Source organism: Perognathus longimembris, chromosome 5 (genome assembly GCF_023159225.1).
Source record: "Perognathus longimembris pacificus isolate PPM17 chromosome 5, ASM2315922v1, whole genome shotgun sequence".
Taxonomy (NCBI): Eukaryota; Metazoa; Chordata; class Mammalia; order Rodentia; family Heteromyidae; genus Perognathus; species Perognathus longimembris.
Window position 1 is genome coordinate 69,467,308 of NC_063165.1, and position 72,089 is coordinate 69,539,396.

Here is a 72,089-nt window from a genome sequence, read left to right on the forward strand (position 1 = left end):
GCTCACTTCACTTAGTATAGTTTTTTCCAAGTCCTTCCATTTCCTTACAAATGGGGCAATGTCATTCTTTCTGACAGAGGCATAAAATTCCATTGTGTATATGTACCACATTTTCCTGATCCATTCGTCTACGGAGGGGCATCTGGGTTGGTTCCAGATTCTCGCTATGACAAATTGCGCTGCAATGAACATTGTTGTGCTGGTGGTTTTACTGTGATTTTGTTTGTGGTTTTTTGGATAAATACCCAAAAGTGGGGTTGCTGGGTCATAGAGGAGTTCTACATTTAGCCTTCTGAGGAATCTCCATACTGCTTTCCAGAGTGGATGAACCAGTTTACATTCCCACCAACAATGAAGTAGGGTTCCCTTTTGGCCACATCCCCTCCAACAACTGGTATTGTTAGGTTTGTTGATATATGACATTCTTACTGGGGTGAGATGGAATCTCAATGTTGTTTTGATTTGCATTTCATTTATGGCCAGTGATGTAGAGCACTTTTTCATATGTCTCTTGGCCATTCTCATTTCCTCATCAGAGAAGTCTCTTTGTAGGTCTTTAGCCCACTTGATGAGTGGGCTATTAGTTCTTTGCGGTTTTGTTTTGGAGGAAGGTAATTTTTTTAGTTCTGCATATATTTTAGATATGAGGCCTTTGTCCGTTGAATGGCCGGTAAAGATCTTCTCCCAGCCTGTGGGCTTTCTGATTATCTTGCAAGCTATGTCCTTTGCCGTGCAGAAGCTCTGCAGTTTGATGCAGTCCCATTTGTCCAACCTTTCTTTGATTTGTAGCCTTTCTGGGTCTTTGTTAAGGAAGTTCCGTCCTGCGCCAAGGAGCCCAAGTGTTTCTCCTACTCCTTCCTTTAGTGTTTTCAGGGTGTCTGTTTTGATTTCGAGGTCTTTAATCCATTTGGAATTGATTTTGGTGCAGGGTGATATATAAGGATCTAGTTTTAGTTTGTTGCATGTGTTGAGCCAGTTTTGCCAGCACAATTTGTTAAAGAGGCTATCTTTCTTCCAAACTATTGTTTTAGCCCCTTTATCAAAGATTAAGTAGGCGTAGTTCTGTGGGTTCATTCCCGGGTCTTCAATTCTGTTCCATTGGTCTTCAGGCCTGTTCCGGTGCCAATACCAAGCTGTTTTTATTACTATAGCTTTATAATACAGCTTGAAGTTGGGTATTGTAATTCCTCCAGCACTGTTCTTTCTGCTTAGGATTGTTTTTGCTATTCTAGGTCTTTTATTATTCCATATGAATTTCTGGATTGCTTCCTCTATTTCATCAAAAAATGGTGTTGGGATATTAATGGGTATTGCATTGAATTTGTAGATAGCCTTTGACAATATTGCCATTTTGATTATATTAATCCTCCCAATCCAGGAGCATGGGAGGGTTTTCCATTTCCTTAGTTCTGACTTAATTTCGTTTTTCAAGGTTTTAAAGTTCTCCTCAAAGAGGTCTTTCACTTCTTTGGTTAAGGTTATTCCTAGGTATTTTATGTTTTTGGAGGCTATTGCAAAGGGGGTTGCTTTCCTGATATCAGCCTCGGTCTTCGGGTCGTTAGCATACAGAAAGGCCGTTGATTTTTGAGGGTTTATTTTATATCCTGCAACTTTGCCAAAGTTTTGGATCAGCTCTAGTAGTTTGGGGGTAGAGTCTATGGGATTCTTTAGGTATAGGATCATGTCATCTGCGAAGAGAGAGAGTTTAACTTCATCTTTACCTAGTTGGATCCCCTTTATATTTTCTTCTTGCCTGATTGATCTGGCTAGGAATTCTAGTACTATGTTGAAGAGCAGGGGAGAGAGTGGACATCCCTGCCTTGTTCCTGATTTTAAAGGGAATGGCTTTAGTTTTTCACCTTTTAGAGTTATGCTTGCTGTTGGTTTGTCATAAACTGCCTTGATTATATTCAGGAATGTTCCCTGGAATCCCAGTTTTTCCAGGGCTTTTAGCATAAATGGGTGCTGGATTTTATCAAACGCTTTTTCCGCATCCAGAGATAAAACCATGTGGTTCTTTACCTTGCTCCGGTTGATGTGGTGGATTACATTAATTGACTTGCGTATATTAAACCAACTTTGCATCCCTGGGATGAATCCAGTTTGATCGTGGTGTATGATTTTTTTGATGACCTGTTGAAGTCGATTGGCCAGAATTTTGTTGAGAATTTTTGCGTCTATGTTCATCAGGGAGATCGGTCTATAGTCCTCTTTCTGTGATGAGTCCCTGCCTGGTTTTGGGATGAGGGTTATACTGGCTTCATAGAATGAGTCTGGAAGTGAACGTTCTGTTTCAATTTCATCGAAGAGTTTGATAAATATTGGTGTGAGTTCTGTTTTGAAGGTCTTGTAGAATTCTGCAGTGAATCCGTCTGGACCTGGGCTTTTTTTGGATTGGAGATCCTTTATTGCCATTTCTATTTCAATACTGGATATGGGTCTGTTTAGGAAGTTTAAATCTTCATGGTTCAGTTTGGGGATATGAATTTTTTCTAGGAAATCATCCATTTCTTCCAAGTTCTCAAATTTGTTGGCATAAAGGTTTGCAAAATAGTCCCTTATTATTTTCTGAATTTCGGTTATTTCTGTGGTGATGTTACCTGTTTTATCTCTTATCTTGTTTATTTGATCGTGCTGCCTTTGTTTTTTGGTCAGGTTTGCCAGGGGTCTGTCTATCTTGTTGATTTTTTCAAAGAACCAACTCTTTGTTTTGTTGATTCTTTCAATGGTTTTTTTCGTCTCTAATTGATTTATTTCTGATTTGATTTTAATTATTTGCTTCCGTCTATTGACTTGGGGTTTGGCTTGTTTTTCTCTCTCAAGGAAATTAAGGTGCTTCCTTAAATTATTGAGTTGCTGTTTCTCCAGTTTGTTGATGTATGCACTCAGATATAAATTTTCCTCTGAGTACTGCCTTTGCTGTGTCCCAAAGGAGCTGGTACTTTATGTCCTCAACTTGGTTGAATTCCATAAACATTTGAATTTCAGTTTTAATTTCTTCAATGACCCTCTGATGGTTCAGCAGTGTGTTGTTTAGTCTCCATGAATTGTAGCAATTTCTGTGGTGGCTGGTTGAATTGATCTCTAATTTTATTCCGTTGTGGTCTGAGAGAATGCAGGGAATGGTTTTGATACTTCTGAATTTGTACAGATTTTCTTTGTGCCCTAAGATGTCATCTATTTTGGATTCTTGAAGTTCATTTATCTTTCTATTTGTGGATGCCATGAAATTCTCCATTAATTTTTGCTTGCCTCCTCACACTCTAGAATAATTGACTGAAGAGATTCGAACTTTTCATTTATCATGTTTATCAGTAGACTTTGTAGAGCATTTTGAGGGTTCTCTTCTATGTCTTTGATTGACTGCTCTGCTTCCTGCTTGTTTTGAGTGGGAGATAAGACTTCATTGTTTGCCATCTTTCTTGTGTTTCTTCTGCCCATTTGAATTGGGGATGTCAGTCTACCAGCACCTGTGAGCTCCGTTTAAGACCCAATGCAGCCCTTACCAAGCACTGTTGTGTAAATCTTACAAGTTCACAATTATGTACAGATACCCTGTATACCTGTCTGTAAAATTAGATTTGGTGTTCCTAAAGAATACAGTCTCAATGTAACAACTGATCCTGGGCCCTGTATTCAGTAGTTACTTATTTACTGTTACAACCCTATACGCAATTCTTGTTTTTATATTAAGATCTTTTAGGACTGGCTTTCTCTATGAACCCCTTTGATTTACTCATATTAAGCTGAGATACCCTCTATCCAATGACCAGGAGTCATTGGAGACTGGAGGTCCAGGCAGTAAGTCAGGAGGGTAAGTTGGAGGTAGTAAAGAGAATAGAGTAAAATGTATTGGGGAGGGGAGGTGGTGATTTTGGTTTAGTTTCAGTGACGTGGAAGTGTCGAGAAGAGTAGAATCAGTAGAGAGAATAAGGTTGCAATGATAGATAATGGAGAGTTAGCAGAAAAGAGTGGAGGTGTTCTTCATAGGAAAGTAAGTTTTAAAGAAAGAGAACACAGAGAGAGAAATAAAGTAAAAGTAGTGGGAGACAGATGCACACAACAGAGAAAAATTATTTAAAAAAGAAGATAAAATAAAAAGGAAAACAAAATTAAAAAAATCAGCAAATGAACAACCCAAACAAACAGAAAAGAAAAAGAAACTTGATAAAACAAACAGGTAAAAATAGAAAACATGGGAAAAAAAAAAAGATGACGTTTCCGAATTGAAAAAATTTTTTTTTTTTAAGGTTTAAGAAATGTTGAAAAGATAAAGAAAAAAAATGGAGTCTTCCTTGTTTGGGTGGTCTTTCCCCAGTCTCTAGTTTCCTTGTGATGGTCTGCAGTCTCTATTCCTGATTTTCTGGGTTTGGCAGAATTCAGCTTGCTCCTCTGTTTGCTGCAGGGCCGCGGCCTTTCACGCCTGCCTTTGAATAGGCTGTGAACTCAGCAGGGAGGGGCGCCTCTGGCCTGTTTTACCCAGCTGAGAGGTGCTTGCCTGTGCAAGGCTTCTGCCTCCTGTGCCGGACGGCCTCCTTCGCGGAGGTGGCTTTGGAAAGCAGCTCCTTTTCGGGCTGGGAATTGGGCTTCCTCTGTGACAGGACCGTTTAACTGTCTCAGGTTCCTCCGTCTGGTGTTCCCTGCCGCTGGGAGCTGCTGGCTGTTTACGCATTAAATTTAGAATTTCCAGCGGGCAGGGCGGGGCACCTCTGGCTAAGCTGTGGCCCTGGATATGCCTCCCGCCTGGGCAGGGGGCGTTCTCCTGGGCGGAGTTGGCTCTCGCTGATTGGTCCCTCTTGCCCTTTTCAAAGATGGCTAATTTGACCTCGCTTTTCCCAGGCCCGCTTTAGTTCCAATCTGGTCTGACCCTATGCCAGTGGCAAAGATGGCGCTTTGCTCTGGCAGTGGGGGCAGGGCTGCCTTGCCGGAGTTGCTCTGTGGGCACGAGTGAGAATATCTTTGGTGGGTACTCACGCTTTCTCTGCGATTTCAGGTCATTCGTGCTCAGCCGCCATCTGGAGTATTTCTTGCTGGTATATGCTGTGTGCTTTAGCCACACGGAGTGCGGTTGCTGTGCTGGGCGCTGTGCCGGCGCCAGCACTGATGCGGTGGCGGGGACGCTGCCCGGAGCTCAAATCTGTGTTTTCAGACCAGCAAAGTCGATTTTTCCTTCTTGGCCAGAATCCCTGTACTGTTAGAACTTACTTTGGCTTTCTTTCTAGGAGTAAAAGTTTCTATGGGGTGAGAAAACTGTGATGTCGGAGTGAGCTCAGCTAGGGCTCTGCTTCTCCTCTGCCATCTTCCCAGAAGTCTCCATGAGATTCTTGTTTCCATTAAACTACAGAAAAAGAGCTTTAAGTGTTTCTAGGGCTTACGTTCGTACAATGCTAGTCTTGAGCACAAAAGCTCAGGGACAGTGCCTAAGTCCAGAGTTCAATCCCCAGGATTAGCAAAAAATTAAAATTAAGTAAACCCTAAGATTTAGGAAGTAATTGTGAGAGGAAATACTTTACACTGAAAACATATTATTCCACTGGCTTCAGTTTTCTGAGGAGATAGGCCATAGTATAATGACTTGAGTGATGGGAATGTTTTTGGAGTTCAGAGATCTTTTGAGGGTCAATTGATGTCACACTCTGGGTATGCAGGGTAGGGAAGCAGGGTAAAACTTCAACATGTATGTTTGTTCCTACCTCATAGATCCAATTCCATGAAGTGTGAGTGTAGAATAGACCATTCTTGACTGGCTATGTATTAAAATCACCTGATAAAGTTTGAAACAAATTACAGGACAAAGCTAATGACAGGCCAATTTAAGTAGAGTCTGAAAGGTAATATATGTATGTAGTTATTTTAGAAATACTCCTCCATTGATATTAATGTGTAGCATGTATTAAGAATTACCGACAAAAGAGATTAAAAAAAAGAATCATGAATGTTGGCATCCAGCAATCTTGAATTGTGATTGATTATTCATATTTAAGGTATTGCATGTAAAACATCCATTTTCCAGTTTTCTTAGCTGAGAATGAAGGAAGGAGGCAAAAATATCTTATGTATTTTTCAAGCTCTATAATCCTTTAGATATTTCTGGAAACATATATAAACACAATCTTATGCAAAGAGACTCATTCTTGAATGAATCCTTCAAAAATGAAAATAATATATGTACTAGACACATAATGTTTTATAGGTAACTCAATATATATCACAATGAAGAATTGAACCACTTGATGGTTCCATATAAATACTTCAGTAATTTTTAAAAAGTCACTCGAAAATGAGACTGTCCCTGGCTGTCATTATCATCCTCTGGAGAGATTTTTTTTTAATCAATTCTTGTTATTCTCTTGTCAGTATCTTTGAGTATCTCTATTAATTCTTCAATGCTTTTCTTGAGAAAGTGAAAGCTGTCATCATAATGGCTTTCTGAGCCACAGGACAATGGTTCGCTGGTTGAAGACAAAGAGATCCTTAAAATCACTTGCCAATTATTTTTCATAGGTGTAAATAATATGTTTCAGAAGGTGTGGTGTGAACATCACATCATTGCTTGTAGAAATAAAGACACAGTTGACAGAATTATTGCACTGTTAGAAGTTGCTCTCATTTCTCAATTTCTCTGTTATAACCAATTTCTAATTTACTGCAACAAATTTTCCCATTTTCTGGATGAAGAAACTGAGAGTCTGAGAGCTTCATCACTTGCCTTGGGTGCAAAGCAACTACAAGATTAAATTGATATGAGGGTAGTGCCCTAAATCTGCAGCTTTGTGGCAGCTTTCAAATGTTAAATGCAATCTCCATTCCATAACCATTTAAGGAAATTTATCTGTGGTTATAGAGTTGGCATATACAATGAATGACATTAAATATCCTTAGGATTCCTCTTCAGAGGAAAAAAATTAAGAGAGGTTTATTTATGCTTTTGGTGGTTTTGTTGTGACAGGATTTGATTATTGCTCAGATCAGAAGCCACAACTAGAAAACCAACAGTCCCGGGGTTGGATGGGGGTAATATTGGGTATGAAGAAGGACTTTACTTATTGGTCCTATGTAAAGGGAAAGAGAGACAAGTAGAACCAAGAGATGGCAGGAGATTATGAATTGTATAAACTCTAATCAAGTCTAAGAAATCAAGAATACTTAATGGGAATGGATTTCTTACAGAAACTAGGAAAGGGTCTTGGCTCTTTCTCTAGGGCATTCCAGGACAATCAGAGATGGGTGTGGTTGGTGATGAGGTACAGACACACAGGGAAGAAAATAGTTCAGAAATTAATGTTTCATCCATGGAGATAGGTGCAGAAGCCTTTTACAGTGATGGCAGCTGATTTACAAATGCATGCAGGGGTAGAAGGGACCATTAGCTGACTCAAGCTCTCCCTAAGCAAAGATGTATGACTTGCTATCCTCAGCAAAACAAAATGTGTCAGTGGATATCTTCTCAGACTGGAGCAACATGAACATAATTGACTTCTGCTTTATTGAAAAGTAATTGACAATAATATACTAGTACATGTTTCCAGGTATGTAAGCAATTATCAAAATAAAAAGTTCTAGAGATATGGTAGTGAATGTGGCATCTTACGTTGTTTCCTTAGTTAAGTCACACAGAGACAGCAGCAGAGACTTGATGGAGAAAGTCAACATTTGTGCATTTGTAAATGATTGAAAATTCAAAGATTTAATGAAATCATTTTCTTTTTTCCCCTTTGACAGTGTTTCATTATGTGAAGCTTATGAGAGCATGTGTTTTTAAAAAATTGAATCCACATAATTTTCTAGCTTGGAATTAATTTTTTTCCTCAGTGTGAAATTTTTAAAGTGGGTTCTGTTGCCTTTACAGTATTTGAAGTAAGTACATAGAATGTTTTATGATTTACTTAGATGAAATGTTACTTAATTCCTCATAGCACATTGAGACAATGGCTTGGACGAGTGAATTTCCCATTTACAAGATGTTATTTTTTTGTTTTACTATGAAGTGTAATTTTAAATTATTTGAACAGAGTACAATAAGTCAGTCTCCAAAATTTAATTGTTTACAATAAAGATGCAAGGTTCATGAGAAGATATATTGTTCTACTGGTTTAAAATATTAAACAATTCCCAGAGCACTTAATTCAATTTGGTCTGACTTGTTCATTACAGTTTTTCATTTAAGCACAGAAAAGAGTCTTCAGAATAATAATACCAGCCCCCAAACTTAATATTCTAAATTAAGGTTAGGCAATTAGTGTTGTTCTCCATAAGAACTAGGTAATTATAATGGTAAATGCCCTTTGGCTTGAATCTATGTGGATGCATGTCTTATTCGCATGTTTTAAGCGCATTGGAATTACTCTTGAAACCAAGATTTTAACTGCACTTCGTATTACAGTTGAAAATGTGGCATTTTCTACTTTATTAATTTGTCATACTTGTTTCATGCTTTCCTCCAAGAGTGGCACTTGAGGTAAAGGTTACTAATGCTCACCTTGGAAGAAAATCAAATGGGTATGCAATCTGCAACCAAACAAAAGCACCTGACTAAGGGAAACCAGTAAAGGTGTTTTTGGTATCAGTCAGTGGAAATCCTGCTTGAGGAATGTGTATTTTCTTTGACTGAAGTCATGTAGTCACTAGGGATTGGATTAGCTCTACCTGAGTCTTTCATTACTTGTCCTCTAAATCAGAGATCTGTTTGTAAATGAGAGTTAATGGGCGCATAATGTGGAAGTTCTACATCCACAGCGAGGTTATCCGCCCCTCCCAGAAGTGAAGAGTCCTTCATGACAAAAGTCATTTTTTCTGCATTCAGTTTTGGGGGTTCATCTTAGATAAAACATATCCATACTATCTTCTTTCACAGGTTATTAAAAATGAATTAGCTAAGTACAGTGGTAAATTTCATCCACTGAGACAGACAAAAGATGGACATCTGATTTGACACCTAGGGCTTAGACAACTTTCCTGTACAGTATTCACACATAAAGTTTACAAATTTTACAAATTTGCAGTGTTATGGGCCAGTTTGAATTCCAACTCTTGCTTCTTAAGAAATGACTGGTGCCAGTGGCTCACTTCTGTAATTCTAGCTACCCCAGAGGCTGAGATCTGAGGATCATGTTTGAAGCCAGCCCAGGCAAGAAAGTCTGTGAGTAACCAGCACAAATCTGGAAATGGAGCTGTGGCTCAAGTGGCAAATCATTAGTTTGAGCAAAACAAAATGCTCAGGGACAGTGCCCAGGACTGGAGTTCAAGCCTCAGGACTGGCACAAAAATGAAAAGAAACAATGAAATATGCCTAGCTTAATAAGAGACATGAGGTATCACAAACTTTTTGTCCAGGCTGGCCTCCAGCTGCAATCCTTCCAGTCTTTACCTTCTGACTAGGTGGGATTACAAGGGTGAGTCACTATTCTTGGCCACAAAATAGTTCTTTCGAAAACAAATGTTTATTTTTTTCTTGCTAGTGATCCCCCTCTGCTATATCACACATCATTGCACCATTTTCTTTCGAAATCTGCATCATTTTTTTCAGCCTGTTTTGGTCAGGGCTATTAAGAACAAATATGAAACATTGTAGTCATCTATTATCAGAGCTATGCAAAGTCATTTTCCTCTTGCATACAAATGAAACCATTGTATTTTCACATCTAGCGACTTTGACTTGCCTAAGCAATATTCATTATGTCAGTGATTGCAGAAATCATCATATTGGTTATCACTTAAATCCAAATCAGAAAGCAAAGATACCTAAAGGCACTAACTCATTTACTATTGAGATACTCTTATCTCTTTTTTCAAATATGAATTCTGCTGTTAAATTCACAAGGAAGATTTCTCATAAAGGGACAAAATAGGCTAGAATTTGTGCAAGAGTGGTGCCATAAAATGCAAGTTATTGATTTAGTTAAGGATTTTCTCCAAAGCTCATGTACAATATGACCCTTGCTTTTCTCCTTTATATCTGAACTCAATTCAGAGGATGTTTTTTTCCCCAGTATTCTTTCCATGATAGATCCTTGATGAGGCACATAAAGAACTGATGTAGGTAGACTGATAAGACAGATGCCATCAATAAATGCCATCACAAAAATACTTTCCTGTCACAAGTTAATTTGATGTAGTATTTTCTGTCACGAGACTGGATTAATTTTGTCCATTTTCTCCTCTTGTTGTAATTCTTGTCATGTGAATAAGAATGTATTATAAAGAACATACTAGACATTATAATTTTGCGATAACTCATTTTTGTGACAAAGAATATAATGAGACCAGACAATAGTGCAAATTCATCATATTCTTTCAGTGAACTTAATATTGACTTTTTGGCTTCCCTTCATGATTATGAAGGCATGTCACTTATGGTTTTACAGCAGCCAAATGATTAAAGAAAGCACTATTGAAAGACTTGTGCTGATTATCAAAAGTCTTTTCAATGGGGGAAATAATAGGACCATTTTGATTTTGTTTCCTTTCTGGCTTAAACGCACATCAAATGTATGTCTGTGATTTCATTTTGATGAAGCAAGACTCGTAGATTTGATAAAGTTACTCAGAAAATGTTATAAACTGGAAGACTAGATGACATTTATCATTCAGGAAAAGAGTAAATTTTCTCAATAAATCACATAAATCATAAAGGAAAGCTATGTTTTATAATAAAGAAACTTTTTAACTTACTCCCTTGATTTTGTCCCAGTAGCTGGAGCAGAGCAGTAAATTCTGAAATAGTTTGTATCTACAGTCCAAGAGGCTATGTTGGAGCACATGCCTCCTTATGAAGAGATGTTTTCTGACATGGCTCTCCATCTGTGCCATCTTAACTTCATGGATGATTCATACATTTCTTTTTTACCGTGTTGCAACACAGAGAGAATTCATTACCCCTAAACAATCATTAGTCTTTAAAAAAGTAATTTCCAGTAAACTCTTAAAACAGAAACATAGGAGATAGAATTTGTAGGGAATAGAACAACAGAAAGGTTAATGCTACAGTATGAATAAAACATTTAAAAAAAAATTTATACTCACTGCTATTCCTGTTGATGGGAATATAAACTTGTTGAACCACTTTGGAAAACAGTATAGAGATTCCTCAAAAAATTAAACATAGGACCACCCTATGATCCAGATGTTCCACTTTTAGACATTAATCCCAAAGATTGCAAACTAGGATACAGTAAAACCACCTGTGCAAACATGTTCATTGCAACACTATTCACTATAGTGAAGATAGGGAATCAGCACAGATACCTCTTTAGGGTTGAATGTGTCAAGAAAATGATATATATATATGTATATAGATATCGATACACACACATGGAATCTTACTTGTCCATTAGAAAGAATCATATTTTGCCATTTACATAGAAATGGACGGACTTGGAAAAAGAACAATTAAGCAAGCCAAGCCCAGAGATAAATAGAATGCATATTCTCTCTCATAAGTGGTAGCTAGGACGAATCTATAAGCGTGCAAGTAATTGCAAGTACACATAAATTAATCTAAGTGTGCTATTTGCAGGGGAGAATTCAAAGTGTGTAATTTCTTGGAAAAACTAACTCACAATACAAGATATGAATACCAGAAAACTTGTATTTGAAAGTTATAGTGGAGAAATGAAAGGAGAAAGAACAGACAAATGAAAGAGAATGTAAGAGAGAATGCAGTCATAATATTCAATACATATCCTATGAAATTAAGAAAACTGAAACGAGAGATTGAGTTGGGAAAGATAGGAGAGAATGATGAGTTGACATCAATCAAGATGCATTATACTTATAAACTGATTTATTGAATGATAAGTCCTTTGTACAACTACTTAAAGATAATGAAAATATAATTTAAAAACAAGAGTGGAAATAGAAAAACTTCTATACTCATTATATGTGTATAATTATATGTGTACAATTACCTATAAAATGATGCTTATTGGAATGAATTCCAAAAAAGGAAGCAAGAACTTTTTGTTTTATTGTACTATTTGCAGTTATTTATTTATTTTTTTCCCCTTTGGTTTATTCCTGTTGTCACTGTTTCTTATTACTGTCTACTTTACCTTGTATGTACATTTATCTGATTTGGGGAAGGGAAGAGGAAACACAGAAATGGTGGGACAAAGGATGAACCAATGCAACACATTCACTAACACTATGTTGGAAATTAACTATAAAATTTTGGAAAGTCAGGGAGGGGAAAGTGGGAGAAAACGAGGGAGGGGGTAACACTGTTCAAAAAGAAATGCACTCATTACCTTACTTATGTAACTATAAACCCTCTGTACATCACCTTTACAATAACATTTTTAAAAAAGAAAATAATACACAATCACATTTTTATTCTGAATTTAGATAGCTACTCAGAGTTGTTCACACAATAGCAAAGAATTACTAATAATTAGGATCATTTCAAAAGTCAATGCCTATATTCAATTCCTGCTATAAGATTCATTATCTCTAAGTGACATTATTAAAGTATGTATTGAGCGGATGACCAAATGTTTCCAGTTTGTAAAAAGAGTATTAAAAATACTTCCATGAAAGGGATTTCACTTTTCCTGTAGCACAAAAGAAGAGGTCTTCCTTAGCAAACTCCTCTGCTATTGGACCACCTAGCCATGGGAGGAAGGAATTGTGCACTAGCACTCCCAGGAAAGGCTAGTCCAAGGTCTCTGTTTATATCCATTAACTTGCTGTATGTATTAATATAGACATAAATGTAAATATCCTCAGTGTGCAGTACATCTGGAAGAAGTAGTCAGCTGGGACTGGTGCCCTTTCTATGTGGCCTTCACGTCTCAATTTCCCCCTCTTCACTCTCAGTATTCTAAGCTGAAAAACCTATGTACTGGGCATTTTCTTTTAATTCTAGCCTTTTCTATGTCTTTACTCACATATAAAACCAAGTATAAATTAAGTCAATACATGTCCCTTGATTTGATTTCATGGATTCATTTTTATCTAACAGGAAAAAATAAACTTGGTTTTTAACCGAGCATTTCTGATGAAGATGTCAAAACTCTATGTTTCATTTTCTTTTTCTTTCCCTAATTACAATCACCTGGACCAAAACCAATGTGTAATAGTATTCTTTGCTTGTTTGAACCCAGAGAGTCTGTTCTAGAGTTGAAATTGGAATATCTCCAGCCTTTGTGAAGTATAGTGAAAAGAATATATTTTCTGGATGATGTAGAATTTATCCAAGTAGAAACCTCCCTTCCAGTCTCCTGGAAGTTCCTTAGCCTTCTGAGAACAGAAGGCCCCCATCTGAGGTGGATCCTTGGAAATGATGCTCACACAGGAAGCCCAAGTTGCCCAATAGGGAGGCAGATAATTGGCCAGACAGTCTTGGAATGAATTTAGCTGCTGGTTGGCAGGTGGGGTACCTTGTAAAGCACCACATCAAGGCTCAGCACTGTAATTTGTTTTTAATTACTGTGTTTGCCTGGGAAAGGCTGTAGGGTCTACTCATTGCTCATATTGCTATGCTAATTGACTGTTTGGAGATTTACAAACTGGGTTTTACACAGTGTCCTTTCTGTCCCCTGTGGTGAACTGGATAACTTGTTATTTATTTAGTTCTAAAACTTTAAGTTTCAGTATCTCTAGTAAAGATAGAAGAGAAATCTTATCTCTTATTAAATCTCTCAATTTCAAGCTAGGAAGACTGCAGGAATGCATTGCCCTTTAAGCATGTCTATGATTTTCATTTTGTTTCCTGGCATAGAAATTGGAATATTTTTGTGTGAAATGTCCAGGGTGTCATAAAGTAAATACTGATTTATGCATGTACTCTTACAGCCCAGGAAAGGGAGAAAGGGGAAGGAGGAATGAGAACAGCAGCCAGGCTGCAAGTGAAGCCAAGCAAATGGTGTACCAGGTGCCTGCTCAGTAGGAAGTCTGCCCTGGAGCAGAGCCTGGGAGCTCAAAGTGGGTCAGATAAGGTTGACAGGAGCAGGACAAATCCACACCTGCAATCTGCAAGCAATTGTAGGTCAAACTAGGCTGAAAAGAGAAGGAAGGAAAATGATCTACAAGAATTACACAGAGGAAGAACTGGGTTGACCAGAGGATGTGTTGAAAGCAGGCCAATGAAAAGGGATGCACACAGGCAGGAAGAGACTTGTGAAGTATCTGTGGATGTTAAACTCAAGAGTAGAGATAGTCAAAATGGCAATATTGCCAAAGGCCATCTACAAATTTAATGCAATACCCATTAATATCCCAACACCATTTTTTAATGAAATAGAGGAAGCAATCCTGAAATTCATATGTAACAATAAAAGACCTAGAATAGCAAAAACACTCCTAAGCAGAAAGAACAGTGCTGGAGGAATTCCAATACCCAACTTCAAGCTGTATTATAAAGCTATAGTAATAAAAACAGCTTGGTATTGGCACTGGAACATGCCTGAAGACCAATGGAACAGAATTGAAGACCCAGAAATGAACCCACAGAACTACACTTACTTAATCTTTGATAAAGGAGCTAAAACAATAGTCTGGAGGAAAGATAGCCTCTTTAAGAAATGGTGCTGGCAAAACTGGTTCAACATGCAACCAACTAAATCTAGACCCTTATATATCACCCTGCACCAAAATCAATTCCAAATGGATCAAAGATCTCGAAATCAAAACAGACACCCTGAAAACACTAAAGGAAGGAGTAGGAGAAATACTTGGGCTCCTTGACACAGGACGGAACTTCCTCAGTAAAGACCCAGAAAGGCTACAAATCAAAGAAGGGTTGGACAAATGGGACTACATCAAACTACAGAGCATCTGCAGGGCAAAGGACATAGCTTGCAAGATAAACAGAAAGCCCACAGATAGGAAGAAAATCTTTACCGGCCATTCAACAGACAACGGCCTCATATCTAAAATATATGCAGAACTAAAAAAATTAAATTCCTCCAAAACAAAACCTCAAAGAAACAATATCCCCCTCATCAAGTGGGCTAGAGACTTATAAAGAGACTTCTCTGATGAGGAAATGATTATGGCCAAGAGACATATGAAAAAGTGCTCTACATCACTGGCCATAAACGAAATGCAAATCAAAACAATAACGAGATTCCATCTTACCCCAGTAAGAATGTCCTATATGAAGAAAACTAACAATACCAGTTGTTGGAGGGGATGTGGCCAAAAGGGAACCCTACTTCATTGTTGGTAGAAATGTAAACTGGTTCAGCCACTCTGGCAAGCAGTATGGAGATTCCTCAGAAGGCTAAACATAGAACTCCCCTATGACCCAGCAGCCCCACTTTTGGGTATCTATCCAAAAGACCACAAACAAAATCACAGTAATGCCACCAGCACAACAATGTTCATCGCAGCACAATTTGTCATAGCTAGAATCTGGAACCAACCCAGATGGCCCTCAGTAGACGAATGGATCAGGAAAATGTGGTACATATACACAATGGAATTTTATGCCTCTATCAGCAAGAATGACATTGCCCCATTTGTAAGGAAATGGAAGGACTTGGAAAAAGTTATATTAAGTGAATTGAGCCAAACCCAAAGAAACATGGACTCTATGGTCTCCTTTATAGAGAATAATTAGCACAGGTTTAGGCAAGTCACAGCAGAGGATCACAGGAGCCCAATAGCTATACCCTTATGAACACATCAGATAAGCTAAGTGAAATGAACTCCATGTTATGGAAACGATTATTATATCACAGTTGTAACTACTTTCAACTAGCCATATGTAACTGTAGCCTCTATTATTGATGATATTCCTGTATCACCTTCCTGTGGTTGTACCTACACTATCTCTGTATCTTATCTGAGTATATTGGAAACCGGGTATACTGGTATTAGAACCAGGAAATTGGAAGGGAATACCAAAATCGAGAGACACAGGGTAAAAAAAAAGACAAACAACTACAAAAGCAATACTTACGAACCGTTTGGTTCGTAAGTAACCGCTGTAGTTCAGTTTGGTAATAAAAAAAATATATATATATGTATATATATAAAAGAAAAAGAAATATGTACACATAAAAAAAAGTAGAGATAGTGTTGGTTTTCAAAGCTGTTGGGATGTGGTGAAGCATTGATGCAAATGATCAGAAATCAAAGAAAGGGCAATGTTGTGTTGCATTGTGAGTGACATTACAACCCTCAAATAAATTTTATTTATTTATTTATTTTTACTAAAAATAAGATATTCTTTATTTTCAAAGAATATTAAATCTCTATAACAGTACATTTTTTTGTTATCGTATTAATATTCAACTTATGGCCTTATGGAAAGAGCTTATCTGTGTCAAACTACTGCATGTCCCCTCTTGAGTTTTACATTCTGTGATGGTACACCTTTGTAATTTTCAGATATACCCTGGCTATATAGGCAATGTTGCCTATGAGAAAATGTCTTTCTTTTCAACTTAAGACCCTCTTCAGTGACCCTGAATGCAGAGCATCAGGTGTGTTTGCGCTGACTGTTGGCTGTCTCCACATCAGCCTTGCATAGCTGTAAGGCTACAGCACTCTGGATAATCAGGACTTGAATTACCAACTCATGGACCAGGCGTACTGATCAAATATAGTAGAATGCTGGATGTTCTCTTCCCATTTTCACCTACTACAAGCTCCCATAATCCCATGTGTGATAACAGCTATTTCCAGGAGACAAGTTCCTCCATTCTTCATTAACCTCATAAGAGACCCAGGGCTAAAAGCCTATATAACCTCCCTCTCCTTTGGCCCCACTCCCTCTTTCCCTTCCAATTTCCAGCCCCCTCCCACTTTTTTAATAGTGGTAAAGTATACACAACATAGAATGTGCTAGCCTAACATTTCTAATAGCAGTCCATTAGTATTATATACATTCACACTAATAAGGGAGGGATCATGCAGATGTGCAGAAATGTTTCCTTTTCCAAAATTGAAAATCTGAATCCACTGAACACAAATTCTCCATTTCCCTTTCTATCGTGGCTCCTCATAACTACTATCTACTTCTTTTTTTAAATATACTTATTGTCAAAGTGATGTACAGAGAGGTCAAAGTTTCATACATTAGGCCTTGGGTACATTTCTTGTACTTTTTGTTATCTCCTCCCCCATTCCCCCCTCCCTTTCCCCCTTCCTCACTCCCCCCATGAGTTGTTCAGTTGGTTTACACCAAATGGTTTTGCAAGTATTGCTTTTGGAGTTGTCTTTTTATCCTTTGTCTCTCAATTTTGATATTCCCTTTCACTTCTCTAGTTCTAATACCAGTATATACAGTTTCCAGTGTACTCAGATAAGATACAGTGATAGTGCGGGGACACCCACAGGAAGGGGATACAAGAGGATCATCAACAATAGAAGCTGTGGTTTCACATGGCAAGTTGAAAGTAATTACAACAGTGATATAACAGTCATTTCCATAACATGGAGTTCATTTCACTTAACATCATCTTATGCGTCCATAGGGGCATAGCTATTAGGTTCTTGTGATCCTCTGACTAGCCTAAACCTGTGCTAATTATTACCTATGAGGGAAACCATAAAGTTCATGTTTCTTTGGGTCTGGCTCACTTCACTTACTATAATTTTTTCCAAGTCCTTCCATTTCCTTACAAATGGAGCAATGCCATTCTTTTTGATATCGGCATAAAAATGTACCACATTTTCCTGATCCATTCGTCTACTGAGAGGCATCTGATTTGGTTCCATATTTTAGCTATGACAAATTGTGCTGCGATGAACATTGTTGTGCTATGGCTTTAGTGTGTTCTTGTTTGTGGTCTTTTCGGTAGATGCCCAAAAGTGGGGCTGCTGGATCATAGGGGAGCTCTATGTTTAGCCTACTGAGGAATCTCCATACAGTTTTCCAGAGTGGCTGAACCAGTTTACATTCTCACCAACAATGTAGTAGGGTTCCCTTTTGGCCACATCCCATCCAGCATTTGTTATTGTTAGTTTTCTTGATAAAAGACATTCTTATTGGGGTGAGATGGAATCTCAATGTTGTTTTGATTTGCATTTCTTTTTTTTTTTTTTTTTTTTTTCTCAAATTTTTATTATCAAACTGACATACAGAGAGGTTACAGTGTCATACGTTGGGCATTGGATGATTTGCATTTCTTTATGGCCAGTGATGTAGAGCACCTTTTTATATGTCTATTGGCCATTCTCATTTCCTCATCAGAGAACTCTTTTTTTAAGTCTTTAGCCCACTTGTTGAGGGGGCTGTTGGTTCTTTGAGGTTTTGTTTTGGAGGAATTTAATTCTTTTAGTTCGGCATATATTTTAGATATCATATCTTTGTCTGTAATATGGAGGGTAAAGATCTTTTCACAATCTGTGGGCTTTCTGTTTATCTTGCGAGCTATGTCCTTTGCCCTGCAGATGCTCTGCAGTTTGATGCAGTCCCATTTGTCCAACCTTTCTTTGATTTGTAGCATTTCTGGGTCTTTATTAAGGAAGTTTCGTCCTGTGCCAAGGAGCCCAAGTGTTTCTCCTACTCCTTCTTTTAGTGTCAATTAAATTTTCAATACAGAATTCCTATGTTGAATATTTAGCCTCCCTGTACTCCCTTGGGTAGGAGGTTCTTTTCTCTCCCTTCTAGTTTTTCTTTCTTTGTTTTTGTCTGTCTTCCCTCCCTCTTTCCCTCCTTCCCTCCCTCCCGCTCTCCTTCCCTTCCTTTCCTCATTATCTCTCTCTTTCTTCTTTTTCTTTTTGTGCTGGTACTGGGCTTGAACTCAGGGCCTGGGACTGTTCTTGACTTGTTTTGCTGAGTTCTATCACTTGAACCATACTTCCATTTCCAGGTTTTTGGTGGTTGATTAGACCTAAGAGTGTTGCAGAAATTTTCTGACCAGACTTGCTTTCGAACTGTGATTCTCAGATCTCAGCCTCCTAAGTAGCTAGGCCACTGAAGCCCAGATATGAGGTATGTGTTTGTAAATGTGGTGTACAAGAGTATATCTGCTAGAGCTAATTCTTTTAGTCTACATAGGTATGTAATTAGGTAATAATTAATTTTATGTGATATTTAGTTTTTAACTTGATTTTTCTTTCTTCAGTGTTTTGGCCCCGTATCTTACAGCTGTAAATTGTAGGTTTCTATCCACAAGGACTTAGTATAGGTGGTACCAAATTCCAATCAGAACCTTTCCTTGGAATTTAGATACCAACTCATCTTGATTCTGTAACTATTTTTACATTGCTCCATTTGGGAGATGTGTGTGTGATGTTATTTTTTGTATTCTTGCCTGAAGTTTCAAGTTTATTTAGTCATTGATAATGTTGTTAAAAGTTATCACTGTTCTATGTATATACGGGTAGTAGGTTATAAGGCCAAATACCCACAGACACAGATTTTGCTATGTTGATGAGGATAGTCTTGAACTTGTGGGCTCAAGGAACCCTTCTGCCTCAGCATCCCAAGCAGGTGGAACCCATATACCACTTCTCCAAATTATGGGAGACCCAAGAATTCTGACTTCAATACAAAGTACCATCTTTGAAGAGAAAGACAACTGTCCACAAACACATGCCTAGTAACATTTCTCTTTTCTATAGATTTCACTCCCAACCACAAGGAGAATCCACTGTTTCACACCCTGGAGCCACACATGTGTTAGGAATGGGGTGAAGGAATGGTACAGATGTGGAAAAGAGTAAAGAGTAAATTGTATTTGTCTAGGTTCAGTTTATAGTCCAACCCCTTATAGCATTATGGTTAGTTCAAGTTATCTTAGTTGTAATACAGGAGCAGCAAAAATGTTTACTTAATGGTGGTGTGAAGGTAGAATATGTTGACATATTTAATGCAATTAGAACAGATACTAGAACTCTAGTAAGCATTCAAAGTGCTTATTTTCTTATTATAGTTTAATTCTAATTGTTGCAATTATTTGTGGTTCATACTTGAAAGGAGGAAGAAGAAAAGAAGAAGAGAAATTTTGTGCCTAAAGATCAACATATGTACTGGTAGATAAAATAAGAGTAGACACATTCCTATTGAGCACATTTTCTTGTTCCCCAGACATTTAATACACTTTATTTGCTATACAGGTATTGGATGACAGAGTAAATATACTCTATATATTTTTTCAAATGGAGATGGCACAGTGATCAATGATAATAAGCAAATGTCCTTTATATGCAAATTAATTCTTTGTGTTTTTAAAAGTTGCTATAATAATAATTAGTCTATGCTTTCATGACAACTATAATTATAAAATATAATTGCCTAAGAATTAAAAACTTAGGCACTTAACTCAAAATGATAATAACAAGTATATTGTAGTCTACTGACAATCATAAAGCAACATCTGTTGTAACAGTGTATGTTAAAGCACCTTCATTGTTTAAGAGGCATCATATTGTTAAATGGCAATTCCTTTGTATACTACTTAAAGTTAATAATTACCAAACAGGGAACCAAAAGGAAAAAAAAAGAAACAGATAATATGAAACAGTGGCTGAGAAACCAAAAAAAAAAAAAAAAAAAAAAGAAGAAGAAAGAAAAGACTTAATGGGAAAATACAATTTGGATAGCTGAATGATGAAAGTTGATCATCAAAGTGTAATAACAGTTTTAATAAAGGTATTAACAGTAGATCTTTGCTGAGTAATATTAATCCACAGCCCTGACATCATAATCAGCGTCTTCACCTGTACATTTTCTTTCTGGTATTGCCTTCTATTGTTTGAAATCACATTTAATCCTTCCACAATAGGAGGCTGATAGGCAATTGTAAATGTCTGAATTACACTCCCTGAATTTACTCCCTAATTTCACTTGAGATCATTTTATGAATGAATATCTTGATTCCATGCAGAAAAGAGATGGAATACACAATAACGTTTCCATGGGGGTTTTTAAATATTTCATTTGCTGTGTCAGAGTGAAACACTGAAAGACAATGTTGTAAAGAAGACAATGTAGAGGAGATGAAATGAGTGTGTTCTGCTGAATAGCTTTGAGAAAAAAGTCTGCTTCAGCTCACAGTGCTACATTTTATTTACAGCTTCAACTGATTCCTTGGCTTGGATCACTGAACCTCAAACTTGTAGAGAAAGTTCTACAAGCCTCCTGAGTGAAGAGAAATGGTCGATTCTGATTGGTCCCTCAAAGGAGCTAGGTTGGAAACAAAGAAGGGAAGATGAAGAAAACTCACTGGGGATGTGAAAGATGGAACAGAACATTCACATTGGAAATGTGCTGGAGTGGACCATTCTCAAAAGCCAAGATCTTAGAGGACAACAAGCTGAGCCTACAGGAGAGAAATAGAAAGGAAGGAAACTGCCACATACTTAGCAAATAGCTGCTTTAGAGGAGAAAATTTCAAACTGGGTATGTTGTATTTTAATTTCATAAAACAAATAGAAGTGAGTCACCCAGAGGCTCTTGCCTATAAGCCTAGCTACTCGAGAGGTTAAGATATAAGGATCATTGTTAGAAACCAGCCTGGAGAAAAGTCCAAGAGATGCGTATCTCCAATTAGTCAAAAGAAATCTGGAAGTGGAGCTGTGAAGTGGTAGACTTGTAGCCTTGAGGGGAAAAAAAAACAAACCCAAAACAAAAAGAGAGACAAAAAAACTCAGTAACAACATCCAGGTTCTGAGTTCAAGCCCAGGACTGGAGCATGCGCTCACACACACACCATACAGAGCAAAATATACCTACAAATAATTTTTGAAAGCAGCCTCACATATGTTGTAATATGCTCACACTTAGAATTTGTTTGTGTATGAAACATTTTGCATAGGAGATAGGATTTATTTTACATGATACATACAGGCTATACCACCTTAACTTAATGTTATATATTGCATTATTCCTTCTACTTTTAACATTCAGAATGTTTTGACAGAATATAGAACACTGCCCTAATGTGCACAGATTTGTTCTCCAGCAGTACAGATGAAAAACAAGAAAGATGTGCATTCTTTGTGTGAAAATAAAAGTTGTCTTAAAATTTCTGAAAAAGCACTCATCCATTATCACATGGATGAACCATTCAAGTTAATAAGCTTGGAAGATCCAATCCTGTCAGGCCTGCTTGGCAAACACATCTACAGTCTGACTGCTTCCCAGCCCTTCCCCTGGTGTGTGTCCTGGGGATTCTTCCCATTGCCGTCCACTGGCCTCGGGTTTTGGTGTATCCCAACATCTCATCCAGCTTCATACCCATGCTCCATTCACAGTCTAATGGTCCTCATCTCACTCAGAGGTTTAGAGTTTCCAAACCAATACACATAGACAATTTGCCTTGGGGAAAGGCCCCCCAAAGCCCTGCTGAGCCAACCACTGTGATCTGCCTTTAATTCTCTGCATGAAATCACAGCACTCCTTTGAGATTGCTGCTTCATTCCCAATGGGCTGCCAAGCTCACAAACCTGGACCTAATTTCTGACACTGTGTGCTGTGACTCAGTTCTGTGGGAGTGTAATCATTTAAAGTGTCACAATTGGTTTCATGTGTTATGATGAATTGAAATTGTTTTTTTTGTAAAATGAACCTGCTCATACCTCAAGGTCAAAAGATCCAACCTGACTGTGTGTGTGTGTTTGTGCATGTGTGTGTGTGTGTGCACGCGCGCATGCGCGTGCTACAACTGAGATGTAAATACAGGTCCTCATATTCTCCTTGGGGTTTTCAGTCAAGGCTGCTCTACCAGTGGAGCTGCACTTTCACTTCTGGCTCTTGGCAAAATAACGATAATTTAGGGAGAAGCAACAGTATCTTTTCTCTCCCCACATAATTTCCAATAAAAGTAAGGTAAAGCAAAGCAGTAGGAAAGATGATGTCATGCATAGCATTTCTGCCCAGGCTGGCTTTGAACTGTGATCCTTACATCCCATCCTCCTAAGTAGCTACAGTTACAGATGTGAGCCATTAGCATATGGCTCTAAACTAACTTTTAAAGAAGATAAAATAAATATTAAAATTACCATTTTGAGAATAAAAAGTTGGAGACAGATCCATCTGGCTATAGAAATGTGAATGTTGCTTTTTAGATTGCAGGGGGGGGGGGATATGCTTTTCATTGACTGTGACCCACATAACTGAAAGTAGAAAAGACCTGATTGAACTGGTAACTTTTAAAATGATTTCAAGCAAAATGGAGAAGTATTGTGTATAATTGGGGAGAAGGCATCACTGTATAAGTATTAAAACTTTTGGGTCAGATGCATTGGTTCACAAATTATTTCATTGTTAAAATACACATTCAAGTGTTTGCCTGTGGAATTTCTGGTTTGGGGCTGGGATGGAGTTCAAATACATGTTTATTGAGCTGGGCATTGGTGACTCATGCCTGTAACCCTAGCTGTTGAGGAGGCTGAGATCTTGGATTGTGGTTCAAACTCAGCCCAGGCAAAAAACTCCTTGAGACTTTTACTTCCAATGGAATACTCAATAGCCAGAAATGGAGCTGTGGTTCAAAATAGTAGGGAACTAGCCTAGAGCACAAAAGCTTAGGGACAGTGCCCAGGCCCTGAGTACAAGCCCTAGGACTGGCACACACACACACACACACACACACACACACACACACACACACACACACCAAAACAAAAGAGAAACAAAAACATGAAAATCTTTTGAGAAATTTTAATAACAATCTAGAAGACAAGAAGAAATGGTATAGTCTTGATAAGGCACAAAGCATTTTTGAATATTTAGCATTTGATATTTGGAACTTGCATTTGGCTATAGATTTGACAGAATATAAACATTCATCCCATGAATTATTATAATTTTATAGAAATAACACATAAGAATCATGGGGCTGGGAATATGGCCTTAGTGTAGAGGGCTTGGCTCGAATACATGAAGCTCTGGGTTCGATTCCTCAGCATCACATACATAGAAAAAGCCAGAAGCGGTGCTGTGGCTCAAGTGGTAGAGTGCTAGCCTTGAGCAAAAAGGAAGCCAGGGACAGGCTCTGAGTACAAGCCCCAGGACTGGCAAACAACCCCAAACAAACCCCAAACCAAAAAACAAGCCAACAAAAAAACAAACAAAAAACCCTATAAGGTTCAGAAAGATTTCCACAGAGATGACATGAACCAGATCAATGAGAAAATTGAGATCCGGTATTGAGCCTGCCACTGTGCTTCAGATTGATAAGAGAATTCAGAATGTCTATAAGTTCACTTGTAGTTAAAAGTCTAGGCCTTACTCAGTCTGATTAGGTAGATATGGAGTAATTATCAGCTCACATTTTTTCTTGTTATTTCTTTTTTTTGAATAATTGCTTATTTATTGTCAAAGTGATGTACAGAGGGGTTACAGTTTCATACAAAAGGTTGTGGGTACATTTCTTGTACAATATGTTGCCTCCTCCCTCATTTTCCCCCCTTCCCTCCCCCTTTCTCTCTCCCCCCATGAGTTGTTCAGTTGGTTTACACCAAGTAGTTTTGTAAGTATTGCTTTTGGAGTCATTTGTCTTTTTATCCTTTATCTCTCGATTTTGATATTCCCTTTCCCTTCCCTTGTTCTAATACCAGTATATACAGTATCCAGGGTACTCAGATGAGAAATGATAGTGCAAGAACAACCACAGGAAGGGAATACAAGAGGATCATCAACAAAAAAAAGCTATGGTTTCACATGGCATGTTGAAAGTAATTACAACAGTGATATAGCACTTGTTTCCATAATATGGAATTCTCAGCTCACATTTTAACTACAGCCTAGATTCAATTCTCAGAAGCTGTAATTCTGATTAAATTGATAAGGGGGATGTATTTGAGAGCGAGCTAATCATATTATTGTTGTTATAGATCACTCTATGTTGACTGCTTTGCATTCAGTTCTAAGTTAGCCTAAGACTTTTGTGGAGTAAGAGGCCATGACAATAGGAAGCTCTAACAGAAGTGAGTTGGTTCCCATTCTACTGAAGGACTAAGAGCTTGTAATGAACTTCCCCCCCGAATAGATGTCATGCCAATGGTAGTTTATGATGAGGGAGAAGCACCTTACATACTCTCTGACAAATGTGAAGTAAGGCAACACAATGGGGAACATGAGAAATCAAAGAGCACTCACGTGAATTGTCTATCTAATAGTTGAGAATATGGTATCTACCTAGCTGTAAGCAGGCTCGCCAATGTTGAACCTCATCTGCTGAGATGCCTCCTTTTGGGACAGAGATCTTGCAGTTGAATTGAGGCTGGACAGGAGGGAGAAGAGGTTGAACTCTGACCACACAGATCCTCTCTCAACCTCACTGAATAGCAAGTTGCTTCTCCTCCCTGGATATGGGTAAGGAGAGAGCTAGTGGCCAGGGGCCGTGAGAAAAATCACCTGCTTGTGCAAACCAGAGTAGCACAGAATAAATATTCCCTTCTAATGATCATGTGACATCTAGTGTTTGATGACTTGTAATAAAAGTGAAAATCTTGAGTAGAACTTAGAGGCTATTAATTTTGGTGGAAGAAAGCATAAGAAACAAATAGACTTATCCATATCCTTATATACAGACTTCAGAAACTTGCTTCCTTCTTTTACTTGCTCTGAGATGAGACATTCTGTGCTATTCTCACACTTCATTTCTCTGTTTTTAAGAGATCCCCCTTGGGGAAAGTGTTTTTACTCTCACTTGAGATTCTGGCCCATTACCTCCAGTACCTTCTATCCCTGCTTTCAGGCATTGTTTTACAATAAGGAAAAAGAAATCATTCTGGCCTCAGTAGACAGAAATAAGAGGGCTCTACTTTTGAGAGGTCCCTAAGTTAACTATTCATCTAGTAGCATTGTTGATGTTTCATTTTCAGGACAAGAAGAGCATCTAATTTGAAGGGATAGAGTAAACAGCATTGCACAAAATTGGCATTCTATTAAGACTGTACCAAAGTCACTGAGTGACACTGGCTAGAGAGAACTCTATGGAAACCTAAGAAATAAGAATTTAATGTAGGCTACAGAAAATCACATTTTTGTCAATGTGGTATTCAAATTGTATTCCAGCAAACATATCATGCCATCAATGGCTGACATTTAAAAAGGTGTACTTCTAAGAAAATATATTACAATCTCACTTTTAATCTCAAGTTCAAGATCTACTTTCTTTACTTCTGTTCTTGTTTCTTAGCACAGACCTCGCTTCTCCAGTGCTAGAAGATATTTTACGGTCAGAAATCAGTGTTACAAAGCTAAGGATAGCCTTAGTGTTTCTGTCCTAACGGCTTCTTGTCACAAAAGGAAACTGAGTGACATTAATTAATGTGCCAACATCCCAAGACAAAGCAGGAACACAACTACTGATAAAACTCAGTTAACACCATCAGCTACCTACATTAGGTTACAGAGTCACCTTACACTAGCTGACTGCTTTCTATCAATTTCCTTCTGGCATTTTTACACTGGAAACACTTTCTATTTTTTTTTTTGGCCAGGCCTGGGCCTTGGACTCAGGGCCTGAGCACTGTCCCTGGCTTCTTCCCGCTCAAGGCTAGCACTCTGCCACTTGAGCCACAGCGCCGCTTCTGGCCGTTTTCTGTATATGTGGTGTTGGGGAATCGAACCTAGGGCCTCGTGTATACGAGGCAGGCACTCTTGCCACTAGGCTATATCCCCAGCCCGAAACACTTTCTATTTTAAAGTTATACACAACTTTTTTTTGTACTGGTCCTGGGGCTTGAACTTGGGGGCTGAATATTGCACCTGAGTTGTTTATTTTTTCCTCAAGGCTATCACTCTATTACTTGAGCCACAGATCTACTTCTGGCTTTTTCATGGTTCATTGGAGATAAGAGTCTCACTGACTTTCCTTCCTGGGATGAGTTCGAACCACAGTCCTCAGATCTCAGAATCCCAAATAGCTAGGATTACAGAAGTGAGCCACTGACACCCAGGTCATAACTCTTTTAAGTAGCTTGTCATTTTGATTGCTGGAGATTCCTGTTGATGTCATGACAAGAACTATGTGTCATCATATTGTCCCTGTCTTTGTTGATTCACCTCGTGTGTGACACTATCCTGTGTTTGCTGAATCTACCTTCAAGTCACCCTCACAAGCATATTTAAAGATTTTCACAGAAGTTAAATGTTTCAGGAGAGTCAATGTCAGATCTCATCCAATTCAGTGATAGCCCTTGATTTCACATCCCAGAGAGGACTGGGGAGGGTTTTCTTTGTTCTTTTGAGACAGTTTAATCAATTTATTATCAAGTTAAGTATATATTTCACTCCAGGATACACATATTTCATGACTGGGTATTTTCTCAAGAGTCATAAGAATATTTGACTGAAAAAAAAGAACATACAAAATTTTTGTTACCAATTTTCGATTTTTCTTTTTGGCCAATTGTGTGGCTTGCTTCATTTAATTATTAATTAATTAATTAATTCATTTATTGGTTGGGGCATGGGAGATGTTTCTGAGCTCTTTTAGCTTATGGCTAGTGCTCTATCTCTTTGAGCCACAGTGTCATTTCAGGTTTTCTGGTGGTTAATTGAAGATAAGAGCCTCACAGACTTTCCTGCCTGGCTGGCTTTGAACCTCCTGGGTAGCTAGGATTACAGGTGTGAGCCAAGGGTGCCCAGCTCACAGAGCTTTCCACAGGGCTCATGTGAACTATTACCAGAGTCTATCAATCACCCCGGGCAAGACACTTAATGAGGCATGGAGCTATGGGTATTTATTGAGGTTATGATACAGGTAGTTTCTATCCTGTCCCTAAATGCTAGGCATTTCATGGAACATAAGATGCCTAGAGCCACACTTTCAAATGTTTCTTTGTAGTAAGGAGCTCATCACTGACAAGCATCACATGGCCTCATGTTATGTGGTTTGGATGCTTGTTTACAATTCCCACAACAACTGCATTATGATTATTTTATATAGAAGAATCTTGCAGCTTAAGCGGGGCCTCTTAGGCAAGATGCCAGCGAGTGATGGGGTTGGCATGTGCCTTGAGTATGACTCTCTTCACAATTTGTTCTCTTTATTAATGAAGAACCAACACCACCTCTCCCTCCATGTAACTCGCCCCTTTCCACTCTGCCTCCATATGCGCTCCCTGTCAGCTATTTTGTTTGCAATCTCCTGGACAGAATTATATTTTGAAAGATAAAGATTCAGGAATTCTGCAGCTGCTGGTAAAATTGATTTCTTAAGATGTCCCACTTGACTGATCTGTGACTGACATTTCGAGTCATACAAGTTATTTGAGTACTCCATTGCAAGCACACTTATCAGCAATTGCTAACTGTAAAATATATCGAGTGAGTGTTATCACCACAGAAGCTCATGAGGCCTAAACTGCTTTTTACAAACCTAAGTTTGGATAGAGCAAAGATAAATGTTACCAGCTCAAATTGTTTCTCATGAGTCATTTCTGCAGTGACTAATATTGTTACTTGGTTTCATTTAATGGCTACACATGAGAATGGGTAAAGGGAATGCAGTGTGAGTTATTTCAGATTTTTGCAGGAACTGGCTTGGTTTTAATCATTTACTTACTGTTTATGCAGTGCTTCTTATGTGTTTGTCAGTATTCTAAGTACTATGTGCTATATCAACTATGTGCTATATCAGTACTATATCAACAATTATTAAAATTGTACCATTTGCAAGATTCTATGTGCTATAGAAACTCACACACACATACACAGTCATGGCTCATATGAGTTTTATTCTGAAAATCTTCAAAGCATGTATGTAATGCCACCAATGCTCATAACAGCCATAGGAAGCAGTTGTCACTGACCTAAGTTACAGTGAAAAAAAATCTGACATGAAGAGAAGTTAGGAGATGTAGTAACGATGTTGAATTGGGCATACTATGTCTGCACCAAGTGCTTTTTGCTTTGTCACCCAATAGAAGGAGCATCATGTATGTGATATAAAATTAAATACTGTAGATGTTCAGAGAAGGCAAGAATCCCTATAGGAATGGATACTTGATATTGGGTAATAAGGTAAGACTCAAAGAGATAGAAAAGATGAGAAGAGGTATATTCCAAAGAGAAGATATGTAAAGAATGTATGACAGACATTGGAATAAAATATGTTCAGTGCAGTACATTAGCCATGGGGAAAGAAGTAAAGAATTAGTTCACATCTATAGATTCTCATATTCTTGAGCACCTTCTTTTTTTGTAGCGAATCCCTCACTAATTAAATCCCCTAATGTAGTTTATACTTTTATATTAAAGTTTGTTTAAATCCCTGTGTGGCTTCTTTCTTATAATCAGACTTACACAGCAACAAGTATTGTGGGCTATAAGGAAAGGAGCTGTGTACTCTACTCCACTACATTTATCCTCTTACCCCTGTTACCTCAGAGAGAATATTTTATATCATGTGTGCATTTATTGCTGTATTTCTACAGGATATTCTTGTACTGTAATTTGTGTCTATAAAATCTAAACCCACCCTTTCTCAATCATATCAATGATAGTAGGAATATTATTTTTTGTTAAATTAATGGTTAATGATCATTATATTGTGGTGGTTTTATAACTATTATTCACCATTTAGCCAATATATATACTGTGACTTTATTTCCCTTATTGTTTGATATTTTAAAATTAATTTTAGAATTAGCATTGCAGTGGATGTGACTTTTTATTTTTAAAATTCAAAACATCTGTTTTTATTTTAAAAGTGACCTGTGAAATATGTATCAATCTCTGCCATGAACACAATAGATGAGTGCAACTTTTGAACTCATTTCCGTACAATTCAGTACAGTAGTATATATATCTACATATAGATGTATATGCATATATGTATATATACACATAGAGACATACACACATATGTATATATATATTACATACACATATATATTACATACACACACACACACACACGCATATGCAGTTCAGAAATCATCACCTGTTCAGGCCTGTGCTGCCTTCCACTCCTAATGTTAACTACTACCAGGAACGTGACCATGGACATTTTTCTTCAGTTTTATATACTTATATACCTATTACAAAATGGAAAGAATAAGGTTGTACATCTATGTGGTTCATTCTAACACTTGGATTCATGAGTCCCTAATTTGTCTATTTATTTCTAGTTTCTACTCTAGGACTGACTTCAGCTTTTAGTATCGTTTGGATTATGCACTGTGATCACATACTTTAATATGGGAGCATCTTCTACTTAGAGACATTACATGTGTGTTTTCTGAACACATATTCCATATTCCAGGAGGACTTACATTGTTTGTCTCTGCTTTTAGCTTATTCATACTAATGAAAATTAACAAAACAATTCTGTTTATGATTTTATTGCTTAAACTTGCATTAAGCACTTCTTTGTTGAAAGCATTATGTCTGATGATATGCTATTTAATTTTCTTAATAGAAGATGCTTATTTAAAACTATGTATTAAAATTATATAATTAAGAATGCCCTCAAATTCTTACTTCCTCTTTGAGTGCTGATGTTTGTTTCTGGCACCTCTGTCTGCTCAATGGAAACAACATTAAACAAAACCACATAGCCATGGAGCTTGCTGTTAGTGATGAAGATCAAGAATATCATGCAATCAGATGAATGTGTCTGCAGTGCTGCCAAGTGATACACGCTAGTGCAGGGGGTGTGAATTTGTAAGCGAGGGCTGCATATAGAGAGATCTGAAAAAGCTTCACAGAGGAAATGATCCTTCCATCCAGAGCTCCAGGATGAGTAGGAATTAATGAGGCAACAAGGAGGGAGCAGTCCTTCATTTTGAGTACTGTGCATCGAAAGACTGCATGGGGGAGGCAATACAGTAAGAGGAACACACAGTCTGTGTGGCTAGGCAGCAGAGAGCAATGGGGAGGATAATGTCAGGAGAAAATGCATAACCAGGCAGCAAGGAGCCTTGTGGGCCATATCGAGTGGCTGAGTTTATTCCAGGAAGAAGAGGAGCTGTTGAGAAAGTTGAGGTCCTTGCTGGGCCTTAGACCTGGGAGGAGGAATTCAGCCATTCCTGAAGAGAACAAACTGGAAGAGGGCACAGTGGCTTGCTTGTACTGAGGCATTTTACGCTGCTGTAAAGATAGCACTCAATACTTTTTAATCATTTAGTGCTTTGCCTCAGTTTTCACTAATGAATACTGGATTGTCAAAGTAATTACTTCTCAAGCTGAATGTTTGCGACAAGGTTCTGTCCTTGTCCTCTTTCAAATATTTGTCCTTGTTTACTGGCAGGGTCTACCGCCAGCCCCTGGATTGTCTTTCTGTAAACAACGGAAGCATCCTGATACAGGATAGTCATTGCAGTGTAAAACACAAATCCTTCCCTCCAGGCACAAAATGGCCATGAATTTCTAACAGCCAGGCCACTGCTGAAAGCACACCCAGGCACAGTTGAACGGGGATTTTATATCTCCTTGAACAAATTGGCTTACCACACAGCCTGATTATGCGCCTCTCAGCCAATTACTAAGACAACAGAAAATTGCAAATCCTCTTAGCCAGTGAATTTAGTCATGCTATGTAGACTTCGTAATAAACTTTCTTTCCAACAGTCTTCATGAAAAGTAAATATAAAACATTTCAAAATCACCCAGAAGGATGTAGTAAGCATTTTTCAGATTTTGTTCTGATGACACTAATGTGGCTATATTGAAATTTTTAATTCTGTTGCTTAAATTAAACAATTTATCCAGATTTGCCTTATTTTGCCTCAATTAGAACATTTGAGATTAACTCATTTTATCCACTAAAAATTTTAGTGGTATTTGTCAGGAAGAATGATCTACTCACTAATTAAACTAAAGACAGGCATATTATTTTTATTTTGGTCACTGTAAAGAAGTCTACTTTAAAATTTCAAACTTGCTTTGGTTTATGTGCCTTAAGAAGCGTAATGCCTGAGGTATGGTTGTTATTGGTAAATAAAGACTTTCCGGTGGGAAAAATATAAAAAAACAAGTTTTTAAATGTACTTTATTTTAGCAGAAGAACTCAAAGGGATATAAAATATTTGTGTTTAATTCAATAATTACATATGTTTCTATTTTATTAGGAACATGATTATTGCACTAAATTAATAAAGACTGTTAGAAAAATATTTTTTTTCTTGAAGATGTTCTTGGATCAGAGTTTTCATAGTAGAACAGTTCTCTCCTGAACAAGAATATAAACCAGAGATGTTCCTCCATTTTAACCCCAGTATCTGAGGGACGCGGGGAATCATCATTTTTGAAAGTATTTTGTAGAGACACTATGGCTTCCATTACTACACAGATTCATTTTCACGTTGCCCAAAGCACCAGCATAAATCTGACAGACTCTGGAGTTCTTGGCTTGAATTTTAAGCATTGATTGAATATTGTGAAAGTCTCCTAAATTCCATCTTGAATTTAATAAAAACGACTCCATGCTTTTCCCCCACTTATATCAACATACTTATTTACTTTTGCCTATTCTCTTCCCTCTTAAAAAGGGATTATTATGGGGCTGGGAATATGCCCTAGTGGCAAGAGTGCTTGAGGCTGTAGGTTTGATTTCCCAGCACCACATATATAGAAAACAGCCAGAAGTGGCGCTGTGGCTCAAGTGTCAGAGTGCTAGCCTTGAGCAAAAAAGAAGCCAGGGACAGTGCTCAGGCCCTGAGTTCAAGGCCCAGGACTGGCCAAATTAAAAAAAAAAAAAGAATATTACCTGTAGACTCTATTTTCTCAACATTCCAAAGTAAACTACTATTGCAGTGTTATAGTTCAATGTGGTGCCTATTTTGTTTCATGATGCTATGTACTCACTTGTTTCTCTAGTCCAGTCTATTCTTCCTCTTCTAATAAATAAACTATCTTTAGAAAAAGTGATCTTAACTTTTGTTTATATTTCTATAGTCACCATCAAAATCAAGATACAGCAATTCTCTTGTGTTATGACCTGTAGTGACTTGTTCTCCCCCAATTTGAAACTCCTGGCAGCCATTTACTATAGGTTTCTTTTTAAAAATTATATTTGTATCATTTTTAAGTAGTTGTAAAAATGAGTTCCTATTGAACAAATCAGTTTGAGTGCAGTGCATCTTGATAGCTGTCACCCTTTCATCATTCTCTTCTTTCCCAACCCATTACTTCCCCATGGTTCTCTTGAATATTGTTTGAATATGTTACAAGTCCCCTAAATTCCACTCATCTAATCCTGAATTTAATCAAAATACTCTATGTGATTTTCCCCTTCCCATATCAACATAATTGTTTGATCTTTGCTTACTTTCTTACACTTTTTCCTATGAAATGCATTAAATATTATGACTGTATTCTCCCCTACTTCCTGTCTCTATTCATCTACCTTTATACCCCTGATTTCAAGTGCCAGTTTTCCATCACTGTAGTTGTGACCTCTTGTGAATGGCATATAAATGGTAGCATAGTAGCCTCTGTGACTCACCAAAAGGGCCTTGGATATCTACCAAAGAAAATTCAGTATCAATGATTTGTTCCTTTTAAATGATGGACAATATTCTATTTTTTTTTTTTTTTTTAGCAGTCCTGGGGCTTAGACTCAGAGCTTCTTTTTGCTCAAGGCTAGCACTCTGCCACTTGAGCCACAGCACCACTTCTGGCCATTTTCTGTGTATGTGGTGCTGGGGAATCCAACCCAGGGCTTCATGTATACGAGGCAAGCACTCTACCACTGGGCTGTCTCCCCAGTCCCTAAATGGTGGACAATATTCTAACATACAGACTTGCCCCAGTTGGCTTGTTCATTTACTTCTTGCAGCATATTTGGGTTACTTTGAGTTTTTGTGTGCTTATGAAAAGAGCTACTATGAACATTCTGTTATGTTTTTTTGAGGAGGAAAACTACAAACTTTCTTTTTGTTTTACAAGGATATATATACCCACTATTACCTATACATTCAATATTCTTAACATTCATAAAAGGAGAAGATCTAAGACATTTCTTAAAGCCATGCTATAATATGCCATAAGCTTTTGTTCAATACAGCTACTATGTACCACTATATATTAATTTTGTACTGCCTCCTATCAAATTACTATAAGTTGAATCATTTAAAGAAACACAGATGTATTTTCATGAAGTACTATGGAAGTCTCATTAGACTAATTATCAATGTTTTGGCAGGTGAGTCCCCTTTCAAGAAGCTCTGGAAAGGAATCTTCTCTCAGACTAATTCCAGTTGAAAGCAGAATTAGGTTTATTGCTATTTTGGGACCAACTTCCCAATGTTCTGTAAGCTGAGCATGTTATTCTTTTCTTTTTTCTTCTAGAGAACAAACCATCTTTGGGTCATGGTCCCTTTACTGTAATCTTGAAGTCAGCAATGGACGTCAAATAACACTTCTGTCGCATCTCTCTGAATCCCCCTTCCCTTCTCTCTACCTTTTAGAATTTATGTGGTTAGATTGGCAATATGTGTGTATTCCATGCTACTTTACTTATTTCCAAATCAGACAGATGAGAAGCAACCATCATTCCATCTATTTCCTCAGCCACCCTCCCTCCTTTTTTTTTTTTTTTTTTGCCAGTCCTGGGGCTTGGACTCAGGGCCTGAGCACTGTCCCTGGCTTCTTTTTTGCTCAAGGCTAGCACTCTGCCACTTGAGCCACAGCACCACCTCTGGCCGTTCTCTATATATGTGGTGCTGGGGAATCGAACCTAGGGCTTCATGTATATGAGGCAAGCACTCTTGCCACTAGGCCATATTCCCAGCACCCTCCCTGTTTTTATTTGACAGTTCTGGAGCTTGGAATCAGTACTTAAGGCTCTTCCTCGATTTGCTTGCTCATGACTGACACTCCACCACTTGAGCCACACACCCAGCTTTTTGCTAGTTATTCTGGAGACCAAGTTTTGCTTTCCTGGCCAGATGGCTTTGAATAGGAATCCTTTGATCTCAAACTCCTAAGTAAATAGATGTGAGTCAGAAGTACATTGTATCTCGTATCTTTTATTTTTATTTTTGGCTAGTACCACAGTGGAAACTCAAACCTTCACACTTTCTTTACTTGCTTGCTCTACTTTCTTGCTTGGCTGGGGCTTTAACACTTGAGCCATGCCTCCAGTCCTTTAATTCCCTTTTGATCTGCAATATAACATACTCATAGGATTAGGATATAGGAACCTTGGGGAGAGGGCACACATTCTAATTATTATTTACATTACATTGTGTTGTATTTTAATGGGTTTGTTCCTTTCTGAGGGACAAAACTTGAATCTATGTTGTCTGTCATATTTAGTAGTACAGTGCCTAGTCACCAGTGGTCATTCAAAGCATGTTTAAATAATACATGAGAAATCAAGTATCAAATGTAGAAAAATCAAAATTAAAATTTACTGAGGAATCTTATTCTTGTTCATTAATGTGGAAGATATAAAGAGGGTTTGCAACATAAGTGTTTCAAAACTGCTCAAATATTATAATTGTGCTTACTTGAATGGCAAACACAATTTTGCATACCTATTCATCCCTTTTGCTTCCACTGTGCATTTTAGGACTTGTCACCTTTTCGGCCTCTCTCCTCCACAGGTATGTAGGGAAACCACTTATTTTTGGCCAGTGGGTAGAAGCAGAGATCTGGTAGGAAAGGTTCTGGATCACTGTTGTGTTTTTATGGAAATTACAGCTACTGTGAGTATTTAGGTTATAATATAATGTGTGAAAAACAGCAGAAAGGTTGTGAATCTTTTATGGCACTATTAATCAATTAAAGAAACACTGCTGGCCTTCCATATTAAGACTTTTCATGTTAGAAAATAAATGATTCATTTTTGTGTTTTCTGCTTCTAGCATTTAATGGCTATCTCTGCTTCTTTCTCTGTCTCTGTCTGTCTCTCTCTCTCTATATATACATACATACACACACATATATAGTCTGTTATGCACACATACACACATACCCACTCATACACACATACACATACCCACTCATACACACATAAACATACAGACTGATACACGTAGAACTGCACACACAAGTCACATGTACACTCATACACATACATACAAATAGAGAGACTTTCTCAGGGCTTACTCTTCATCTTTCCCTTAGCATACTGACTCAAATAAAATACAGATTTACAACAGCACTTAAATTTATGAAAGCAAAAGGTCTTGAAACTTAGTTGACCTAACCAAGTGGAAAAAAATTAATCAAAATTCTATGATCTCTGAAGAAAAGCTTTAGAAGAAATTCGTAAAGGAAAGAATAATATTCAATTACTTCTCTTTTAATGTTAAAAATAAAGCCTTTTATTGCAAACTTGATTTTTTTTACTTATTCTTTAGAATGAAAATCAGAAAAGCAGTCATCTATTTATCTCCAATCAAAAAAGTCAAAGCAATTCATTCAGTATCTTTTAACTAATCTACACTGCCTCATTTCTTTGAAGAAACCAACCCACTTGGGAAATTCTAGTCTCATATGTAGGAAAAGCATTTTGAATAGTGAATTCAGCTAGATCTAAAAGCAAAACCAATAGCAAGAATAACTTTACTTTTTAAAAAAGCATTCATAAATCAAAGTATCTAGAGATCAAAATACTGAATTTGATATTTATAAAATTAATTTCAATGATAACAAAATCTAAGACTCCTCTGACATATTTTTACCTATATTATTTCACAACAATATTTTGCATTCAGAATGAAAAGATCAAATATTTCAACCTTGAAATATCTCCATTCTTCTGAAGTTTAAGCCTGGAACCATAAATAAGATGACACTCACATAGGTATCTAAATATAATGCCAGCAAGTGACTTTAAGTAAGTATATAGAAATGATTATATATAATGTACAGCCCCATTCAACATGCCATCATTGGATTCTACAAAATTCTTAATTTTATTTGTGGTATTTGATGCTTATTTGGAGATCTTCAGACAATATAGCAAATATTTCACATGCTTTAAATCATGCTTTAATTCTCCAGCAATACTATGAAATGCTTTACTTATTGTGGTTTTTTCTCATTTTACAGATAAGGGTATATCACTGTCTCAAATCTTCCACCGAACAGTGCTGACCAAAGTTCTGTGTGGTTAACTTGCTGGCATTACAAGCCTCACTTTGTCCCTACTTAGGTCATGAAATTACCTCCAACTTTAAATCATAACTATTTTACAATCAACAAATACATGGGCTAGGATAATGTAGCCTGCTTCTGGCAATAAACAAGTGAACACTGTGTGTTTGGAGCCCTGGTGATTATCAGGAAGGATACAATGTTATACTCTGGGCACCTTTCAAGATTCTGTTCTTAATTTTGTGTAATTTGTAAACTCTAAAGAGATTCTTCAAGTTGTACAAACTGCAGGTCTAAAGCTTAAGTAGACTTCAGTTGATTATAAATATATTGCTTGCATGCAGGAAATTACTACATAGTTGAGATCTTCTTAACAATGTGGCAAAGTTTAAGTCAATAAAAAATGAATAAATTCTTCTCTAATAATAATCAAATGATTTATGGGTTTACTTTGATGGCAGCAGGTAGAATAATTAGATTCCATGTTAGTATTGTCACAAGTTCTAATTTTAATCACATCTGGCAGCATTTTATTTGTTTACTATGATAGATGAATTTCTGTCAATCATTATTTTACCCAAATAGTAATGGTCATAGCCAGTGGTTTTATTCTTATATCTTGCCATTTATTCAAATCTTTCAATTTTATTGTTTTTGGTTCCAAATAGCAGATAGGGAATGTCTCCCTGTGGAGTGAAGGAAAGGCGTGTTGCATGCTTAGTTTCGAGGGCAATGAAGATGTCACCTCCTTCTGCCTTAAATCTTTCAAGTTTTTTTTTATCTCAAGAGGTGATAGTTGTATTTTAGTGGGTCTTACATCAAACTTGCCTTTCATGTAACTTTTCATCTTAAAAAAACGTATCTAGACAGATGCTGTTTGCTCATGTCTGTAATCCTAACTACTTAGGAGGCTGAAATTTGAGGATTATGGTTCAAAAACAGCCTGTACAGGAGTCTGTGAGATTTTTAGCCCCAATAAGTTACAAAATATCTGGAAGTGGAGCTGTGGCTCAAGTAGTAGAGTGTTAGCCTTGAGCAAATGAAGCTCAGAGACAGCATCCAGGCTCTGAGTTCAAGCTCCAGAATGGCACACAAAATAATTGTATTTAACGCAATAAAATGATTTAAACACATAGAAAAGTAACCTTTCTTCAATTTATCCTGTAGGCACAACTTAAAATTTAAAAATTGAAATTTGCGATGAAAGAGCAAAATTATTCCAAGGGAATTCATCCATTCTAAAATGCTACAAAGTTGTAAACTTGGAAATAAGGCCTTCAGATGATGAAAACTAATATTTAGAATAAATGGTAACTAATGGAAACAATATGCGTTTCAGCCATATAAAATGGTTAACCTTAAAATGGAATTACCAACATCATAGCTAACACTTGAGTATCAGCTACTGCTTAAATCCAAATTGTTTGGAATATTACTAGATGGACAGATATGCAAAAATTAACTTATCATTTTAAACAAAGCAACTTGATTGAATTCTGGGCTTTAGACATGAATATTGAATTAAGTACTTTTACATTAAAATTAAATGTAAAATGTTGTGAAAAATGTAAATCAACTGTTTAATAAGCTCAATGGGAGCCTTGATTCACTAAGGATGGATGAAATAGGACTGCTGAAATTGGCTTGAATTTTTTGGCACTTCTCTAAATCTTAATGCAAATTTTGTTAAGGAGAGTCCTAGCTGATTTAATTTCTTCTCTTAGTGCTTTTCCTGCTCTTTGCTGGTAATGTTACCTGTGAATTTGATGGGGAGAGATAGAGAAGCCACATTCTGTGAGCTTGAATCTTTGTTAGAAAGCTGGTGACTGCAAGGAGATTCATGTCTTCCAAAAACCTTGCAGCTTCCAACACACTTCTGTTAGGAAACTGAGCCACAAGAGTAATAGGGTAAAGGAATTGCAGAAGACAATCTCAACAAACCAGATCAAGTCAAATGGAGAGTTTAAGAGGGACACCATGGTGACCTGAGAAGAGTCCGGGGACAGGAAGCATGGCCCCATGGCAGCAGGAGTCGAGGGGCCTAGAGAGCATCAAAGTCAGGGAGCTGGACAGGTCAGAGTCTGGAGAGTTTATGGTTCGGGTCTGGAAGGTCTAAGAACCTATTGTCCAATTCTGGCTCCTGTTTCTAGGAAAGCAGGTACCTATCACCTGGGGGAGGAGTGAGTGGAATTTCACCTCTAGAGTTTTCAGAAAGTCCCCATCATCTACCAAGATGTCAAAGGGGAGCCATTTATACCCAGTATCCATAATTCAGTGCCATTTTCTAACATATTATGGGGGAGTGCTTGGGAGTATTTGTGTATCAGCTTTTTCCTCTCTCACTGCATTTTAAGATCTTTTACTTAGGGCTTGAATCTGAATGCATTTTTTGATCTTCATCACATTTTTAATTATTAGTGTTCAGTAAATTGTTGTTAAATAACTGGTCCTTCAGATTAAATCTGGTCAGATTTAAGATCCTGTACTTGTGTGTGGAAAAGCATTAAACTAAATTCTTTCAGCAAGACATTGACTGGTAGTAAGAGACAAGCTTTAGGAATCTCTTAAAACTTCCTAATTGCTGCATAATCTTAGTTATATGAAAGCACAGGGCAGAGGGAAGCTGACAAAAAAAGGAGTATAGACATCTATTTGTGAAATGGTAGAAAGTAAACATAGAGAAAAGATATTAACAATTATCCACTATTCATTCATTTGACAAGTTTTCATCTGCTCAGTGCACATGCTCCGAGCCCCAGGAGTGATCCTTCCAGTGACGTGGGTGAGTTTAGCACAACTAAGAAGCTCGAAGTGTAGGAGTCAGACAATGCCTAATGCAGAGTTAAAGAACAAGGCATTTCAATTGGGTGTTTTCTTTGAGTTGTAATAAAAACAAATTCAAACCTAGTAACTGGGCAATTTGGCTAAATTGAGAAACTTGTGGGAAGTTTCAAACTTTGATTCTGATAAAGCACTTATAACAAAATGTCTTCTACATCCAAACTGAGACTAATGTAATGAAGATGATACTGGATCACATTACTCCTCAAAGTTTTCACAAATAACCATGAAAAATAGAGGGCATTTAAAATGTTACTTTAATATTAAAGTGAAATTAGGCTTGGTTTATAGGCACAAAGCAGTCAAACTAGTCAAGCAGTACACCCTAAAATAAATTTAAAGAAATCTGATTAAGCTTATTTCACCGTATTATTTATTCCTGTCATAAAGCATTCTTCTTACCACTAGTTACAATTATAGTAGGTTACATCTTAAGAATTTTACTTTGTTCTTGGCCAGTTTTTTGCATTTTTTTTTTTTTTTGGCCAGTCCTGGGCCTTGAACTCAGGGCCTGAGCACTGTCCCTGGCTTCTTCCCGCTCAAGGCTAGCACTCTGCCACTTGAGCCACAGCGCCGCTTCTGGCCGTTTTCTGTATATGTGGTGCTGGAGAATCGAACCTAGGGCCTCGTGTATCCGAGGCAGGCACTCTTGCCACTAGGCTATATCCCCAGCCCCAGTTTTTTGCATTTTGAAAGAAGAAATAAAGAAGTAATATATTTAGACAATTAAATTAATTGGTAATCTGTATTAAATAAATGCAATGGCTAATCTGAAATATGAATGTTAACATTATTATTTACTAATATTTTTCCAGTCTTAATTAATATCTTATTCCAGTCTTAGAATTTCAGAAGTTGGAATTTAAGGATCTGTATACAATCTGGTGGCTCACACCTGTAATAATAGCTACTCATGAAGCTGAGTTTTACTCATAATAGTTTGAAGACCAGACAGAAAATTCCCAAGTAGTGCTGTGACTCAATTTATAGAGTATCAGCCTTGAGTAAAAAAGTCAAGCAAGAGCTTGAAGGCCTGGCGTCAAGCTCCAGTATTGGCACACACACACACACACACACACACACACACGTGAGCATATATATATGCTCATATATGTGTGTGAAATAATATGCAAAGTACTATATATTTCACCCTAGGTTCCAAACCAGTTTAGATGATAATACAAATAATATTGAATTTAGTTAGTCTAAATTATTTCTTAAGTCATAAGAATGTTTTAATGATAATTTTCTAATCAGTCAAATTTAAAATATTTTGAGGAAAGTGCTCTATAGAAATTTTTTAAAAAGTTAAAGGTCCAACTTTAGTTCTTTGATAGTTAGAACAAATCATTTAGCATGTGTCAAATGATACAGTGAATGAATACAACATCTATACAGATAAGGGTTACAGCCAATGTTTTGGGCAGATATTTTGCAGAAGAAGCTGCATTATTCAATGCGGGTCTCATATAAATATTATAGAGTTATATCCTGAAGAAATGTTTATGTTCATTCTGCCCTTCTGAAGCTGTAGACTCTGGTTAAATCATGGCCACTCTTGGAAATCATTTCCAGGGTCTATAACCAGAAAATGCCTGGAAATGTTTGAAAATCACAATGTCTCTAGGAGATTTGTCAATATGCTCTCAAAGAAGCTTGCAGTATAGGGTCACCTATTACCATATAGATTTCTGGAAATTTCCTCAGTCTATACGGTCAAATGTCCTATAATCAAGATCCTCATATTCTTTTCTCTTATTTTTCTAGAGTTTTTTTTGTGGGCAAGTTGAGGCCCACTGTGATGATGGTGAGAAAAAGAGTCTAAACCTTTGGTCTGTTTTCCGTGCCTTTCCCAAAGTGCCACAGAATTAGAGTTTATTTAGCTCATGGTTCTGGTGGCTGAAAAGCCCAAGAGCATAATGGCTACCCTGGATCTGGTTCTGGTAGGGACTTTCTTGATGCGTCTTAGCCTGGGGAGTGGAGGCGTAGGTGGTGAGACTGCACAATTGAGCTAGCTTGTGTCTTTTCTTCCTCTTCTTTCAAAGCCACCGCTGCCATCCTAGGGTACCATACTCACACTCACTCTTCTAATCTTAATTACTTCCTAAAAGTCTCATTTGTGAATATCATCAATGTATGAATTACAAGATTAAGTTTTCAGCACATAAACATTTTAGGGGATACATTTAAACCTTAGTATACTTTATCTTAGAATAAAAGGCATTTGATGATCAGAGAAAGATAGAAGTTTTCTGTAATTTTTACCAGGCTCCTAAGAAGAGCCAAATTTAGAAAAAAAATCGACCTCCCTCTCTTGGTTTTCTAGCAGGACATATGTGGCTGAAGAACAGAGTTAGTGATGCCATACAATTCATGCTATCCAGAGTGGGCATACTCCTTGTTGACTTTCCTATTGAAATTCTCCAGCTTTCTAGTCTTATTTCCGTGTTCCCACCTTAGCAGGGCAAGAGGAGGACACTGCTCAGGAGAAGTATGCTCCCTGTGAGCCAGCATGCCCACAGTGGAAACCAAGAAGTGCCCAAAGGAAAAGAAGTGAGAAAGCAATGGAGGCCTAATGTCCAGATGCCATCTCTTCTCTCCATCCTGCTGTCTAGCGGCCTCAAAGGGTCTGCATTTGTGTTCTAAGGAAAATAGAGTTTTCTTAAGACACAAGAAAAAAATGATTCCCTGGTGTTCAGCCCATAAAATTTCTCTGCAGTCACTTGGGAAACCCACATCTTTAATTATACGATAAAGAAGGGTTGCGTTTCCTTGTGTTGGTCTGTGAGAGCTTTTCAATTGTTACAACATGACAGGAAATGCAAAGAAGGTCCTTTGTGAATTTATTTTTCTTCAAATATCAACAATAAATTTACTCCAAATAAATTTACTCTAGGAAGCAGCAGTCTCAAAATGGGACCAGTTTGTTCTAAATTGACTAAAATTGCTAATAAAGACACAAGTCCTAATTGCCACTCTTCATTAAATTATTCATTTTTATAAACTAAAGCTTTTAGACAGTGCATTAATGAGATCCAAATCAATCAAACTATAGCATGGGAAGCAATTAAGCTTACTAGGGGAAGGCTACAAGGAAATGACTGATCGTAAGAAAGTTTTGTCTGACTTAAGAAGAACTATTTTAAATAATAGCTTGGTCTCCCAAGATAATGATCACCACAATGTACAAAAAGCTGCTGTAAAATTAACTTGAAAGGCATTTATTGTGTTTTACATGTATTTTTTAAATAAAACACCAGAAATAAATTATGTCCTTCCTTCTTTATTTTGTAATGGACTAGGTCATGAACTCAGGGTCTGGTTCTCATACTCAACTTTCTTTTTTGTTTTCATCTTGAGTCATACTGTTAGTACATCATGTTGAGAATTAATTGGAAATAGAATTTCAAGGAGTTTTTTGGTCTGGTTTCTAACTTTGATCTCCAGATCTCAGCCTCCTGAGTAGTTAGGATTACAGAGATGAGTTAATGGTGCCCAGTTATGTTTCTTTCTTTTTAAGTGTCTATATGGTGTAAACTGAAATCATGAAAGAAGAAAAGTTTCAGATACAGCATTATCCTTGAATCATTTAAAAATTAATTTTATACAGTCAGGGATGAGCAGAACATGACCAATAATCAACAGTGAGCTCAAGCTTAACATGGCACAGAGTATGTGCAAATGAAATAATATCATGAATGGAATCATTTGGTAGTTTTTATATTTCCTGTAATGCTACTTGGGATTCTGGATATATTTTCAGAATAATTGGCAGCAATTATCAGCTGCATATGAGAAGATATAAGCAAGAGTCAGTAGAATGTATATTGAACTGTACTTTTTAAAAAATTAGTTATGACAGAGCTACTAGGATTGACCTCTGCTTCTAATCTGGACCCCTCAATATAAAACAATCTCAAAGCACTGAGCATTAGACTTTTATTGCCTAAAGGATGTGCTGGCAAGAAAGAAACTGAATTTTATAACTAAGATAGAAAGCCTGGGTGAAGAGAGGAACAGTAAGTATATGTAGCTCATAGAGAAAATGAATACATGGAAGAGACATTTAGAAAAACAGAAAAATTAAGAAATAAGAAGTTGAACATTGTAAATATGTGTGTTTATATATATCTGAAGATAAATACGTATATTCTATTTGGGTATATGTTTGCTGTTTTTCTATGTATGTAATCATTTAAAACTCACACATGGTTGAAATTTTTAACAACTAATAATTTATATGCAGCAACATTTTTATTAGTCGAGATTGTCATTATAGGGAAACTGACTTTGAAAGTGATAGATGTGCCATCTCTTTCTAAATTCAAGACAACTGTCAAAAGAAGAAATGAGCTTTTATAACCTCCAACTGTGGCAACAGCCTGCATGGTTAAGTGACACGAGACAGGAAAAATCTTAGGGTGATTCTTTCATTTTTGCCAATATAGTCCTTTTTCATTTATGCACACATAAGCATGGATTTTTGTATGTTCTTTTATATCTACGAAGGTACCTCCATAGATATATCAGGAAAATGTAAGTACTAAATAAAACATGTAATTTAACAAACAAACACATAATTTTGGATGAGTGAGATAAGTGAACAAGAAAGGATTAAGGATTTTGAGGGCAGGCAGGCTAGCCTCAGAAATCTCCTCATCCTACTTCTGGATTACCTAGCTTGACCCTAATTGTGCCTCTGTCTTCTGGTACCTAACACCCTTACAGATGAGATTGGTTGCTTCCCTTGTCTCTCCAGTTAGAACTTGAGGTCAGGCAGCTGGTCCCTATTTTTTCCGCAATGTCATATAGGCAAATGCTGGGAAGGATGATAGGACTTTGAGACCTACTTACAGTGCTACTTGACTTACAATAGAGTACAATCCCATAAACCCAGTGTAAGTTTGAAAAATCTTGCAAATGGATGAGTATTTAACACATCTAACTAGTGACATCACAGCTTAATAACAGTATCTCACAGAATAGTGATCATATAGTTGACTGAGAGCTGTGGCTCAGTGCTATTTCCTAACATGGTGAGAGATCACAGCATATTGCTCTCTCTCTCTCTCTCTCTCTCTCTTTCATGAGACAGGTCCTCTGACTTTTCATTGATTTGGGCAGGCCACATAGAGGTCATGTTTATTCAAAGCTCTTTGTCCATGGATTCAGCAGCAGCCACAGTAATGTTCATAAGCTCACACCCTGTCCTACAGTGGCAGCTCATCACTTCACTCTGTCCTTCAGTGGTGGCTCTCCACTTTGCTCTGTCCTTCAGTGGTGGCTCTCCACTTTGCTCTGTCCTTCAGTGGCGGCTCATCACTTTGCTCTGTCCTTCAGTGGCGGCTCATCACTTTGCTCTGTCCTTCAGTGGCGGCTCATCACTTTGCTCTGTCCTTCAGTGACGGCTCATCACTGCACTCTGTCAGTGGCAGCAAACTATGCAACAGCGGCAGGTGCTTGTTATACCATCTCTAATCAGGGGTATCCATAGGGCCTGCACATGGGCTCTCAGGTTCAAGGTGATAAGCAGAGTTACTAATGCCATACACGCACACTTGAGTCAAGGTTACATGGATAGATGAGTTCTAGTCTTTGGGAAGTTAAGGCCTAAAGCCCTCTGAGATTATGACCAGAGAAGCCTGACTTGCTCCAGTTACCCTGCACAGGAAACAACCAACCAAACATAGAATCGGCCATCTGAAGCACAGTGTCTACTCAATGAGTATGATTTTCTCAACCACAGAAATTGGACATCATCTGTAGTTCAGTCATCTCATTTCACAAAGGAAGAAACGGAAGTCCAGAGAGTGGCAGACAGACTTAGCCTACCTCATGCTTTTGATGCCCTTCTCCCCTCCCCCATTAGGTTGTTTTCTCTTAATAGTTGCTGTTTAAAATACACAGTATTTCTTCCTGGCACTTAACAGAGCCACCAAGTACAAAGTGGTTGTCTATGCAATATGTATAACAACTGGCCCCAATAAAGTCACCATGTTCATTTGCTTCATGTCAAATCTACTCTTCATTTGCTTAGTGTATTGCACAACAACTGACAGCATACAGCAAACTATGTCTGGTCTGGCTCCACAGGATTTTATACTTTGGTAATTTGCCAATTGATCTCTTTCAATTTCTTTACAATCTAAATTTGCAAATGCTTTCTGACTCTCCAACCATAGTCTTTAGGAGTCTTTCTGGAAACTGGTGGAAACATCATAGAAACAACCTATTTTCCAACATGGATAACTACTTAACTTGTATGCAGGTGTTGGCTCTAGGGACCTAGGTACCCTGGGTCCTAGGACTCAGTCAATTTTCCTTTTAGCCAGGATGCCTGTAACTCATTATATACTTGGATATCTCCTGGCAACAGAGGTGACGCTACCTGGTTTTAGATGGGTTTATGAACAAAGCCACTGAGAGCAATTAGTATTTGAGTGAAAGCAACTTGTGGATTCCCCTATTCAACAGCTAGTAAATGGAAATGTCTTCTACAAACTCCAGACTGGTGGTCTGGGGATACCCAAGTGGGAATTATAATGCCTACATCCCAAGTAGGATTAAATGAGTTGAAATACAGATTTCTGAGGAAAAGCCTACATATATGGATAAATGCATAAGAAATACTAAGGCTATTTGTACTTGACCTCAGCTCTATTTGACAAACCTGCAATTGCCTGAGATCTTCTGTGTCAGCCAAGCCTAAATAAAGAGAAGTATTAGTAACATCTTTCCTTGTTAGCTAGTGTTAATTCCTAGTTTTATATTTGCTTTTCAAGTATTTGTTCTCTCAGATGGATTACCAAATGTTAATAACTTTTGCCCAAACAGAATTTTTTCCCTTTACATGCAAAATATTTATACATGCCATGCTTGCCTCCTTTTCCCTTCCCTCCTTCTCAACCCTGTGTCTTTTGGCAGTACTGGTGCTTAAGTTTGAATTCGTAGTCCCATGCTTACTAGGCATAGTGCTTGGTACAGGCATTCTGCTACATGAGCCTATGCCCTTCAGCCCTATTTTGCTATAGTTATTTTTTCATGTAAGGCCTTGCATTTTTTTTAAAGTTGCCGCAGATAGATGTCAATGCTCTTCTTATGTCTCTCATTTAGGTGGGGTAACAGGCACATACCACCAAGATGGATGAGATTGAGATAGTATCTGGTGAACTTTTTGCTCTAACAGGTCCCAAATTGCAGTCATATACTGATTTTTGTCTGCTTAGCTTTGTTCTTATTCTTTATGAATCTTATGGAAAACAAGTTATTATGATATCTTTTAAATGGCCAAAGGGACAAGTTAATTACTATATTACAGAGAAACCTTTGACTGAATAAAAATGAATATGTTGGTGGCTAAATGCAGTGATTCTCACCTATAATCTGTGCTACTCAGGATGTAGAGATCAAGCATAATCACCATTTGAAGCTAGTCTAGGTAACTGTGCAAGGTGATCATCCCAGCTATGTGGGAGGCATAAATAAGGAGGATCATGGTCAGGTAGGCTCACACAAAAATGTGGGACTCTACCTGAAAAATAACTACCACCAAAAAGCTGGAGTGTAGCTTAAGTGGTAGAGTACCTGTACCAATAGCAAAAGCCACAAAGCAAACAATGACATATATTTGACCAGTGATATGGGAATGCCTAGAAATCATTTTGAGATATCCATTATCTGGAGTTATTACTAATTAAATGAAACCACAAATGAAACTAATACAATAATATACTTAGATATGTATTTTAGCCCTTGTACTAAATACTTTAATAAGTTCCATCTTTTAATTTCTTCAATATCAGGAACAAACTTTTATTTATTTAGAGAGATTGAAACAGATGTTACAAATTACACAAGAGTCATAAAGACTAATATATGTTCAAAGATCTGGTATTTATACAGACCATCTTACTTTTGATTTTCTCTGCCTTGGATTGTAGTTCCATTTGCTCTTTTTTTTCTCTACTAGATAAACCTTACTCAATAATGAAAAGAGGCAAGGAAACACATGTATAGACTTTAAGGCTTTGTGGTTTCATGACAGTGGTTGATTATAATAGTGGCAAGAGTTATAAGAAGTCTTTCTTCATTCAAGCTCTCTGTTGTCCCACTGGGTGGTCATTCTTCCGTTTAGACATTCTGTTCTGTCTTGAATGCTACTTTTAAGTTTTTGATAACTCAGCTAATATTCTTAGGGAAAGTTTTCTTTTCCTCACACAACTATCAAAGAATAAATAGCCTCATCTATACTACTTGTGTAAATAATAAAGATTCTGTTTAGCAGGAGGTACATTATGCAAAATATGTTATATTTGCTATTAATATTCATTACTCATTTTTTGTTTAATACTGTTATTTTAAAAACCAGCTATTTGTCATAATTTGGGCATTAAAATATGAATAAAATTTGACTAAATTACCAATGTATAAATGGCAGGTAAGAGAAATTTAAATATTTTTGTTAGTAAAGAAGCTTATTCTTTTATTCTGGCCTGGAAATCTATACATAAAGTATGAGTAGCAACTCCTATAATGTAATTAAAGTTGTAGTTTTTGAGTGTGTGCATCAATACTGAGTTTTGGACTAAGGGCCCCATGCTCTTGTTTTTTGGGTTTATTGCTCAAAATTGGTACTCTACCACTTGAGCTACACCATCACTTCTTGTTTTTTTTTCCTAGTAGCTAATTAAGATAAGAGTATTTTTTTAATTTGTCTGCACAGGTTGGCTTTAAACATCAATCTTCAGATCTCAGCCTTCTAAATGGCTAGGATTCCTAACATGAGCCTGGAAAAATGGCAGTGTCATACACACAAGAAAATAATCCATAACTAGATTATATCAAACATGAAACTGTGGAGTTATTTGAAGGCTAGTGGCAGATATATTAATGGAATGTTTTCTCACACCATTATTATTTACAAGGTGATATTCTTGTCACATCTAACTTTTGGTTTAGCTAACATTAAATGAATAATGAATAATAAAAGACATTTCTTTATTTAAAATGCAAAAAGTCTATTAATAAATAAACACATAAAATTAGGTATAAAGCAATAACACATTAAAGTAAGTTATTAACAATGTGGTGCTCTAAATTCATTTCTACAGCAGCTAAACAGGGGATGAATAATTTACATCAGGAATAACATCACAGAATTCCTCTGGTCAAAACCTGCAGGTTTGTTCTATTGGATGTCTGCCAATGGCATTACCTATCAGAAAAAGAGGCAAAAGAAACTGATGAGTTCTGCAGTTCAATACACTTGACAAGAGAAGAAAAAGAAAACTACCCTCCTTTAACAAAGTAGACAGATTGTCAAACCTTTGTAATAATTTCTAGAACAAATAGACTGACTCAACTTAATTTTTAATTAAATATGAACGAACATATTTTACATGTAGAGCAAGTGAGAGATTGTAAAGTATATGCAGATGAATTGACTCATTAATTCTTGAAATATAATGGTGATTGGAGGAAGGGAGGGAAGATGTTAATTGTTCCATTTTACAGAAGGAGAAATAGAGGCTCAAGGACAGTGGTTGTTTTTCTTTTTTCATTGTGGCAGACTTTAGAAGTGCATGGGTGGATTGTGATTTATCTATTACCCAAATAACTAAAAGTTAAGAGGAAAAATACATTTGGAAAGAGTGAATAAAATGTATTTGAAAGAGAGAAGCAGAGAAGTAATCAAGGAATTTTGTTGGGGAAAGAATGAAAGTTACTTAAATATTTAAAATTCTTGTTGATGCAGAATTTATGATGAAGCAGGGTCTATATTGTTTCTACAGTTCATTAAATTCTCTTAGAAGATGGAAGATAGGATGATCATGACTCACAGAAGCAGAAGTGGTCTAGCTTTTTGAAGAATTGAGGCTCCTCATTTTCCTTTGCATGTTTGCATGTGGGGCAGTATTGATTACCTCGTTCAGCTTTTTTGTCCGAAAACAAGCATAGGAAATCATCTTTGTTGGTTCTATAGTAGATTAGATTCCTAAGGAAGACAGAACCATTATTCTTGAATTTCAGTGACCTTTTTATACCCTAGTTATGTATCCATGTCCTTTCCCACGTGACTAGCCTCTGAAGTAGATGGGCGACATCTTCCCACTTCATCAACATTGCACTTGGCCATAAGAGTTGGTGAGGCCAATGGAATTTTGGCAAGAGAAACGTGACTTATGAAAGGTCCAGACTGAGCTATCTTGTGTTTCTTCTTTCCCTCTTTGCTCTTCTTGGGTTTTACAAGGGAAAAACTAATAGTTTGGTACTATTCAGTTTTAAGAAGAATGAGAGACATCTGACATTCATTTGACCCTCCATACTGCCAACAGCTCAGCCTACCCAGTCAGATGCAAACTATTCATCTGATATCCAAATTCAGCTTGTATTCAAAACCAGCAACCTGGGCAACGTAACTATCCAAGTATTTTTCTAAGAAATATTATGTTATTGTTTTTGAGCATAACATTATTATAAAAATGCTTTCAATAAAGAGAATATAACAATAGAAGAGCATAAAGTGATCACTAAATTTCCTCCAAGAAATAACCATCTTCAGCATTAGTTGAACATCATTTCAGACGTATATAATTTTCCATAAGCTTTTAAATTTTTATAATGGTTTTAGATTTATAAAAAAAAGATTACATAGAGTTTCTGTGTACATATCACCCCAATTCCTCTATATTCCTGTCTCTGAAAAAATTTCAGATAGTGGTCTTGGAAGATTACTGATCATCTATTTTGTAGAATGTTCTTCAGATGGAATGGGCTGACCTTTTCTAAAGCTGAGTTGGGATAATGGATTTTGTGGAGGAAGACTGAAAAAAAGTGCCATTATCATCACCAGAGTTCAAAGTGCATACTATCAACTTTACTTACAATAGGTGATGTTAACCTTTATCATCCTTATCGTGGTGGTATTTGCCAGGAGTCTGCAGCATAATAATATTCTATATCTAATTCCATACTATAATATTTGAAATATTCACTTGTGCATATTTTAAATTTTATCAAAAATAATATGGGTTAAGTAGAACTAGAAGACTAAACAATACTTCGTGGTTCAGTTCTATCACTTTTACCTCCAGAAATAACTTTTTTTTTTTTTTTTTTGGCCAGTCCTGGGCCTTGGACTCAGGGCCTGAGCACTGTCCCTGGCTTCTTCCCGCTCAAGGCTAGCACTCTGCCACTTGAGCCACAGCGCCGCTTCTGGCCGTTTTCTGTATATGTGGTGCTGGGAAATCGATCCTAGAGCCTCGTGTATCTGAGGCAGGCACTCTTGCCACTAGGCTATATCCCCAGCCCCCAGAAATAACTTTTGACGTGTGTGTGTGTGTGTGTGTGTGTGTGTGTGTGTGTGTGTGTGCTTGTACTGGGGCTTAAACTCAGGTCTCACTCTCTCATTTGGTTTTTTCATTCAATGCTGATGCTCTACTACTGGAGCTCCGCTTCCTGCTCTTTGTAGGTTAGTTGGAGATTCAAGTCTCATGGTTTCATTCTGCTGAACTGGCTTCAAACCTGCATCCTCAGATCTCAGCTTCCCAAGTAGCTAGGATAAAAACATTATCCACTAGCCTCTCACTTAACAATTCCTATTCCCACCACAAGATCCATTCATCCAATCTATTTTCTGTATCTATATGTTTCTATGAATTTGCTAAAAATAAGTCACATAATATTTATGTTGATATTTCTTTTATTTAGCATATACTTTTGTGCTTTTGAATCTTATCTGTTATGACATATAGCCATAGATTGTCCATTTATATAGCTGAGTGATATTTAAAGGATTTTGTTTATCCATTTGCAGATTGATGATCAGTTTAGTTGTCTCTGCTTTTGGGCTATTATGAACATGGACAATGTGAACAATGATTTGTATGTCTTTCTATGGGCATATCTTCCCTTTCATTTGGATAGCAAGGGGTATAATAACTGAATTATATAGTTGGTTTATGTTTAAGAAACTATTTTCCAAAGTGGCAATTCCATTTTATGTTCTCATTAGCTTTATAGGAGATTTCTTTATATCCTTGCTAACTTTGATCATTTTTGTTGTCTGTCTTCGGTTTATAGCCATCCAAATAGGTATGATAACTTATTATTGTTTAAATATACTTTTACTTAATGATTAAGGATACTGAATGTTTTCCATGTGCTTATTAGTCATTCATATATTTTTTGTTAAATGTCTACTTAAATCATTTGTCCAACTTTTTATTGGATCATTTGCCTGCTTATTACTTAGCTATTTATATAAGTCCTTAGACACATGTAGAATTTTCAAATCACTTCCTTATTCTGTGTATTGTCTTTTCATTTTAATTATCTTTTTTAATGTTTGAAAATATTAATTTGGATGAATAATTTGGCTTCAACTTGTATATTTTAGTGGATTGCAGTTTTGGTATTTTTCTAAGAGATATTTGACCAAGGTCATCAAGACTGTATTTTCTTATAAACATTTTATATAGGTTTAGTTCTTACACTCAGATCTCTGATCCATATTGAATCAATTTTTGTGCCTGGTGCCAGATAAGGGCTTATATTTATCCTTTATCTGGCGGATCCTAGAGTACTAAATCCACTTGTGAAAATAACTGTCCTTTTTTGCTAAAATGCGTTGGTAACCTGTTGAAGATGAATGGATCATACTTTAAGAGTTCAGCCCTGGACTCATAGTTCTGCATTGATTTATAGCTGTGATGTTTGTTGCTACCACACTGAGCTGATTTCTGTATCTCTATAGAGATTTTTGAAATGAAGAAGCCTGTTAACGAATCATATTTATCTTATAACATCAATGGTAGGTTTTGAACAGTTTTTGTGCGTGAGCTGCTTCCATAAAACTTTTTTTCTGTTTGTCTGAGAGCAGCTTTTGTCAAATATCTATTAACCCTTCTTGTCTATTCTTGTTTAAAGTTAAAGCTTAAAAAGCTTTGTAGAAATTTTAAACATGAAAGTGAGGCTATGGACTTCAAGTTTCCGTAGAGAATATAGGTTAGTCTATGGACACTGATATCTGGCTGATTTTCTTTTAAGAAGCAGAGACAACATGGTCGTCTCATGACATCTTGTAGACAGAGTGCAGAATAGAATAGATATATTCCTAATTGAAAAGTCACTAGTATATTTCATACAACATCAGTATTTTTCTCTGACTATTTAAATTATTAACTTTTCAAAAAATTTCCAGGAGTCTGGGCACTGGTGGCTACCATTTATAACCTGTGCTACCAAAGAGGCTGGGATTTGAAGATTATGGTTTGAAATAGCTCAGGTAATTTAATCAAGTGATTCTAATCTCCAAGTAATCAACAAGAAGACAGACACGAAGGTGTAGCACAAGGGGTAAAGTACCATCCTTCTGTGAAAAGGCTGAGCAAAAGCTGAGGCCTTGAGGTCAGTTCCTACTAACGACACACAAAAGAAACAAACAGAACCACAGCTTTATGGAACATGTATTCTTTCACTGTCTAATGTCAGACTATGTTTGAATTCTCATTTTAACAACCTTTGTGACATAAGAGCAAGTTGACTTACTTTATGAGGTCTCAGTGTCAGCATAAGTGCATCTATTTCAAATTCAGCATATTTAGATATGTTAGGTACGTAGGACAATGTTTTGGAAAATTTTATGTATCATTGTTTCTTCCAGTCTTATTACTCCTTTTAAGCCTCTCTACCTCCCAGTTTCTTCCTTTCTGTGAAACATTCTCATATTATTTTTTCAGATGCCTTTGTCTGAGCCATTTGAACAGTTTACTATTGACAGTATTTAAACTGTCTGTGAAAGTTCGGTGTTGGTGTTCATGTCTGTAATACTAACTAGTCAGGAGGCTAAGATCTGGAGATTGTGGTTCAAAGCCAGTCCTAGCAGGAAACACTCTTAGGTTCTTTTCTCCAACTAGCCAGCAGAAAGCTGGATGTGAAGGTGTAGTTCAAGTGGTAGAGCACCAGCATTGGGTGTAAAAGCTAAAGGAGCATGGAAAAAAATTCTATGTTGGATAATCTTTGTTCTTCAGCTTTATTAGTTTGTCTTTCATTGTTTTGAATTCTTATTTGACTTCTGTATTTGCATGGTTACTACTGGCTATTTTACTAAATCAGTTAACTGACTTCCATTCCTTGCTGTGTCAAATTTATGTATTTCCTTTCCTGTAAACAAATGTTTTACTTCCTAAGTATGACAATTTCCCTCCATATCCCATTGTATACATCTTTACAGAGTGCAGCTCTTAAAAGAATGTTCTTACTAAATTATCCTATAGCTCTATACTTTGAGGAATTTTCTTTTCTTTTGTTCTAGTCTTTATATTTTCTAGGGTGTGTGTGTGTGTGTGTGTGTGTGTGTGTGTGTGTGTGTGTGTGTGTGTGTGTGTCTGTGTTGGTACTGGGGCTTAAAATCAGGGCCTTGCATTTGTCCTTGGAGTTTTCACAAAAAATTGGTGCTCTACCAGTTTAGCCACAGATCCACTTGCATCTTTTTGATGGTAAACTGGAGATAAGGGTTATGGTCCAATCCTCAGGTCTCAGTCTCCTTAGTAGCTAGAGTTACTAACTTTTTTGGCTTTTTCTAGGATTAAAAAAATTTTGTTCATAATAGCCCTCTCATCAAGTGGGCTAAAGACTTACAAAGAGACTTCTCTGATGAGGAAATGAGAATGGCCAAGAGACATATGAAAAAGTGCTCTACATCACTGGCCATAAAAGAAATGCAAATCAAAACAACATTGAGATTCCATCTCACCCCAGTAAGAATGTCATTTATCAAGAAAACTAACAATACCAGTTGTTGGAGGGGATGTGGCCAAAAGGGAACCCTACTTCATTGTTGGTGGGAATGTAAACTGGTTCAGCCACTCTGGCAAGCAGTATGGAGATTCCTCAGAAGGCTAAATATAGAACTCCCCTATGACCCAGCAACACCACTTTTGGGTATTTATCCAAAAAAAACACAAACAAAATCACAGTAAAGCCACCAGCACAACAATGTTCATTGCAGCGCAATTTGTCATAGCTAGAATCTGGAACCAACCCAGATGCCCCTCCATAGACGAATGGATCAGGAAAATGTGGTACATATATACAATGGAATTTTATGCCTCTATCAGAAAGAATGACATTGCCCCATTTGTAAGGAAATGGAAGGACTTGGAAAAAATTATACTAAGTGAAGTGAGCCAGACCCAAAGAAACATGGACTCTATGGTCTCCCTTATTGGGAATAATTAGCACAGGTCTAGGCAAGTCACAGCAGAGGATGACAAGAGCCCAATAGCTATACCCTTATGATCACATAAGATGATGCTAAGTGAAATGAACTCCATTTTATGGAAATGATTGTTATATCACAGTTGTAACTACTTTCAACAGCCCATGTGTATCTGTAGTTTATACTGTTGATGATGTTCTTGTATCACCTTCTTGGATTGTACCTACACTATCTCTGTAATCTTATCTGAGTATATTGGAAACCATGTATACTGGTATTAGAATTAGGAAATTGAGAGGGAATACCAAAATTGAGAGACAAAGGGTAAAATAAGAGAAACAACAACAAAAGCAATACTTGCAAAACTGTTTGGTGTAAGCGAACTGAACACCTGGGAGGGGGGGAAAGGAGGAGGGGGAAGGGGTATGAGGGACAAGGTAACAAACAGTACAAGAAATGTATCCAATGCCTAATGTATGAAACTGTAACCTCTCTGTACATCAGTTTTATAATAAAAAATTTTTTAAAAATTTGTTCAATGTTGGCTTTTTCTCCAATCCATTCCTCTCTTATACCTCTTTCTAACCCATTCCGTATAATAAATGATATTTATGAAGCAAATATGTGCAATTCTATTATTGCTCTCTTGAGATATTAAAAAATCACTTGACATGACTTTATTATTTTTTCTATCTTCTTTTTATTGTAAAGGTAATGTACAGAGGGGTTACAGTTGCATAAGTAAGATAATGAGTACTTTTTTTCAAACAATGTCACTCCCTCCCTCCTGTCCACTCCCCTACCTGCCAAGTTGTAAAGTTATTTTCCAACATAGTGTCTAGTAAGTATCACTATAGCATTGGTGCACCCTCTGTCTGTTATTCCCTTTGTCATTCCCAAATAAGATAAACTTATATACAATACAAAGGGTACTGAAATAAAAACAGTGACAACCGGGGGTAAAGCAAAGGGAGAAAATAAAAACAAAAAAAACAAAAAAAGAAAAACTGCATACAGTACAATAAGAAAAAAAGGCCTAGTGTGTCCATATCTTATAATTCATTTCAATTAGTATCATTTTATAAGGCCATAGATACTGAGTTATTGTGATCCTCTGCTAGAACAATCTTAGACATATAGTAATTATTACAAATGAGTGAAACCAGGCATCCTGTGTTGCTTTGGGTCTGGCTACTTCACTTAATTTTTTTTTCAAGTCTTGCCATTTCCTTATGAATAGGGTGATGTCATTATTTCTGATGGATGCATAGAATTCCATTGTGTATATTTATCATATTTTCTTGTCCATTCATTTACTGAGGGGCATCTGGGTTGATTCCATATCTTGGCTATGGTAAATAATACTGCAATGAACATTGTTGTGCTAGTAGCTTTAGTATGGCCTTGATTGTGGTCATTTGGGAAAATTCCCCAGAATGGGATTGCTGAGTTGTAGGAGAGCTCTATGTTTAGTCTTTTGAGGAAAATCCACACTGTGTTTCAGAGTGGTTGAACAAGTTTACATTCCCAACAATAGTTTAGTAGAGTCCTCTTTTGGCCACATCCCCATCAGCATCTGTTTGCATTCAGTTCCTTGATAATGGACATTCTAACCTGGGTGAGGTGGAATCTCAATGTTGTTTTGATTTTCATTTATTTTATGGCCAGATATGTTGAACATTTCTTCATGTGTTTATTGGCTATTATTATTTCCTCTCCAGAGAAGTCTCTCTTTAAGTCTTTAGCCCATTTATTAGTGGAGTGGTTGTTTCTCTGAGGATTTGTTTTGTGGGGGCTCTCATTTATTGAGCTCCAAGTATATTTTAGATATGAGACCTTGTCTGTTGTATAGTTATTGAAGCTCTTCTCCCAACCTCTAGCCTTTTCATTTATCTTCCTAACTATATCCTTTGCCATGCTGAAGCTCTGCAGTTTAATGCAATCCCATTTGTCCAATCATTCTTTGATTTGTTGTGTTTCTGGATCTTTATTGAGAAAGGATGACCTGTTCCATGGAGCCCTAGTATTGGCCCTATCCTTTCCTGTAATATTTTCAGGGTATCTTATTTTACATTGAGGCATTTCATCTATTTGGAGTTGATTCTGGTGCAGGGTGATATGAGCCCTAGTATTGGTCCTATTCCTTCCTGTAATATTTTCAGGGTATCTTATTTTACATTGAGGCCTTTCATCTATTTGGAGTTGATTCTGGTGCAGGGTGATATACAAAGATCCAACTTCAACTTAAGAGTTTAAATTTTATTCTTTTCATTTATTTGCTCTCCTAACTCACTATCTCTGAACAAGTATTACTTTTGTGTGTGCTAGTACTGGAGCTTAAACTCAGGGCTTTGGTGCTGTCCCTTAGCTTTTTGTGCTCAAGTCTAACACTCTACCATTTGAGCCACAGCCATTTCTAGCTTTTTTTTGAGGGGGGGGGGTTACTTGGAGATACGAATTTCATGGACTTCCCTGCTAACTTCTAAGCAGAATCCTCAGATCTCAACCTCCTAAGTAGCTAAGATTTACGGATGTGATTCAATGCCATCTGAACCCTGTGTTATTTTTAATTATAAAGTAAAATGTTGAAATATTTTAAAGAATCCCACAGAATCTAAGGAAATTGTCAGCTGGTAAACATTCTTGGAGACAAAGATGATGTAAGAAGATCACTTCTCTCAAGACAAAGCAGCTATGAATTGTTCTCATCAAAGGATGGCAAAATGAAATGTTGGTGAGCCATCAATTGAGACAAGAAGCTAATTAAAATATACTTACATTAAAATATAAGAAAATTGAAATGGTAGCTTATAAAAAACTAAAAGAATAATATGATTTTCAATTCTTCATGTTCAGATGGCTCTTTAATTATCATTCTGTAAATTTAATGTATTATATAGCATGAAACTAGTAGCTCCTAGAAGGTAACAAACAGTACAAGAAATGTATCCAATGCCTAATGTATGAAACTGTAACCTTCTGTACATCAGTTTTATAATAAAAACTAAAAAAAATAAAAAAAAGAAATGTACCCAAGGCCTAACATATGAAACGGTAACCTCTCTGTACATACTTTGACAATAAATAAGAAAGAAAAATAAATAAATAAATAAAATACTTGAATGCCTAAAATTTTAAAAAAATTAAAAATGGAAATAAAATTTAGATGAGTAAAAGAGCTAAATGAAAAATGAAGTCAGAATATTTAGAAGAAAATATGTTTTGAAAGTTTTGCTTTTTATTGGAGAAATTTTTTATGTTTTTCTGATTTAAAAAACAATGAAATATGTCTCAATGGAAAATAAAGTAAAATTGTCCTACCTAAAAAAAAAACAAAAAACAAAACAAAACTAGTAGCTCCTGCCCTTAGTATTTTCTTGAAGTCAATATACAAATTAATACAATAGATCCTTTGCCTCTAACTAATAATGGTAGTACTTGCAAAGTAATACTAATTGTAGTAATAGTGATAAAGCAATTATATTCCAGATGTGAGAGATACTATGCATATATTATTTTTCATTCTTAGCACCTGGTGTGATAATTTTTATAAATAAATAGGAGGTAAGGCATTAGTTCCTAATAGCTCCCTCAGGGGTATAATTGCTAACAGGCCTGGTATTCAATCTATTCTTTCTTAAGGTCTTTCTGCTACAGAAAATCAGCAACATTCAATAATCTGTCAGAACCATCTGGGAAAAACTAGTGCATTTACCCCAGGAGTTCATTCAAGGACTATGTGATAAGAAGGTCTCATTGACTTTCTTGAAATCAATTAATGTTAAAGTAAGCAGGTATTAATTGATTTTATTGCTTTTGTACTGTCAATTCAGGCTTAAGTAATTAATAAAGAAATGGTCTAGTTTTCTTCTATTAAACATCAATATCTCTGTCACTCAGATTTTTTTTTTTTATAAATTTCGCGTTTGTTTTTGTTCACATTTCTCCCCCTACCCCCACCCCCAGCCTTTGGGATGTATTTGGCACTGAGTTTTTTTTTTTTTTCACAGCTGTAGAATGGGAGATGTAATGACATCTAGTTGGTAGAAACCAATGGTGGTGTTAAATATCTGACAATGATCACCTTCAGCATCAATCACAATGGATTTGAGGGAATCCTGATCCTGGCATAAATATCTCCTCTAGCCTAGCTTGAAAACCGGCTTTAGAACTTCTCCCATTTTTGCATTTTCTTGTAAAATCAAGGTATAGTAATCCCCTAGGTCAGTTTATCCAGCACCCACAACCCTTATACAAGATAACTTTCAATATCAATTAGGTCTCTCATCGTCTACCTTTCCTCTGGGCAATATCTTGTCACCGTGGTTTATCTTCAGCAAGAATCCTATTATGTTATGGGTCCAGATTCTGCTTAACACCAATGAGCTTTCTTAGTATTTTTCTATCCTCATGCCCATCCCTGTTCTTGGGAATTAAATCCAATCTCTCTCTCTCTCTCTCTCTCTCTCTCTCTCTCTCTCTCTCTCTCTCTCTCTCTATAACTGAGGAATATAGTCATTGATCAGTAAATAATTGCATGAATATTAAAGGTACAGTTCAATATATCAAGTTAGGTAATGCATCACTAATTTTATCATGTTTAGAAACTAGACAATATCAGTTATATTCATTCTTTGTCCAGTATACTTTTAGATTAAATAAATGACATATGGCAACATGACAGCACATTGACAATTTAGGAGATGCAGAAGTGGTAAAATGAGTAATTTTCACTTGAATTGCTTATAAAAACATAAGTTCAACTGTGAAGTATAAGTCATTATACATCAATGGGATTACTTTCAGGAGACACAGAATCTATCTAGGCTTAACTTTGTTGACTTTAAAATTGGAATTAAAGTGTTTTTACAAGTAAGTTACGGGATATTTTGAGGAGGAAAAGAAAATAATGGAGTTGAATCAGTTTGTAAATTCCTCAGTCTGTGGATATTAGTGTCTTTGTGGCATGAAAATCTAAACTCTGAAATTTTGAGCCTATTCTGTCCCTGCTTTTAAACATGCATAGTGTTGGTGAGTTGCAGATACTCTACCTTTACAAATCCATTGATTCTAATTTATATATGCATTTCTTGACGTCTCTTTAATGAAATAAAGGATGTAATTTAGTAAAAATAGAGTTTAGGTTCTCTGTCTTCAGTATTTACCTTCTGCCTAATCTGCTCCATAATAATAGCCAGACTAATAAAGGTAAAAATAATTAGTCCTGGTTCAATATTCCCATGTACTTTGTCTGACTTAGCCTGACTCTAAATGAAGCAAAAAGAATCAAATTACTGATTACATGTTTGTTAACTTGATTCCCTCAAGCAAAACCTTAAAAATAAATAAGTTGATAGATGTGTGAACATTTGCACGAAGATCACCACGGTGGTTTCTGCAGGGAAGATGGGCTGAGGTCAGACCATGAGTGTCCTCACTTCTGCTCCTGAGGGCAGAAGCCATGACCAGTGAGCAGCAGGATGTTCTGGGAGGAGTGGAGGTCACTTTAATACCCTTTAGGATTCTGATTTGTTTTCTCAGCCAATGAAAGAATTAAAAGTCAGGAAATTTGTTTAAAGCAGAGTAGTACCAATTCATAAGGAAATGGAAAGACTTGGAAAAAGTTACGTTAAATGAAATAAGCCAGACTCAAAGAAATATAGGTTGCAGGGTTTCCCTCATTTGCTGTATCTTGATTCTGCCTATAAATCTACAAGGAAACAGACTTGTTGGTCAAAGAAACAAAAATTAGACTTGGACATGCTAAATTATATGGGACTTTAAACATTCACAGAGTGAGACCAAAGGTAGATATTCTTGGGATAGGATCATCAAGGCTCCATAGCAATGTGCATATGGTCATGTAAAACAATATTTCTTGAAATGAACTCCAAGAAATGGAAACAAGAAATCTTTTTGTTATGTTGTTTTTCCTCCCTCTCATTTGTTGCTGCTTTTGATTTTTATGCTTTTTGTCTTATATATAAGTTTATCTATTTTGGAGAGGGTAAGAGGAAGCATAGAAATGGGACAAAGGATGAACAAATGCAGCAGTGATATCACATCTGGTCTCTACTGTCTAGTGAGTAAGATGCTCACTAGACACTTTGTTGAAAATGAGCTATACAACATGTGGGAGAGGGATGTTGGGAGGGAAACCTGAGAGAAAAGGAGGGAAGAGGTGACACTGTTCAAAAGTAAATGTACTCACTAACTGACTTCTGGAACTGGAGCCCGTCTGTACATCAACTTTACAGTAAATAAAATAAATAGTAAAAGAAAGAAAGAGAGGCAGCCTTCTTGCATAAAAAGGGGTCCTGGAGCCCATGGTCAGCTGGCTTTCTCCTGGGCTATTATACAGGGAGAGTTCCTTGCCCACGTTCCCCCTCTAGATACTTTAGGATATGCTCCTGGTTTGATTGGTCAGGGAGTTGATAGATGCTCCAGGGACTCTCCTGACTGGTTTACCCATCTCTGGAGAATCATCACCCACTGAGGGGCACATGTGTTGTTATGATTCCTATCCCCATCACCTTCGTGTTCGAACCAGTACCTCCAGCTCTCTTCTACCTGGCTTTGCCTCAAAGTTACTTCCGTTTGGAAGTAAATCCCCTAGTTCTTTCTTGACACTGGGACCCCTCTTATCCTGAAAACATTCTCAAAACACAGATTCCCATTTAGGAGAAGGTACAGACATCAGATCACATTCTCCCTTCCTCTTAAGGAGCTTAGCTTTTCTTCCATTTGTACTTAAGATGTCATTTCCTTGGTTAGTCAAAGAGGACAGGAATAATTTATCTCAAAAGACAATGATCATGTTTCATTTTGAGTCCCTAGAAAGCCTGCCAAGACTGAAAGACTGTGCATTATACGAAGAATAAAACCTGAACCCAAAAGGAAAGCTATTTTGGGTTCTGAATGTCTCTATTCTCTCTGTTCATTGGAGAACCAATCATGCCATGGAATTTTAAGGCATGATGTTGAACTGCAAAGACTTTTGCTGTCTTTTCTCATTTTTGCTCTTTATTGGGATGTCTATATTTAGATTAGACAGATATATTCTCGTACCTCTTTGAGGGACGATGTGAGAGATTAGCATATGCATAAAGCTCATTATGTAGAATGAAGTGTGGATTCAGACAAAGAAGCATTTGAAGTACTGGAAGCTTATGCCTTCGAAGCAGGTGCACACCACAAGATTAAGAAAAAGTGTAATTGGTAGGAGCAGGATTGTAGAAACAGCACCGTAGCTTTTCAGCTCAACTGAAGTTGCACCTGTGTCTTGTAACTTAACTAGGAACTACTGCTTTTCATAGGAACTGGATTATTTTTAAGGAGGAATTCACTGCAAAAGGAAAGACTATGACTGTAATATAAGTGAAGTAATATTCACTCGGTGTCTTTTAGACTGTCTCTCTTCTGTAGGGTTTCCAACAATAACAACTGGGCAGATGACACAGTTGTACTAGAAAGCTGACTAGAAGACATTAGTCATTTTGCAAATTGCCTTCTTTTCAAAATTACAGTTTTCCGAGTTTCCAAATGCACTGAGTTGTCTTCTTTTGAGATGCTCTGAGCTTACTTCATTCCTCAGCTTGTAAGAACTGGTTCTGTCCAATAGTCAGCTAACATGCACTTAAAAACAATGAGGAAACAAAGCCATATGCGCTCGGTCTTTTACAGAACCACACTTTACATTTTGGTTTAAAAAGTGAATTAAATGGAAAATTGAGACTTTAGGAAGATTGAGGAATCTATCTGGTTTCTAATATACATTTTCAGGCAAAGTGTTGATCTTAAAAAAAAAAATCAACCTAGGTGGTATTGAAGTGGGCCCTAAAGAAGACTGCTAAAGCCAGAAGATTTAAATAAGATTCCCAGGTCAATTTTTCCCTCATTTTTTCTATCATTTGAGCTCCAGTACCTTGAATCTTGATTACATTTATTTTAATATTTCAATATTTCTTATTATATTTCTTTTAATATCTTAAAGAGAAAAGAGAAAAGATTGTCAGAGGTTATCAGAAGCTGTGTTGGTCTCCTGACACACTGTAATCTCACTCAGGGCCAGCTTGGAATGTAACTGGGTAAGAGTAGATGTGGGAGAGAGAGGACTTCAGAAAGGGAGAGGCCTTCACAGAGAAAGGAAAGCAAACAGAGGCAGAGGCTCCAAGAGGGACTGCATTCGAATCTGAGAGGGAAGAACTACTACTCAAAAACACAGAAAAATGAAGGTTTAATGGAAAGTTTAATGATGAAATGTATAACATTACTAAAAACAGTAAAAATTAAAATATAAATGGGATGATTTGAATATGTTATGCATACTGTTTTAAAGGCAAAAACAACAAAATCTGAAGATGTAGAGAAAAGGGAATTTATGTTCTGTCAATGAGAATGTAACATGGTACAGCTGATGTAGAAAATAGTATATTTCCTCCACGAACTGAAACTAAAGTTAATTTTATGCAATATCATTTCTTGAGATCTAACCATGGAAATGAGACTATTATGTTAAAGAAACATCGGCATTCTTGTGTTTGTTGCTCTGCAGTTTATAATAGTCAAGGTGTAGTATCAACCTACCTGCCCATGGACAAAGAAAAGGTGATGTACACACACACACACACACACACACACACACACACACACGCATATGGATATTATACAGACACAAGAGGGAATTGTGTGTATTCATTTTTAGTAAAAATGGGTGAAACTGGAGGACAAGTTAACTAAAAGAGAGAGACATGAAAAGGTAAATACTGAGTTTTTTGTATGTTCATTTGAGTATAGAATGATTCCTGGAGATTGAGAAGGGTAAAAGGATGGAAGATATAAGAAGGTTGGATAATGAGCAAAAATATACTTGTAGATAGAGGAATAAGCCCAAGGATTCCACAGCACAGTGAGGGTGATCACAGTTCATGCAGAATTTCTTATAGATTGCATGAAAAACTTGGAGAGGGGAGCTTGAAGACTTCAAACATAAAGGAAATTGTAAGGAGATGGAAATACTAATTGCCATGATTTGATTAATACATGCAGTATTTCAGTGTTGAATTATCAGTCTGCACCTCATAAATATACAAAACTATTGTGTGCAATAAAATGAGGAGGAATATGAAATGTACAAAAAGTGCAGATGTTGAGGGGTAGCTATGCTTTCTATACAATGAAATTGAAAGTATCACCAAGTATTCACATCTACTTTCAAAATACAAGCCAGTGAGTAGAGGTGGTTAGACAATATCTGGACAGAAACTTTCCATTCTAGTAAGCCTGAGAAAGCTGGGGAGCAGGTGGCTCACATAATCTAGGTGCTTCTTCTTTGATTCTTTGTAAAATAAGAGAGAGATAATTCATAGTCATAATCATAATTTTAGAAAAATCATAGTCAGTAATCAAATATATATAAAACATCATATAACAAATTACTCTCTAAAATATTCTAGTTAAAATGGGTAAATGTGGGAATACTAGTTTACCAAGCTATTACTTTATGATAAAATTACTATCTCATATATTATTGTGTGACATAGAAACTATTTAGGAGGAGGACTAGAACACACGATGCAATATAATGCTAAGACTTTTTTTTAAAGTTTATTCATGTCTTTATTGTAAGTGTGATGTGTAGAAGGGTTACAGTTTCATACATAAGGCAGTGCATACATTTCTTATCCAACTTGTTACTTCCTCTCTCATTTTCCCCCACTGTCGCCCTCCCAATGCCCTCTCTCCCCATGAGTTGTCCAGCTGGTTTACACCATATAGTTTTGCAAGTATTGCTGTTGCATTGGTTTGTCTTTTATCCTTTGTCTCTTGGTTTTGATATTCCCCTTCCCTTCCCTAGTTCCAATATATGTATATACAGTATCCAGGGTACTAAAATCAGTTACAGTGACATCAGGGGTAAAGCCATGGGAAAGAAAGACAAAAGAAAAAAGCATAATTTCACATGGTATGTTGATAATAACAATAGCAATCATATACCACTTGTTTCCATAATTTGGAATTCATTTTTTTAGCATCATCTATGTGTTCATGTGGCCATAGCTATTGAGTTATTGTGATCTTCTGCTACGACTATCCTAGATGTGTACTAATTATTCCCAATGAGGGGAAACATAGACTCTATGTTTCTTTGGGTCTGGCTCACTTCACTTAGTATGATTTTTTTCCAATTCCTTCCATTTCCTTATGAATGGGGCAATGTCATTCTTTCTGTTAGAGGTGTAGAATTCCATTGTGTATATGTACCACATTTTCTTGAGCAATATAGAGAAGACAGGGCACTATGTATGATAATGGCTGTTGTACTTGGGTGACACAACATGAAAAATGTTTATTTCCCTTCATTACATTTTAAAGTTTTTACGGTGGCTATCAAATCATTTTCTAATCAGGGACATAAAGATAAATTATCAATGCACATACCATTTTGTCCAGTTCCATACAGCCTTCTGTACTATATTCACATTCTGAGCTCTTAGGTTTCAGCTGGATACTAGACATGCTGACTGGCATTTGTTGATATGTTTTCTTGGTTTAAAGTTCCCTTGGCCCAATTCTTTTTTTTTTCAGATCAGCAACAAAATCAATTATTTGTTTATTTATTTATTTCAAATTTTTATTATCAAAGTGATGTACAGAGAGGTTACAGTTTCATACGTTAGGCATTGGATACATTTTTTGTACTGTTTGTTACCTTGTTCCTCATACCCTCCTCCCTCCTCCCCCTTACCCTTGGCCCAATTCTTAGAAGAGCAAGGAACAGATGGTTTCAATGTGAAGGACGGGCCTGGTAATAGACAAAGGCAAATCTGTCCCTTTATGCTCAAAGAAATAAGGCATAGACCAGGAAGCATTTCCAGTTCTGTTGTTTTTTTTTTTCTATTTGTCTCATGAAAGGTTTTTATTGAAGTTTGATTCACAGAAAGGATTAAACCAGTGTCAGAAGAAAAACAGAGCTGTAGTGGCTCCTTCTAAAAAGACTTGACCAACTGGCAGAAACAGAAAGGTTGTGTAAAGGCAGGAATCACATAGCAGAGCCCTGATGGTGCCTTTTACTTGTTTACACCACAGACACATGGAGTCTCCTGTCTCCCCTTCCAGCTCCTGCAGCCTTTGGTTATGCTTGGGGGTACTCAATTTAAGAAGCCACATTCATGTAGCTGTCATCACAAGATGTTCTCATCTCATAACAACATCTCATTAAGCTATACAAACTTCTGGGCCTGCGATTCTCCTGTTGATGGCCATTTAAAAGACATAGGAAGGACACTATGGGAGCTCAGTACACTGAGTTTATTTACTTTAAGTAATGGAGTGAGTCAATGGGAAATTCAGCTGACCTGAAATATCTAAAATTTAGTGAATGTGCTGTCATATTTGGTACTCTAGGTATTGTGTATATGTTTATCTGAATTAGGGAAGGGAAAGGGAACAACAAAATGGTGAGACAAATGATAAAGGGTGAACCAATGCACCAGTGACACTCACAAGACAATATGTTGGAAATGAACCGTACAACTTGGGGGAGAGTTAGGGGAGGGAAAATGGGAGAAAAATGAGGGACGGGGTAACAAGTTTGGCATGAAATATACTCACTACCTTACATATGTAACTGTAATCCCTCTGTACATCATCTTGACAATAAAATTAAATTAAAAAAAAGAAATGAAAGCAATCTCCATTATGTACAACTTCTGTGACTTCACCTTTCATCCTTACATAATTCTTTCCATTTTTCCCACAAGGAATCTAGCAGACACAGCTCTGCTCTGTTCTGCTTCTATTTATTTTACATGTGCCATTTATAGTATCATTTTTATGTATTTAATGTTGAAGATGGTCTTCACTCATCATAGCCCTGAGTGGAGCTGTGAATTCTAATTTCTAGCCAGGTGCACTATTTATTCTAGTTGAGTGGCCATGCATGTGTGTGTGCGTGCACACACATATTCACACACACATCCCTGAGATTTCTTTCATGATTGGAAGGTTTGCAAAGTATCATGGACTATGCTGCTATTGAAATTAGGGTCATCATCTGTACCAATGAAATAGAGAAAACCATTGGGAATTATTCATTGGGGCAGTCAGTCCATGCAAACCAGCAGTTTCTGAAAGTCTGAAGGATAAGAATTGACCTGTTTCCCTCTGTTTACTTTACTCTTGTAAAAAATTCATAGCCTTTTCTTCTTTGCTACACTGAGCAAGTTCATTTCAGCGCAACTTTCAGTACGCATAGATTTTCTCCTTTAACTTATCATTACCTATCTGTCCAACACTACTCCATTTTTCTGCTGTTCTTGAAGTGGCTAGGAAAATTTTATAAATTTTATGCAAAAATTCTAGGGAATATCTAACATTTAATAATTTTTTTGAAGAATTCAATATGAATCATAAGATAGTGAGAGAATCTTAGACTTTTAGTCTCAATTATGTGATTTTTTAAAGAAATGACTTCGTTTTTCCACTTGCTTAGAAAGAAAATGGGGCATTGTCTGTGGTATGGAGCCATAAATGCCCATACAAACGTAACATCAGCATGTAATGTGAGTCTTTTTATCTAGATGATTATGGAAAATTGCTGTCTTACATGTTGCACTTGCTCTAGGAGACAACAAAAAAAATGCAAGGCAAGTTTGCAACAAAGCTCTGTCTTCCTGTGTCTGGGATGATTCAGTTTTAACCATTAGATTTTAAACTTGTTGAGGGTATGAACCTTGTGTTTTTTCATATATATGGCTCATTATTGCATAGAGAGTAACTAGACATGCAGGTAACATAACCAGTGGGATATATGTGCAAAAATGCATATTTCCCCAATTATAGATTTCCATAAAAACAAGATTTGAAGAGTAGCATAACATACTGGGTCAATTTCTTCTAGACCCCATTGAATTTTCATTAGATCTGTTGCTTGACTACCATTGGAAAGGTACATTCTCCTCTAGTCCTTCTGTGCTGGCTGAGTAGCATGGGTTGTCTGCCGTACTGAATAATCACTGCATAAGTCCTTTGGTGAGCACAGTGGCCTTGACTTAACTACAGACATGAAGGATGAGAGAAGTCAGATTTTATAGATAACCACCTGTGTGTGACTTGTCTTCATATCCCTTATTAAACTCTAATTATGAAAAGATGGATTAAAAAGGGGCTGGAAATATGGTCCAATGGTAGAGTGCTTGCCTCACACGCAAGAAGCCCTGGGTTCGATTCCTCAACACCATATATATAGAAAAAGCCAAAAATGGTGCTGAGGCTCAAGTGATAGAGTGCTAGCCTTCCACACAACAAAGCCAGGGATAATGCTTAGGCCCTGAGTTCAAGCTCCAGGACTGGTAAAAAACAAAAGATGGATTAAGAAGTCATTATATTCAATATACCCTATGTAACTTGAGGGTCAGTTTAGGAGAAGGAAAATAGAAAACCACAAAGGAATAGGTAATGTTTACCAAGAAGTGTTGTACTCATAACCTGATTTGTACAACTACTTATTAATAATAAAGAAAAATACATCATCTGCAATTTCAAAAGAAACTGAATTAGTAAAGGGCAATAAATGAAGATTTATCTCTAAGACAGAAATAAAAGGGAAGGGGAGAACTCATGGGACAGTAGTAAGCAAAACAAACATTGAAGAACAAATAGTGAAAGGCAAAGAATAAGGAGAAAATGCTTTGCAGCCTGCAACATCAATCAAGAGCCTTCCAAAGTAACATTTTGCTACTGATATTGAAATTCACATTTCTTTTCCCTTCTCTCCTTTTTTCTTTCTTTCTTTCATTTGTTTGTTTGTTTCTCTCTCTCTTTCTCTCTCTCTCTTTCTTTCTTTTCTTTATTTCTGTACTTGAAATCAGGGTATGGGCATTATCTCTGAGCTTTTTTTTTTCTCAAGGCTAGCAGTCTACCACTTGAGCCACAGTTCCACTTCTGTCATTTTAGTGGTTAATTGGAGATAAGAGTCTCATGTGTTTTGCTGTTCTGGCTGGTTCTGAACCACAATACTCAGATCTTAGTCTCCTGAATAGCTAGAATTAACAGACATGCACCACTGGCACACAGCAAAATTTGTATTTCTAATAGGAGCTTAGAAGGTAAATTTTTCTTGAGAGTTTCTTTTGGTTGTTATTGTTCTTTTGGAAGAATCAATCTGAAGTAAAACAGAAGGGAAAGCATAAAATTTTTGTTTATTTTAATCTACAGGAACATTTACATGTCCATAAGATCCTAAGGAAGATATGTGTGAAGAAAGTATGTGTTTAGCAGTGGCTATATTTAAAAGAGAAGTATCTGACTTTGAACATACTTAAAATGTTTTGGAATTTGGCTCAAATGTTGTTGGTAGTATTTCATAATACAAAATATTTCCTCATACTATGTGAAGTAACATAGAAGAGTACTATGCATTTCAATAAGTTGGAGTTCTACTTTGAAGTTTTCTGTATTGAATAGTAAAATCCATTAAAATGCTTCATCATATTTCATAATGTAATGTTATTTTTCAAAATAACAGTCAGACAAAATGAAGATTGAACATGCTCATAAAGTGAAACTGTCACACTGTTCCAGTGTGTGGGTTTGTAACACCTGTCTTCAGATCTACAAGTACCCTAATTGGAACATCAGTGTTATAGAATAATTTACATAGGAAATCTAGTATCTCATAACCTAAGACATTTGGGAAGTGCTTTCTACTCTAATTCCCCCTTTTTTTTTTTAGAAGAAAATCAATTCCAAAAAGATTCAATGATTATTTTAATGTTTCATAGCTAGCAAATATCAAATTTATCATTCAACTTTTTATGCTTCTCGTACTAAGATACTTTCATTGTATTGTACTGGTTTCCTATTTTTAGTTCTTCAAGATTGACTGTAATTTGAAACACCAAAAGTAGCCAATAACTGGGAGCCAATTAAATTATGGAGTTTTTACAACATGGAAAGGAAATAGAAATATGGAGTTCATATTTAATATCATGGAAAATGGCTAACAAGTACAAATGGTAGTTATGAGAGATTTACCTATTATGAACCTGTTTGTAAAAGTTAAATTTATTTAAACACATCCTATCATACCTAGGTGATAGGATTATAGAAAATGTTTATGCTCTTTCCATATTCTCTATTTCCCCAATTTTCTAATGAGTTCTATTACTTTTATAGTTAGATAAACAAATAATTGTACATTAAGCTAGTGGACTGCTAAAGTAAGTTTAATAATACTTCATTTTAATTAACTTATCATACATATATAAGACTATGTTGTAATCAAAATATGTCTCAGAATGATGTATATATGAATTCCTGTTTAAACATAATGATAACTAGTTGAGCCATCAGGGATGGATTTGCTGTCTCAGAGGCTCGGTTTTGTTTTCTGAGAAATGGAATTAATCACCATCTTACATATTTTTGGTGGCAATTAAATGAGACCATGCATATAATGTATATAAAGTGCTTACCCAACTGGAGACACATTGAGCCATTCAGCAAATGTTAGTCCACTTTCTCTTTTATGAGTGCATAAAATTTTTTAATGAAAACTGCTATAAAACACATTTTTATTAAATGCCTACAAAACCCTGTTTTTAAAAAAATCAATTACACTTTTTCTAAAATGTTCCTCCAGAACAGTGAGGACACAGGGTCGAGAGGATACCAGTGACCTTACCAACCAGGTGATGGAGAGGAGCAGAGAGAAGTGTGCCAGCTATTCAACCCACTCCCAGCACTGAGATGCAACATGTGGGAGGCCAATCCATTTCTAAGCCACTGGAGACACACTATGAAAATCATCTCCAGATCCTTGAGGCAATTTACCTACATGCACGAGCCTGTATATAAAAAGGTGTCATGCAACCTTACCTCATTAAGCTAATGATTTTTCCATGTTTGAGAAACAGTATGATCCAGATGTTGGATGATACCTATGTGAGTCAGTAAACTCACTTTCTTTTTGCAGTGTAGCAACTGCTCTCAGTAAAAATGCTGTGGTGCATTTAACCAACTAGCCTGTGCTATTAGCCACTATTCTACACATCTGTCATGCATCATCAAGGAAATATTCTATTGTACACAGTTTGGAATTAGTGGCACATCTATTTAAATATACTAGGTTCACCTATATGATGGTTCTCCAATTTAAATTAAAGATTTAAATTAGATTTAAATCAAAATTAGAATATCTAATTTTCCAGAATAGTTCTTTCATAGTATGAGAAAACAGAGAGATGTCTGTATTAAAAACCAAAAAAAAGGGCTGGGGATATAGCCTAGTGGCAAGAGTGCCTGCCTTGGATACACGAGGCCCTAGGTTCGATTCCCCAGCACCACATATACAGAAAACGGCCAGAAGCGGCGCTGTGGCTCAAGTGGCGGAGTGCTAGCCTTGAGCGGGAAGAAGCCAGGGACAGTGCTCAGGCCCGGAGTCCAAGGCCCGGGACTGGCCAAAAAAACAAACAAACAAACAAAAAAAAAACCCCAAAAAACTCCCACACTCATGCTTAAAAAAAACTCCTTTGAAAGGTGGCAAGTATCAAAAACGCTTACTATAGTAGTTGAGGAAATGAGAGAGTGGAGATGATGTGAACAGTTAAGAGCAGAAGTGAGGTTTTCACCAGATGGAACTCATAAAGTGAGCGAAAGCACCTTTCAACTCCCTTATTTCACACCAGAGTATCACAAAATTGTTTAAAATGTTATGCAGTCCCAAGAATGTTAAGGATTCTGATGAAACCCTGGGTCTTCTAATCTGATCTTCTAATCTTCTAAGTCAGGTGGGCACTTCTCAATCATGTGGCCAACTGTTTTGATAAAGCAGAAAACATTATTTCCCAAGTAAAAGTTGTAGCTATGTCTTGTCATTCATAGTGAGATATTTTTGGGTGTCTGTAGGGTAAGTATGTGATCATTTTTGCTGTGTAAACAGGTGCGTTTGTTGAGTCAAGTTATTTCAAAATTTAAAGGAAACCTACATGAAAAACTGAGGCTAGCATTTGTTTTTCTGTAATCTTTAATATGAATACTGAAGAGCTTATTTGTATTGTCACAAATGAAGGCTTTTCTTTCCAAAATTGGCTAAATGACATGTTAATATATAGCATAATTGGTCTT